The 72,089-nt window shown below is 42.8% G+C and overlaps 2 pseudogenes; both read left to right on the top strand.

Moving 5' to 3' along the window:
• The first annotated feature begins 27,848 nt into the window (after window positions 1–27,848).
• On the top strand, window positions 27,849–30,416 carry LOC148039793 (mitochondrial succinate-fumarate transporter 1-like; annotated as a pseudogene).
• A 6,383-nt stretch (window positions 30,417–36,799) lies between these two features.
• Window positions 36,800–38,486, top strand: LOC148039792 (mitochondrial succinate-fumarate transporter 1 pseudogene; annotated as a pseudogene).
• Window positions 38,487–72,089: the final 33,603 nt, after the last annotated feature.

Genomic DNA, 72,089 nt, shown 5'->3' with positions numbered 1-72,089 from the left:
ACCTTTACCTTGATAGTCCGACGGTGTCTGAATTACCAAAAACTGGTGATTCGGCCCTTTCTTGTGTAAAGTAGCATGGACTGTCGCTTTTTCGAATTCAGCTTCCATAGTCGGATCTTCCTCCTCTTCTTCTTCGCATCTTTGCCTATTGGCAATGCAAGCGGTTCTTCCTCTTCCATGGGTAACGGCTCCTTGACCGCGGCCTACACCTTGGAAAGGCGTTTGACGCTGTCCTCCGCTGAGCTTGGGACATTGCCTCTTGAAGTGACCGGGTTCATTGCAGTGGAAACAACGGAGGTTTTGGCCATTACCTTGAGTAGGAACAAAGTTGTTGACGTTATTTGTCCTTGCTTTCTTCCTTTGTCCCCGATTATGACCTTGAACTCTCTTCATTTGAGGTATGAATACTCCTCTGTTCGGGTCACTATAGGACCAAGTTTTGTTACCCCTTGGTCTAACTTGCACCTCCTGGATTATAGGTGCCGCTTGAATGAGTGCATCCTGAAGATTTGATGGACGCATAGATTCGAGACGGGTATTTACGGGTGGATTTAAGCTCGCACAAAATTTGGACACCTGCTGTGTCATGTCCATCTGTGGCGCATACTTCAAAAGTGAGACAAATTTAGAGTAGTATGCGTCAAGAGTGAGTCCTAGTTGTTTTAGCTCGTAGAACTCATTCATTTTCTGCGTACAATATGCAGGTGGTAAATATCTTCCCTGCACGGCTTTCTTCAACTTCTCCCAGGTAACGGGCCCCTCTGGAATCCCGTGATCCCTGCACCATTGCTTCCACCAAAGTCTGGCTTCCCCGGTCAGCTTTAACTTGGCGAGCATGGCCTAATTGGTAGGTGCAGTACCAGCTGCTTCAAAGTAATCCTCCATGGATTCAATCCAAATTTCAGCATAAGCTTGGACGGATCTGCCTTTACTATCAAACTCGGGTGGCTTTATCTGCTTGAGGAGGAACTTCTTCTCCTGGGTCACAACAGTACTTGATGTAGGAGGTGAATTTGGAACTTGTACCTGGGGTTGTGCCTGGATAAAAGTTTTCTTAACGTTATTATATGATAATCGATGTTAGCTTATCTTTCATTTTTTAGTTCAGCTATCTCGTAAACAATGTAGCTACTTAACTTTTTAACAACTCTTATGCATAGCCAGATATAGATAAAAAGAAGTCTTTATTTGTATTTACAGGGACATAGCCTTATACAACATTTCGTGTGATGATAATCCAATCATTACATTCAGTTTGGGGAGAACGTTGTATTGCATTTGTCTATAGGAACTGTGTAATAGTAGGGTTTTGGATCATGGATATTTAGGAATCGATAATTCATTGGAAGTTCAGGATACCCTTTCCGTTGGAATCCATACTTCTCATGGCGGCCCAACACTTTAATCCTGTCAGCTGGGATTACACGGGTTACTTCCTCATATACATATGAGTTCATTTCAACCCTCCGACCTTGAATATGTAAAGTTGAATTTACGTGAGCTTCCACAAAAATGAACAGCTTCACGACTTTCAAGTCTTCCAACCACTTAATCCTCTTTAGGTTGGTCTGTAGATAAGCAAACCGGTGGGCGGCTATATAGTAGATTCTTGAAGACCCCATCCATCTTCGTTCTATGTATAAAGGTGATGGATTATAAATCTGCTCCAGGATGTTCATCATCCCAATTCTTTGTCTATAAAGCGGAGAATGCATTGCAGTCATAAACATGACCCGAAATACCAAAAATTTATTCCACGCTTCATAACTCTGCAAGACAGCATTGAAGGTAAGGAAATGTTTGGACAACAACAATTTCTTTACTTCATTTAATTAAGATTTTATAAAAGCAATTCCGTTATTGGTCAGCTCTGATACCAACTGTAACGTGTCCGCTAGTATCATCTAGGACACGTCTTAGTAGTCCATCCGAAAGGATGTCTAGAAAACTCTGCCCGGCACTCCCATGGAATGTTACGGGTTTTGTGTTCTAGGTCTTCCCGCGTATGCCACGTAGTAGAAGTATCCTGGCCGTTCCCACTTAGGATCGATCGGAATTAGGGTTTTCCTGATTGGTCATTAGCTAACAGCAACTAGCGTTAGATCCGAGCGAGCTACTTTATGCACAAATGCCAGGTCCGAAGCGGATTCACGCTGCACTTGGTTCAAGGAGAATGGGAAATGAGAGGGATGCAAGGCTCAACCTCTCTGCCATAAGGTATAGTCCCATTCCGTTTCCCTAAAACAGTGTAAATCGGGTAAGACGTAACTCTAGGTCATCGCTCTCGTTATTTGTTTTGATGATGATGATCATCCCACTGTTCTTCGAGATTTTTGAGAAAAGTTCCCGGCTAACCGGGACCACCCAACCATAGGACGAACGCATGGCCCATCCTCCTCACTTTCCTCAGTTTTTTTTAGTTATGTAATTATCTAACACATTAATTTGACATATAACAATCAGCTTTTTTAATTAATCCTGTTAAGTTCCTTCACGTAATCTTATCACGTGACATAGAAAAATAGTATCAAGCAAGTTCTTTTTTTTAAAACATTTCATCATTTTATCTTTGAAATACAAGAAGTTCCGCCCGTAGGCTTCTGCTTGAAGGCTATCCAGTGATCCTCAGGGACCACTATTCCAAGCTTCCGCCCATAAACTAGTATGCGGGCCTCGAGATCCAACCCCGAGTCACATTAGCCTCTTGTGCAGGACCCCGAAGGTGAGGGATTTACGGCCAGAGCCTCCCTTGGAATCCAAGCGTCCTCCTACTCCAAGTAGAGCTCAACAGAGAGACCTCTCGTGGCGGGTTCGGTCCATGTTCCCGGCGCGGTGAACAACCCCCTTGGTTAGGGTTAGGCAGGTATTCGGGGGTAACTGAAACTGCCTCTTCCTTCAGGCCTTTAACCTGAAGTATAGGTACTCATTTAATATGTAATTCATAATTCAAACAGAGACCTAAAATCTCTAGTAAGCAAAAACATTTCTATTAATCAATCGTGTTGTTTGGCAAACTGCTAAGGAAGTGTTCTTTCCTTTTGAGTGTATCAACACTCGTTCCCAAGGTGTCTTGTAAATTGGCAAGATCATTTACATTCTGGTGTAGGGCATACCTTATTAACCCAACTTGGTCAACCCTAACATTCCTTAGATATGCTAGTTTCCGATTTACAACTTTCCTTATTTAGAAGGATATCCAAAAATTACGTCCTTTTGCAAGATAACTTGGGTAGAGATCTGCCATCCTTGTTGAGGGTTTTTACCCTTTCTCCTTGTGAATCAATCACAAGACTAAATGATTTCGTACTTGCTACACAAGTCCTGCAATGGAATAATCCGTTTTAGAGCCTTTAAGCTGACGTATGTCGGGCCTAGGGTTTCTTTTTAAGGCTCTCGGGGACAGTTCTAGTTCTTTATCTTTACGAATTTTTTTATTTTTTTAAAAACCTTAGGGTATGAATATTTCTATGTTTAGATTGGTTTGGATATCTTTTGGAAGGTAATATTAATCGTCTTGTCACACTTTTGCCATCCTTGTGACAATTTACTTTTCAGTCAATACAATTCAATTTAAACTTCCTTTTTCCTTGCAGATGAACTCATGCCAAATAACAAAAATTTTCCTTGCTAAGATGTACAACTAGCAATGATAACTTCCTAGTAATTTGAGCAACGAAAGAACCATATCATGAATTTAATCATTTACAATGATTCGTTGCGAAAAGGAATAAGACTAATGGTGCAAGATATAATTTCTATACCTTTAGGATTTAACTAAAATATACTACTATAGTAAATGGATAATCTTGCTCGTAATTTATAATGCTTGATGCAATTTGAAGGAAACTAAGTTCTATACATTATCATTCATAAGCTAAACTCCTTCATTACAAATAATTCAAACAAATATATCCTATCCCTAACAAATTCTCTTTGCATGATCGCCTTAAAACCAAATTAAAGCCAAGAAGAAAAACCTGGTTTTGGGGTGAGATATCCACATGGATACTGGGACATGACCCTCCGGCGGCTACGCCTTGGACTTTCTTAGGAGGCATTGCAATTGTAGTTTTTCGAACGTGGAAGCAGCTTTACAACTCCTCCTTAGAATTCCACTGTCGCTCCCTTGCACCGTTCGTCAAAAGTAGTTTTTGGAAGGCTCCCTCCTTGAATTCGGGAATTCGAAAGGGTGTTTTAGAAACTTTTACAACTAAGACCCATTGAAGCCATGGGGAAGGCTTAATGGCCTTTGTAAGCTCGCACAAACAGGAATAAAAAGGTGTGGAATCCCTTACAAGGCCTTTGAGTGGGAAAGGAAGGTGTCAAACGACCCTCAACATTCTTCTTTCTTTTACGTGTGGGAAAAGAAACAAGGTGCGGGAGAGTTCGAAGGGGTATTTTTGCATGGGGCAAGGAAAGGGCTAAGGTAAAATTTTCCTATCGAATCTTAAGGGAGAAATCCAAGGGGAAAAAGAAGCCTTTAAAGGCTATACCTTTCGGAATGAGGAAAAAGGCCTAAGGGCCCTTAAAGGTAACCTTGGAGGGGAAAGGTAATCCTAAAAACAACCATAGGAAGGGGGCTAAGGGAAATTTTAAACACGGGGGGGGGGGGGGGGGGGGGGTAGTCCCAAAGGAAGGGCTAAGGGTGGAAAAGGGGGCTTATGAGGCCCCTTGAAAGCTTCCCCCCAAGGAAGCTTCCAAGGATTCAACGCCACGTGGGAGGGGGGAAAAAGACAACACTGGACGACGGCATTTGACGGCTGGGCACGGACTGGGAGCAGAGGCGATGCCGTCCTAGCCTTTGGCAGTGATCAACGCCTCATCCTCTCCCTCTCACAGCATTCGGCTCCTCCTCAATGATGGCAGTTCGGTGGCTCAGGCGCGCAGTCCTCCCCTCAAGCATCAATGTAGCGCTCCCCCATCCCTCTTCGTCCTCCTCGATTTAAATAGGGGAGGGGAGGGAGATGCTTCCTCTCCAAGGTGTCGCGAGGCATGGCCATAACACCTTGCGAGCTCCCACCGAGGAGCTTCCGCATGGTTTCTATTCCTCCCCCTCCAGCACGATTGTCGGTGGCTGGGGGGAAATAAGGAAAAAAAAATTGCATTTATCGTCAAGAAATTAATAAAATTGTCTTAACATTATCCCCCTTTCCTATGAGGGGTAGTTCACATGAGGAAGGAGATTTAGAACTTTACAGTCGAGAACTGCCTACAAGGCATTTGCCATGTTGTCCTGGAGCGGGTTGCGCTTCCAATCGCTCGTGGAGGTCAAGTTTTAATATTTTTTCCTTTTTTTTTTCCTAAGGTGTGTCCAACTCTGGAAATCGGACGTCCGGTTTACTAGTTGTTTGATTTACCAGTGGTCCGATTTACCAATGGTCTGATTCTAGAAATCGGACCAGGTGGGTCCAAGTTTGGGCAGTCCGAATCTCAGAATCGGATGGGGGTTAGATGTCCGATTTTTGAAAATCGGACATGTGGTCCAATCGCACGGGGTTGGTCCGAGTGTCCAATTCTGGGTGGTCGTATTATGGAGTGGTCCGATTTTGGGAATTGGACTGGACAGTGTGGTCCGATTGCTGACGTGTCCTAAGTCATCCGATCGGATGGGGTTTGTCTCAGCGTGCTAGTGTCCGGGTCGGACGGGTTGGTCCAATCAGACGGTTGGTCCGAGTGTCCGAGTGTCTGATTCGAACGAGTTGGTCCGATCGATCCAAGCGTCCGATTCCCAAAATCAGACACTGAGTCGGATGTCCAATTCCACCGGCCCGACGCACTTTCGAGCACGGATTCGTCCAAAATCTCAAGATATAGATGACTATAGACCACAAAATTCACCAGTAATGATGTTGGAGTGGTGGGGGAGAGACCTATATACCTGGGGATCGCTGAATGCAACGTCACTCCGTGCCCTGATTGATCGACCAAGCTCTTTTTCTCTCTCTCCCTCTCTCTCTCGCTCTCAACTAGTTGCAAATGAGGATTCCCTTGCCCTTCCAGAACTTATAACCCTGCTAGTCATTCCCCGATGCTACAAATCACTCTCCTAGCGATTCCTACACATTCAAATGCACATTTTCTCCATTTTTCCCCTGTTTTTTCCAAATTTTTCCCTGTTTTACAACGGCAAACTCTATGGCTCTCGGGTGTGATTTCCTACTATTAACCCAAACAACTAGAATATCCCAAAATACTTACCTGTTTTGAAGATCAAAAACACCCAACTTCCTACCTATCTCAAGCTCTGTTTTCGGGATGAATACCCTACTTTGATGCTCGATATGAGGCATGCAAGTGCTCAAGCTTGAATCTATTTGTCCCGGCAATGGAACCAAAATGTGGGAGCTTTCACTCAACCGCCAAAGACCCACGGACCGCTTATTGTTTCAAGCGTTTCAAGCGAGCTCTAATGGCTATCTCTCACCTAGCCGACGCGTCGTCGATCCTACGAGTGTAGTGAGCTTACCTTGATGCTCGATCGAGTACCCTCCTCTCTCTTGCACTCCGGTAGCTCCACGATTCTAAATGCTAGCTCAAGAATCCTCAAGCCTCCTCCATCTCCAAGCTCCATCCTTCATAGCCAAGTGTGCGAGAGAAGAGAAGAGAAGAGAAGAGAAGAGAAGAGAAGAGAAGAAGAGAAGAGGAGATGGTGAAGAGCTTCACCCTCTTGATCCCTCACTCTCACACACACTCACTCCCTCACACTCTCACACTTCCTCTCTCAAGAGCACACACAAGCAAGAAGGAGAGAAGAAGAGAGGAAGAGGAAGACTCTCTTTGCCACACACCAAAGAATGAGCTTCTCATTCACTTTTCAACTTTATATACAAAGCCCTAAATCCTTTTTGGGTGGTCATCCCCTTTTCCTTCTTTTACATGGCCGGATGTAGACTAGGCCCTTTTTCCCATTTTCCACCATTCTAATTTATCCTATTCCCAACTAATGCGTACACTTTGCACAAGAGCGAGCCTGGCACTCTTTTACAAAGATTCAGGGGCACTCCCACATTTTAATGGTGTGCCTTTTTTCTCTTTTGTTGTCTCGGGCCAACACCGAGGCTTTTTGAGGGTCGTGCCCGAACATTTAAATTTTTCAGGGACTAGTTACCTGTCAAGGCACCCTTTTTCTGCTTTTATCCTACGCCTTTTTTGCTATTTCCATTTTCCACTCCTCTGTGCTGCGGGAAACAGGATAACATGTACAAAAGGCGACAAACTATAAATGGCCCCGCATATTTCTGGAGTAAGACATCCTACGATCGCGATCGGTAGTACAAACTGCCACAAATGAGAAAGCATTATGAATAATGGCTACACTCCAAATAGCAAAATGCACACGCCAATTACAATTCATTCGTAGGACAAACCTGACATATCTTATGCCAGTCATGGGATTTTACCCTGATAATTGGTCGTCTTTAGAAAATGCAGACCTGAGAGAACGCATCATACTCGTTGGAGTGTGGAATAGACTTGATTACTTGCTTCACAATATGCTCTTCTTTAGTGGACGAAACCTAAGGAGCACAGGAAGCTGCACATGACCATCAGCACTCGACTGTGGCCAAAGCACCTCCATCTTACCTACCTCCTTCAAATCCATTCATGCCCTTATAGTGTCTCTCTTTCCTGTGATGTGGTCCCATAACTGCCGCATTCCGTTTAGATATGATTCCACATGGACCATTTTTAGCTCGTACTAGCTTGCAGCGTTCATACATGTTGGAGGTTGTCCAAGGAAACCTTCCCTGAGTTCATGATCCTCTGGCAAGAAATTAGCGTGTCCTTGATATACCATCTTCTTCATGGTTTGTGACCTTCGGGAGTCTAACTGTGGCCCGCGCACAATGGACATGCATGATAACTTGAGGTAACCAAACTTGTTCCAACACCACGACCCAGTGAATACTTACTTGAACGAGATAAAATATAGATATTACCAACAAGAACAGAGGCCTGCTCACCTGAGAACTCTCGGAATCCCGGAAAGTCATGCATCGTCCACATGAGAATGGCTCGAATATTGGCTGACCGCCGACCATCGGACCTACTCATATCTTGCACGGTGACCCCCTCCTCCCACAAAATCTTAAGCTCATCGACTAATGGACGAAGATACATGTCCATATTTTTTACTTTGTAGTGGCTGGGGACGAGTAAGCTAAGGATGAGATGTCCTTTCTTCATAGAAAGCCATGGAGAGATATTGTAGTTGACAAGGACTATGGGTCACACACTGTAAGAAGTTGAGCGTAGACCGAATGGGTTCATGCCATCCATTGCAAGACCGAGCCAAAGATTCCTTGGCTCTCGGGAAAAGCCTAGGAAGGTAGAGTCAATGTGGCTCCATGCGCGCACTGATATTCATTGAACTCCATCCGTGGACCTATTCTGCGCATGCCACATTGTCAAGCTCGCCATGCCGGATGTAAGAAACATGTGGCTTATGCGGGGAATAAGCGAAAAGTGTCTGAGAACTTTTTGAGGGATGGTTTGCCCTTGCAAGTCCTGTCGATACCTGTGAGCTCCACAATTTGGACATGTCTCCATAGTCTCGTATTCTTCTCGAAATAGTATGCAATCGTTGATACATGCATGGATGTTATTGTAGTCCATGCCAAGCTTTCGTAAAACATATCGTACATCATCACGAGACTCAAGCATGGTATTTGTAGGTGGTAATATATGATATTTCAATAACCTGAAAAAAATCATAAACACCTTGAAAAAGCACAAATATTTGTAATAATAGTGAAAAAAAAACAAAGCGAATGTACAAGGTACCTGAACAACTCGGTCACACTCGTATCGCTCCATCCGTATTTTGCTTGCACACTTAAGAGTGCAAGCAGTGTCTTCAACCAAGATACTTAGCACCCATCATATAATGGTATGGACGCTTCCTCTCTACGCAGATCAGAAGTCTCGACATCTATGGGGATCAATGCATCGATCATTACGTCCATCTCAGGCTCCAAGATTGTAGGTAGGTCTGGAAGGTTGCCTGTCTCCTCTAGCATTGACGGTATAGATTGGCCTTGCAAGTGGTGGATTGGCTCCTGCACTCCATCCATCGCATGCCCACGTACTCTTCTAATTGGCCGCAAAGGGTGCACTCCTCCTTGGGATGAGACATCACCTCCTTGGATAGAAAATTTACCAACGAGACCCAATCTTATTATATATGGTATTCAATTAGCTTGCGAGTACAATGCATGATTGATATTAACTTCAAATTACTGTTTGCTGAAAATCCGCAATCACCTGATCAATGATCTCAGATTGAAACTCGCCAAATCGTCGTACGTGTTCTATAAAAAATCGGCGTTTTCGTCTAATTGCCAGCTTGCATTAAGAGCAAAGACATGGGGCACGCTGATTAAGATACGCCTCGCGATCTTGAACAACAGGACCTTCTTTGTTTTCCATTTTGTCTACGTTACAACAAACAATTTATTTTTGTTATCATTATTTTCTTTTCTTAGATTGTTATCCTCTCCTTCCATCTCTCTCTTTTTTTATAACCTAGTATATAGTATCATAGAACACTAGTATTTAGTACCTAGTACTCAGTACCTAGCACATAATATCATAGCATCTTAGTATCTAGCATCTAGTACTCTAGTATCATAGTGCCAAGTACCCAGTACTATGATACTATGTAGCAGGTGCTAGGGTACCCTCTCTTTCTCTCTTTTCCTATTAGGTTTAATGATTTTTATCTCTTTTTCTCTCTCCTCTCTCTCTCTCTCTCATTTTTCTTTTTCTCTCTCCTCCATCTCATTTCCCTTTCTCTCTTTCTCCCTCTCTCATTTACTCTCCCTCTCTCACCCTCACCCTCTCTTTCTTTATTTCTCTATTAGGTTTAATGATTTTTTCTATTTTTCTCTCTCCTCTCCCTATCTCATTTTTTCTCTCTCCTCTCCCTCTCTCATTTCCCTTTCTCTCTTTCTTCCTCTTTCTCATTTCCTCTCCCTCCCTCACCCTAACCCTCTCTTTCTCTCTTTCCCTATTAGGTTTAATGATTTTTCTCTTTTTCTCTCTCCTCTCTCTCTCTCATTTCCTTTTCTCTCTCATCTTCCTCTCTCATTTCCCTTTCTCTATTTCTCTCCCTCTCTCATTTCCTGTCCCACCCTCACCCTGACCCTCTCTTTCTCTCTTTCTCTATTAGATTTAATGATTTTTCTCTTTTTCTCTCTCCTCTCCCTCTCTTGTTTCCCTTTCTCTCTTTCTCCCCCTCTCTCGTTTCCTCTCCCTCCCTCACCCTAACCCTCTCTTTCTCTCTTTCCCTATTAGGTTTAATGATTTTTTCTCTTTTTTTCTCTCTCCTCTCCCTCTCTCATTTACCTTTCTCTCTTTCTCTTCCCCTCTCATTTCCTGTCCCTCCCTCACCCTGACCCTCTCTTTTTCTCTTTCTCTATTAGATTTAATAATTTTTTTCTCTTTTTCTCTCTCCTCTCCCTCTCTCATTTTTTTCTCTCTCCTCTCCCTCTCTCATTTCCCTTTCTTTCTTTCTCTCCCTCTCTCATTTTCTTTCCCTCCCTCACCCTAACTCTATCTTTCTCTATTTTTCCATTAGGTTTAATGATCTTTCTCTCTTTTTCTCTCTCCTCTCTCTCTCTCATTTTCTTTTCTCTCTTCCTCTCCCTCTCTCATTTCCTCTCCCTCCCTCGCCCTCACCCTCACCCACACCCTCTCTTTCTCTCTTTGCCTATTATGTTTAACATCTTATCTCTTTTTCTCTCTCCTCTCATTCTCTCTTTTTTCTCTCTCCTCTCCCTCTCTCATTTCCTTTTGCTCTCTTCCTCTCCTTCTCTCATTTCTTCTCCCTCCCTCTCCCTCTCTCATTTCCTTTTGCTCTCTTCCTCTCCTTCTCTCATTTCTTCTCCCTCCCTCTCCCTCTCTCATTTCCCTATTATGTTTTCGTCTCCCCCTCCCCCTCTCCCTCTCTCATTCCCTCTCCCTCTCCCTCTCTCATTTCCTCTCTCTATTCCTCCCTCTCCCTCTCTCATTTCCTCCCTCTCTTGAATTTCCCTCTCTTTCTCCCTCTCCCTCTCCCTCTCCCTCATTTCTTCTCCCTCTCTCATTATATATAAATTATACAAAAATAAATAAATAAGAGAGAGAATACACTCTCCCTCCCTCTCCTTCTCTCTTTTCATCCCCCTACCTCTTCCATCTCCTCCCTCTCCCTCTGCCTCTCCCTTCCTCTCCCTCTCTTTCTCTCTCTCTCTCTCCCTCCCCCTCCCTCTCCCATTTCCTCCCTCTCCCTCTCCCTCTCTTTCTCTCTCATTTCCTCTCCCTCTCTCAAAATATATACACAAATCATATAAAAAAAAGTAAGAGAGAGAGAATGCACTCTCCCTCCCTCTCCCTCTCTCATTTCCTCCCTCTCCCTCTCCCTCTCCCTCTCCCTCTCCCTCTCCCTCTTCCTCTCTTTCTCTTTCTCTCCCTCTCTCATTTCCTCCCCCCTCCCTCTCCCTCTCCCTCTCTTTCTCTTTCTCTTTCTCTTTCTCTCCCCCTCTCTTTCTCTTTCTCTCTCTCCCTCTCCCCCTCCCTCTCTTTCTCTCTCATTTCCTCTCCTAAACAAGCAAAAGAAGGAGAGAATTAAACCCTAAACAAGAAAAAGAAGGAGAGAATGGACTCACTGTAAAGATATGGCAAGGGTTTGGTGGCTCCTCTTCACGATGAAGGCTCCTCCTCTCCTTCGCGAATGGCGGCGGCGGCAAAAAGCCTTCTTCCTCTCCCTCTCTCACCCTCTATGCAAGACAGTTTCTCTCTCTCTCTCGCTCTCCCTCTCGAAATGTCTCACGAAAATGTGCGAAATGAAACGCGCTCAGATTTCGGCCCTGTTTTTTTTCCCTGTGGGGCGAATAGCGACGCTGGTATTCCTGGCTCGTCGCTACCCACCGTCGCTATACCTCTCTTTCCTTGTAGTGTTCCACATCACTTAGGTTATGGCTTGCACAATAAATCAGATGATCCACCTTATTGTCATCTACTTGACATAAAATTGATCCCACATCATTCATAGATGCATCTACATGGATATGGAATTACTTCGTCCAATCCGAGGGTGCCAATACTGGCCCTTCAATTAATTTCTGCTTAAGAAATTCAAATGCTTCTTGATAGACAAAAACCCAATTAAAAGGAGTATCCTTTCGTAGCAAATTTGTTAAAGGTGAGGCCACCTTTGTAAAATCAAAAATGAATTGTCGATAATAATTTAGATGTAAAATATTACACGGCGCAACGAAGAGAATCTGAGAAAGAGATAGAGAGTACACAACAGATAAGAGGAGAATCAATAAATTCTTTAGCTCCAAACAACTAATAAAAAGATGGCTCTGTCCACCCATGCGCTTCCACTGTGTGAAGCTTAGATGGTGATCTAGACAGAAGATAGGTGAAGAGCTTAAGGCTAGCTGGAACAACAACTCTGACTGGGTGAAAGATGAGTGATCGATGGCTGTGAAGGGGTTTAGCTTTTATAGCCTCTGAAGAGGCTGTGAGGTTGGCCTGACCAACCTACCATATAAGACTCCATTAGTCGGCCAGGGAATATTCCAGCGATCCCCTTGGGACCCCCCAGCCAGGGGCCACTTCCGTGGCCCCCAGACCCCACAATAGGGGCCCCTTTTAACTCCCTTACCCTGCAACTTGATGCAATGCGCCTCGAGTTGCTACCAGCTTAACCACTCCATCTAACCCAAAGATTAGACCCATAACGGTCACCTTTTTTCCATCGGGTCACATAGACCTCATCTAATATACAAGTCAGGACTCAACCAATGTCCGGGCTCACATTTGGCTTCTCCTCATAATGGGAGCCTTACAACTTTGAGCACCATGGATCATTGGTAGCACCTAATGAGGGTGGGTCATTGATTATATCTAACACCCCCCCTCAATGTCCACTCATAGGTAAACTATCTCCTCGGCCCAATGCCGAGTCTCTGAAGATGAACTTGAAGCAAATCCTTCGTAAGTGCTTTGGTGAAGATATCTGCTCCATTCTCCTCTATTGGACAGTAAACCAGTTCCACTATCCCATCCTCCATCAAATCACGCATATAGTGATACTGGATCTCTATATGTTTGGCGCGTGCATGAAACACTGGATTTTTGGCAATGGCGATGCAACTCTGATTGTCAAATCTCAGCACAATTGGTTCTTCATCCTGCACTCCCATATGCCATAGAATCCTTCTCAACCATACTACCTCACATACAGCAAAACAAGCTGCCTTGTACTCTTCTTCGGTAGAAGACAATGCCAATGTTGGCTGCTTCTTACTAATCCAAGAGAAAATTTTTTAGCCCAAAGAGAAACAATAACCACAAACTGACATCCTGGAATCACTGTCTCCTACCGAATCTGAGTCACAGTTCCCCACAAGAGAAGTTTCGAAACTGTATGTGATACCATAGTCAAGAGTTTTCTTCAACTATCTGAGCACCCGCATCCCAACCTTCCAATGACTCTCATGAGGTTTGTTTGAGAACCTGCTCAAAACACCAACAGCAAAACTGATATCTGGTCTGGTGTTACACAAGTAGATCATACTGCCGACCAACCTCCTATACCTCCCAATGTCTGCTAGTGCTAATGTATCCTCTACGGATAACTTTGCATTCACCTCCATAGGTGTAGCTATCTCCTTGCACTCGGTCATGCCAAATGCCTTCAAGATCTCCCATGAATACTTCTTTTGAGAGATGAAGATCTTTCCTGGCTCTTGCCAGATTTCAATCCCCAAACAATAGTGCAGCAAGCCCAAGTCTGTCATTTCAAACTGAGAACTCAAATCCTTTCGAGTTTGGTTGATCATATCTTCATAGTCACTTGTAATAAGAAGGTCGTCCACATATAGGACAATCACTACAAACTTTTTACCATCCTTGTAAACATACAAGTTAGCATCTGAGGCACATCTTTTGAAGTTTAGGTTTAAAAAGAACTTATCTATCTATTGGTACCATGGTCTGGGGACTTGTTTCAGTCCATATAATGCCTTCTTCAGCTTACACACTTTGTTCTCAGAATGGGGGGCCTCAAACCCTGGTGGTTGAGCCACGTATACCTCCTCCTTGAGGTCACCATTTAAGAACGTTGACTTAACATCCATTTGGTACACTGGCCACTTCTTGTGGGCAGCCAGTGCAAGTACCATGCGAATAGTGGTCATTCTGGCAGTTGGGGCAAATGACTCTTGATAATCAAACCCTTCAACTTGTGAAAATCCTTGGGCAACCAATCTAGCTTTGTACTTTTCTAAGGTACCATCAGCCTTGTACTTTACCTTTTAGATCCACTTGGTGCCAATAACCTTCCGCTTTGCTGGTCGATCCACTAGCTCCCAAGTGTCATTCTTCATTATGCTGTCATACTCTGCTTGCATAGTAGCCTTCCATGATAGATATGCAAGTGCTTCTTCTAAGTCAGTTGGCTCCTTTACTTCTCTCATAATCTCAACCATCAAGGCCATATTGACTATGTGAGCAGGAGCCCTCCTTTGCTCCTCTATTCTTTGAGACCACCTTGGTCCGTCTGCCTTCTCCTCAACAGATGTAGGCATAGGATTATTGTGGTCATAGAGCTGCTTCACCCAGTGTAGCAATGGCTTTTCCGGTGGGGTGATGTTAGGTTGGTGAGCTTTTTCCTCATCATCTAAAGATGATGCTTCCTCCTCCTTAAGGATAGGGATAGCTCTCGGGACAGGTTCATAGTGGACTACTTCTTCGCTTGATGATAAAGTGGAAGAACTTGCCTTCTCCTCCTCCATTGTATGTGGCTCCTCCTTGAACACCACATCACGGCTCGCGATGATCTTCTTTGCCTCTTGGTCATATAATTTATAAGCCTTCTGCTCATCACTATAACCCAAGAAGATACATTTTCTGCTTTTTGGTTTTAACTTGTTTCTCTTCTCATTTGGAACATGTGCATAACATTCACATCCAAAAATTCTGAAATGTGAGACAGATGGTTTCTTACTAGTGTAAGCCTCATGAGGTGTTTTTCCCTTGAGAGCCTTTGTGTAGCTCCGATTTAGAATGTAGACAGCAGTATTAATAGCTTCAACCCAAAAATGGTTAGGCAATCCCTTGCCCTTTAGCAAGCATCTTGCCATCTCCACAATGGTGCGATTTCTGCATTCTACAACACCATTCTGTTGAGGTGTGTGAGGCGTCGTCAATTGACGCTTGATCCCTTTGCTCTTGCAAAAGCCTTCAAACTCCTTTGAGTTGAACTCACCACCACCATCTGTTCTAAATTTCTTCACACTTTTCCTTGTTTCATTCTCAACAAGTTTTAGCAATTCTTTCAACTTACCAAAAGCTTGAGCCTTATCACGAAGGAAGTACACCCACATCTTCCTATTGTAGTTGTCGAAAATCAACATAAAATAAGAAGATCCCCCCAAGGCCTGTGTAGGCATCTTACCACACAAGTCAGCATGCACCAACTCTAGCCTGTGCTCTATTCTTGTTTCTTGTGGAAATGCCTTTCTCTGTTGCTTGCCCATCATACAAGCTTCACATGGTTCCTTCAATTCAGTTATTGTAGGTAGGTGAGCAACCATACCATTCTTTTGCATCTCCTTCAACACTACAAATCCGATGTGTCCAAACCTTTCATGCCAAAGCTTACTTATTCCCACTCCAACGATGGCTGTAAGAGCACTTAGCTCATACAGGTTGTTCCTTCTTTCTCCTTTGCCAACAATTGTGCTAGCACTATTAAGAATTTCTGAACCTGTCTTCTTGAACCTCACTTCATGACCAAGATTAGTTATGGCAGCAACTGATAACAGATTTCTTCTGATTTCTGGAACATACAACACATTTGAAAGCTTTTTGACTTCACCATTTGTAGCAACAAAAGAAATAGTAACTGTGCCCGCAGCAGGGCATTTAGCATCATTTCCAACCGTCACAGTGATGGATTCTTGTAGAGGCTGCATAGAACAGTATAGACCTTTCTTGTTGGTCATGTGACGGGAGGCCCGACTATCCAACACCCATGAGTCAGTGGTAGATTCTTCTTACATCGAGGAGCACACTTCCTCAATGGTCGCCATGAATAATTTCAACTCTGCTTTAGTTGTATTGGCTGTCTCTTTCCCTTTACTTTTAAGGGTACCATTCTTTTCATCTTCCTTCTTGACATGACAATCTGCAACAATTGCATGTCCTTTCTTCTTGCAATAGAAGCACTCTCCTTGAAACTTCTTCTTGCCACCCTTCTTCTTTTTGCCACCATCATTTTTGGTGGAGGAACCACCTTTTCCTTTTGCATTGGCAGAGAATGCAGCATCTCCATTGTTGCTTCCTTCTCGGGCTTTCAGCCTCAACTCCTCCTCCATTAATAATGCACAAAACTCCTCAAAAGTCAAAGCTTGAGGTCTCAACTGAGTATTTAGGGCAGTTACTAGTCCATCAAACTTTTGTGAACAAATCTGAAGACACCTCCGAGCTAGCTCTTTGCTAGTCTTTTGTATCCCAACGCCAACCATCCGGTCGTGCAGATTCTTAATCCGAGTGATGAATGCTTCAACCGTCTCTCCTTTAGCAAACTTCTCCACTGCTAGTTGATTCTCCAAGTTTTGAATCCTTGTTTGGTTTCGTGTTTCATACTGAATCCTTAGTACATTCCAAGCCTCTGACGCTTTGGTTGTATGCTGAATCAAAGTCAGAACACTGTCAGAACAGCTTGTAACTAAGGCACACAATGCATCTGCATTCCTTCGTTTCCAAACTCGTAGAAGATTTGCATTCAGAGGAATCATCACACTAGGATTTGATGGGTCGGGGGTAGGCTATGGTTCTGCGTCAGTCCCCAGCACAGTCTCCAGAAGCTCATAAGAATCAAGGATAGTTGTAATTTTGAACTTCCACAAGGTGTAGTTTGTACCATCAAACTTACCTTCGTTGAAGGTTGGTGGACGAATCCTCAGTGTTTGAATAGCCAGTACAGCAACACCACCTCCTGCACCGCTTCCAGATGTGCCAGAACCGCTTCCGAAAGTCGACATAGTTTCTCTTTGCTGTTGAAGCCTTTGCCTCTTGCACACTCTTTGATCTCTAGAGCTCCCTGGGCTCTGATACCATGTAAAATATTACACGGCGCAGCGAACAGAATCTGAGAAAGAGATAGAGAGTACACAACAGATAAGATGAGAATCAGTAAATTCTTTAGCTCCAAACAATTGATACAAATATGGCTATGTCCACCCGTGAACTTCCACTGTGTGAAGCTTAGATGGCGATCTAGACAAAAGATAGGTGAAGAGCTTAAGGCTAGCTGGAATAACAACTTTGACTGGGTGAAAGATGAGTGATCGATGGCTGTGAAGGGGTTTAGCTTTTATAGCCTGCGAAGGCTGTGAGGTTGGCCTGACCAACCTACCATATAAGACTCCACTAGTCGGCCAGGGAATATTCCAGGGACCCCCCTGGGGCCCCCCGGCCCGGGGCCACTTCCGCGGCCCTCGGACCCCACAATAGGGGCCCCTTTTAACTCCCTTACCCCGCAACTCGATGCAACGTGCCTCGAGTTGCTACCAACTTAACCACTCTGTCTAACCCAAAGATTAGACCCACAACGGTCACATTTTTGCCATCCGGTCACATAGACCTCATCTGATATACAAGTCAGGACTCAACCAATGTCCAGGCTCACATTTGGCTTCTCCTCATAATGGAGGCCTTATAACTTTGAGCACCATGGATCATTGGTAGCACCTAATGATGGTGGGGCATTGATCATATCTAACATTAGATGCCCCAAAAAACCACGAAGTTGTTTAAGAGTTGTTGGTGGAGAAAGTGTAGAAATTTTAGCAACTTTAGCCGGATCCATAGCAATTCCTTCCTTAGAAACTATATGCCCCAACAATGTTCCTTTTGGAACTCCTTTGACTACTTCTGCATACACAAGATTTGTTCATCATTGGAAATGACATACAGGTTTTGTGCCTGGTTCTAGACCAATATAATGCTGATAAAGTTTAGCTTTAATACCTTTAAGGTCAATATAAGACCAAGAAAATTCCCCAATATGTGCTCGTAATACATTTTCAAACCTCTCTTGATCTTGGGATTCCAATTGAGCCCCTAAGTTTAAGTATTTTCCTTTTGCCATTTCTATTTTAACTACTTCCACTTCAAGCTCTTCAATAAACAAAGAGGCTATTTTTCGAGGCTTGATTGTAGGCACATCTTCTAATATTTCCATTGATACATTTTCAAGCAGACTATGCCTGGCACTCGATTCTGATTCTTCTTGTACCAAGGGTAAAGCCTTATAAGGAACAATAGCTAAATTATCCCAAGTATCCTCTATCATTTCTATCATATGGAAATCCAATATATCAGGAAATAGCTTACCAGTATGATTTCCTTGTCTTTTACTCAAGCCATGCAAAATAGGCTTCAAATTTCTATTATACTTTATTGTGAACGTGGTATTTATAGAACCTATTATCTGAGAAATCTGCTCTTGATGATCACATGGAAATTGATCATGTAATGTTCGACAATAACAATGTAAAATTCTATTTTACTTTTCCAAACATTTTTGGTCATTCAAATCCCAAGACCATTGAGTACTGCTAAGCTTAAGGATTAATGAGTGTAAATCTTTATCTTACTCACCTTGAATCTAACACCCTAAATAGTGTATAACCCATTTTAGCTTGAGAAATTCCTTAAGTGCCAGAGGTTCAAACCCTTTAAGCTATGGTTCAACTCCATCCCAATAAACAATAAAATCCATTACTCTTTCTTTAGGATGAGGTAATACTAACCTCACATATACTTGGCAGGTGATCTTTTCTTGATTTCAATCACCTTCTATGATATCCCCCTACTGCCCTTTAGAATAATGATATGGATTTTTCCTATTGCTCATATAGTGCTTAAGGGAATAATATAGCCAAGGAGTAGTAATATAGTTTTTCTTTTGCAATCCAATGCGCCAGAAGTAGACAGAGATTTACTCCTTTTATAAAATTCATTTGTTTGTTCACATTCAATTGAGCATTTCTTGGGAATAGGCGATATTGTTCCAATTGTTTTCCATCATTATTTAAATTAGATTCTTGCTCTTCTAAATACATCTCTAGAAGTGAAATTTCTTATAGATATCACCTCTCCCTAAATTGGAATTCTGAATTTTCTTTTTGTAACTTAAAAATTTTCTTGATTGTTTCATTCACAGCTGTCACTTCTACCTTATGTTCTGTTTCCAAAGCCTCATTTAGCTATCTAAGTATCATATAATAATTACCATGACATTCATTAAAAGTTTGTGCAAATCTATTTAAGGTTGGGGATGGGTCATCTCTATCATTATGTAATATCGATTGTTGTAAAGGTTTGCAACTATCCCTGCTTCTCTCTCTTTCTTTCTTTTCTGTAGCTGATGATAGTAAGATCTTTTAACAACAATTGGAAGTTGTTTGAACCCAAAAGGTAGAATATCTACCTCATATAAGGAAATGTTGTAACTAAACTCTCCTCAGGTTTGTCATGATCATTGTCAATAGTATCAACTTCCTCCATAGTTATTGAGGAGCTTATTGAATTTCCATCTAAGTCAGATATTCTTGCCTCTTCCTCCTCTTCTTCTAAATCATTATGGGAAAATATTTCTAATCTGTTATATGCAAAAAATGCATCCCCATGATCACCTTCTTCTGCATCTTTGCAAAATCTAAGACATGTTTTAAAAAATGAATTATTCAAATAATTGAATTCATGGATTACATCCATAGGATATTTATTCTTCTTTGTTGAAACCATTAACCAGTCTAGGGTTGTATCTTCTAAGGTGGATAACCAGTGAGTAATCACTATCAAAGTCATTATCCGATGAAAAATTAATAGCATATTTATCAATACCCACTTGTTCTACTTTGTTAGGCTGATGCACAATATTCACCTCTACTTTTTTTGCTCTTGTTGATCATTATGTTTTAAATAACTAGGCATAAGGCCTTTCTTTGTTGGTCCTCTCTACTTCTTTTGAATCATAGAATTTACTATTGGATTTTTCATCCATCTTGCTAACTACTTCATCTCCTGACTCTCTTAAAAACCCTTTTGTAATAACTTGTATCTTGACGCTATCATGTCGAGGATCAATCACAATTAAACCTTTATACCAATCCTGAGTGCACGTGGCTTGGTATAACCAAGGTAGACCTAGCAACACAAAGTATGAAGAGATCTTTGATAATGAGTGAACTACTAGGTAATTCACATGAAATTCTAGTCCAACAATTACAGATTTTACATTACAAAATAACCCCAAAGGAGTTAATTTCCTTTGATCTGTCACACGTAAAACATGTTTTAGATTCTTCAACCTTAATTCTTGCATCATTTGGTCTATCATTAAATTGACTGTTGAGCCACCATCCAATTGTACTTCATTCAACAAATGTCAATTGATGGTAGTGTTTATAACTTGTGCTCTTGGATCCACAAATAGATCTACAATTTTTACTTTGTTAGTTGTTTTGTTTTTGGATGCATTTGCAATTACCTTAGAAGGGTTAGTTCTTGATCCTTTTCCTCCTACATTGAACTAGCTTATGATAAAGTTGCCTTCGACATATAGGGGCAATTTCAAGTAGTTGTCTTAGGTTAATTGTTAAGTTTATTCCCTCTAATGCTGGCCAAATATCATCGGTCTTTTTGAGTGCCACTTACTCCTTGCTATTTTTTTTTGGAGGTATGAGTCTTTCACAAAAAGGAGATACCCCCATGTGAATCTTAGGATTTGCCAGGGGCACAGGCAATAACGGATGATCAAAAGACTACTGAGGAGAATCTGACTGAGGTAGCTCTTGTTAGGATCTATATCATTAGATGTATCCTTCATAGCTTCTTTTGATTGTGGGCTCTCTTCCTCTAAACCTTGCTCCTTTTGTTGTTGCTTTTGTGCTCTAGTAATAACAACAATCATGGGGTCAGCCCTAAAGGTCACCCTAAAAGGTAAAAATTTCAACTTAACATCACTCTCTTGCTCTTTTGGTTCTACTTCAACTAAATTTACAGCAGATGTTGAAGGTTCATTAAAGACTTATTTAACTTTGTCATTAGTTTTGTTTTTCTCTCACTTAGGACAATTCTCTTTGTAATATCCTTCGTCACTACACCTCCTAAAAGAGGGTTATTGTCTTGATTTCTACATGCATTTGGACAATATGTAGCTATATGACCTTCTTTTTGGCAATGATAACAGATTATTGGCCCCCTAGGCCTTTGTTGTCCACCTTTCCCATTTGATTTCAAAATTTACCGTTGTTTCTCTTGAAAGGAGAGTTTCTTCCTCAGTTTCCATCATTATTGTAATTGTTTCATGGCACTGGAGGTTTGTCGTGGGTAGGCAATCCATGGGGCCTAAAAGGTTGATTGGGTGGTCCAATCTTGTAAGTAGTGTTATTGAGATCCATGTAATTGTAATTTGTTTGTATCGCACGATCTTATTGTTGTTGTTGGCCAATCTTGTGCCAACAATTTGTTTCTAAATGCCCCATTTTAAGACAAAAAGTATAGAATGGAGAATGATCGTGTATTAATCATGAATACGTTGAGAATTCAATAGCCACATGGCCATAACCATGACACTTACTGCACCAAATATTTAATCTAGGAGGGTTTGAGGTCATCCTGCTCGAAGGATATTGTGCACTCGTAGCTTGTGTTGTTATTGAATAAATTTCCTTCAATGGTGCTTAAACCACACCCATTATTTCCCCTTTTAGTTTTGTTAATGACTTTACAAAAAATTTTGCTACTTTACCTTCATCTAAAGTGGATTGACTCTAAGGCCTAGAAGACATATGTGTCTGCATCATGTAAACCGGGATTGAGGTATATGGATTTAGAGGTATACTTGCCACATTGGAATTTATCATTGCAAATGGATTCAAGGGAACAGTCACATATCACGTAAATTTTGAAATGAACGGCCTTGACAAGGAATCCTAAATAAGAACCGTAATCCAAAATCCGCTACCAGCTCTATCCACAAAACCTCCACTAGCTCTCTAAATAATTGACGAAATCCAAAATCTAACTCTAAGTCCCAATCAATGGATGGTTCGTTACTTCCTATTGTAGCATTAACTTCACTTTTTATAATTTCGCTACTTTGTCTACTTCCTTCTCTAACAAGACTACTAGTACTTGAAATTGCTTGGTTCCATCGATATGAATCTTCTTCACTTGCTTGTGATGGGGTCCTATCAAATGGTATGTTAGGACCAAGAAGCTCCATGTTTGAGCTTGACGCAATGTCTATTCCCAAATTTAGCAAAGCATTCACTTTTTCCAATCTCTCTAGCATCCAAGCCTCTTGTTGAGCTGCTTGTTCCCTTGCACGTTGTTAAAGAGTTTACTGTTCATAATATAAATCATGGGTTTCTTATGATCACAAAAGAACTTTACTAGGAGTTATATGAGGAATTTTCATACAAAATTCAGACATTGTTACCCAATAACCAACTTAGTTACATAAGTTCTTTTGTATTTAGCATATAATTTTAAGTTGTACCATGTATATTGATGAAAAATAAGTCTATGGGAACCTACAACTTGGTCAGCTGGAAGTAATTGATAGTATGCAGGATAAATCACATTGATTCAAGCTCAAAAACATGGTCAGAACTCAATAAAAATGCCAAAAGTTGCCAAAAGTCCACTAGGTTCATAGGGGACCTGACGTAATAGACTAAAGTGACTAGCAAGTGACCTGAGTAGGTCAAAAAGTGACCTAGGCCTGAGCAAGGAGCAGCCCGCATTTTTTGGTGCAAAATGCGGGCTGCACAGCCTGACTGCAACTGGAGAAAGCTGAAGCTATGGTGCATGCTTTGGAGGATGCAAACTGAAGATCAACAGGACCTGAAGATGAAGATGTAAACACGGTGAGAGCTCCACTTATTTGTCCATTTGGTCTGGCCAAAATGCATGATATAACAGTCTATAAAAGGGGGAAATCTGAGAGAAAAGTAATCACCCTGCTCTTATGCATGACTTCTCTCATTTTGTCTACCTTATTCTTGATCCAATGAAGCCCGACTTGTACCCAAGTACTTGAGTGACTTTGGGGCAAGCAAAGGGTGAGGATTTTGAAGGTGTATGGGCTATTATGGGCTGAAATAACCAGTCATAAACAGGGCAGGCCACTATTCTTGTCCATTTTTTTGAGCAAATAAGAGATTTATGTGGTTGTAATGGAAGAAAATATCCTCTTTTCATCAGGACTTTGCTCATTAATGATTAGAGGGGCTTTTTCATAAGTTTATACACTCATTTTGAGCTTGATTATGGGTTGGAATTTTCTATTTTAGAACAGGGCTGAAGTAAAGATTATGCTTCTTCAATTCATTTCATGTACCATTGGCCCAAATCTTGCATGTATTTGAAGTCTACTAACATAATACTTGTTCCCTAGAGTTGAAATCCATTTATGTACTTGAAATCAAAGTCATTAGAGCTTGCATCTGATATTCATATTTGGATTGAGAATCTGAAAATATCCTTTATGTTATGGTGTATGTATCTAGAGGCATTTGATGTAATCAAGATAGAGTTATTTATTCCATTCATGTATGCTAAATACATAGAGAAAAAGCTTGAATTCTTCTTCCGTATCTAAATCATTTCTAAATCTGGGATCTTATTAAACCCCAATCTATTTCCCCTTCCTAAACTTTGAATCCCATACTCCTCTTCTGCACTAAGCCCCGGTGGTAGACTTTCAGCCCTTAACACGACGACAGTGGTGAACCCGACGTGAAGGTCCGCTGCGGAAGAAGAAGTCCAATGGGAGAGTCATCAACTTCGGGAGGAGATGCCTTGCAACACTTGGTTCGTCTAATGCAAGAAAGCCAACAACAACAATTGCAATTTCAGCAGCAGTTGCAATTGCAACAACAACAGCGACAAGATGCTTGCATTAACGGAGTAATCCAACTTTTCAATCTCCTCTCATCGCGTGATGCGTCCTCTCATCACCATTGCCATCACTTGGGCTTTTATTTTATCATTCCTCTTCTCGGATACGTGCCAACCACGATCCTGTTGAGAAGAGCTTGTGCATGAGTAGATATAGGAGGAGGTGGTTACAACCTCCCATACTTCTCAAGATCATGTGACTCCCCACATATCTTTTTCTTTATTGAAATTTGTAAAGGTATTCAAAAATTACAACCTTAGGCATAAGATTTTTATGTAAGTACATGGACCATTGCTTTACTTTCCAAAACAAGAGATATATTTTATGCTTTGGCTTACAATCGCAGACCTGCTAAAATAATCTGCCAAGAGCATTAATAAAGAGACCATATTTCTTGCAAAATTGCAATATACAAGAGATTTATTTAAGTGATATAAGATGAACCCACTATAGCCTTCCAAGCAACAAAAAGACTCAATGTCCAGGTAAGGGAAGGCTGTAGGTACTCCTACAAGCCTCAAAGATTGCAAAAATCTGCTCCATGGTTGCAAGAAACTACACACATTTTTCCCTCTTCCTGTTTTCATTAGGCCATAGCCACATACATGCATGAAGATGTTAGGGCACACAAAATATGTAACCATGGACATCATCCTCTTGCTCACTCTCACTCTCTCTCTCTCCATAGCAAGGAAAATTTCAAGCATGAGAGAAGCAAGAACAAGAAAGAGAGTTTGTGCCAAACAAGAAAGGAAAATCCACAGGAAGGAACCACAAGAGGCAAATTAGCAGAATAGATTGCCCCCATCCATTACACCAAGCGGCGAGATTGTAAAGGCCTATGATGGTACCCACCAAAATCATGGTTCTAACCATTTTTTCATCCTTTTTTCTTTTCTTTTTTTTTTCCTTTTCAAAATCCCCTCCATTTTATTCTTTTCCCCCTTAATCATTTAAGGTCAGACTCTTCCTTGAGTTAGCATGCTAGTCTCTTTCTTCTTTATAAATCACCATGGAATGTGAAATATCAAAAGACTTTTCACTTACAATTGGTAGGCTATAGGTGTTTATACAAGTATAGATGACATTTTTAAATGTCATGTTTACAACAAATATACCTTTGCTCATGATAATTGTTGTAATTTCCTTAATTCTACTTGATGGATAGAACTTGCACTGAGAGTTCTTGCGGAAAACTTTTTATGTCCTCTTGAGATCATTCTTTAAACACATGTATTAACTCCCTAAATGCACTAGTGACTGTCCCTAGAAGAGCTCTATTCTCTCTCCCCACCTCTAACTTACCTTGCAACTTATAATCTCTATGAAGATTAGTGTTAACCCCAAGTCGAGATGGCGGAAAATGGCGCCCCAAGTCGAGATGGCAGAAAATGAAAAAAAAAAGCAGAAAAAACATGAAAGAAGAGCAAAGACACGTAAGTGACCTCTAAAACCTAAGCCGAGACCAAAGGCGCAATTTTAAATGAAAGGAGCCTCAAAAAACTTGGAAAACTCTTGTAAAAGAGCTCCAAGCTCCCTCCTGTGCCAATTGTAAAATATTAGATGGGCATAGGCTAGAGGCATAAGGCTAGAAGAGGGAAATGGAAAAAGGACCTTGCCACAATGGTCGGTCATGTAAAAAAGGGGATGGGTGCCCATGGGATTTTAGGGCTTGTATATAAAGTTCAAAAAGTGAATGGAAGCTCATTCTTTGGTGTGTGGCTAACAAGAGCTCTCTTCTTCTTCTCTTCTTCTCTTCTTCTTGCTTGTGTGTGCTCTTGAGAGAGGGAGTGTGAGAGTGTGAGGAAGTGAGTGTGTGGGAGTGAGGGACCAAGAGGGTGAAGCTCTTCACCATCTCCTCTTCTCTTCTTCTCTTCTCTTCTCTTCTCTTTTCTCGCGCGCGCGGCTATGGAGGATGGAGCTTCGAGATGGAGGAGGCTTGAGGGTGCTTGAGCTAGCATCAAGAATCGTGGAGCTATCGAGGTGTGCAAGGGAGGAGGCTACTCACATCCGCATCAAGGTAAGCTCACTACACTCGTAGGATCGACAGTGCGTCGGCTAGGTGAGAGATAGCCATTAGAGCTTGCTTGAAACGCTTGAAGCAATAAGCAGTCCATGGGTCTTGGTGGTTGAGCATGAGCTCCCACTACATTTTGGTTCCGTTGCCGGGACCAACGGATTCAAGCTTGAGCGCTTGCACGCCTCATATCGAGCATCGAAGTAGGGGATTCATCCCCGAAACGGAGCTTGACATAGGTAGGAAGTTTGGGTGTTTTTGATCTTCAAAACAAGTAAGTATTTTGGGATATTTTGGTTGTTTGATGATTGGAAAACATGGAGAATCTATTTCAGTTTTTTGTGTTCAATTTTTGCTGCATTTAGCGTAGGTTAGAATTAGGAAATCGAACTGGAGAAGGGTAGGGTTTACTGTTTCAAAACAGGGCAAAACAAGGCAAAAATCGTGCAAAAATTGGTAAAACGCTCGCTAGTGATGCCTAAGATTGGCAAATGAGTGATTGGGGGCATCAAAACCACACCCGGGAAGGGGTATAAGAGCCAAGAGGCCAAGGGAGAGCTCATTTGTGCAATTTTAGTGAGAGAGAGAGAGAGAGAGAGAGAGAGAGAGAGCTCCAGCTCTCATCGATTCGATCGCATCCCCGACACACTTACCGACCCGTTCAGGTATATGAATCTCTCCCTCTACTCCCCTAGATAGGATCTGGAAGTGCATGGTTATTGTGCTTGCTTAAATCTTGTGAATCGATTAAATTTGTGTTCGCGTTGTTTACATGTACCGCACCTGGCCCGTCCGAGTGGCCTTTTCTGGGCCGAGTCCTAGAATCGGCCCTCGGCCCCTGTCGCTCGGCCCACTCAGCCCAAACCCTAGTCGGCCCTCGGACGGCCCTTAGACGCCGCCCTTGGACCGCCGTCCGAGGCAAACCTTTTGAGTCCACCCATTCGGCCCGTCCGAGTCAAACTTTTGGCCACATGGCACATTCATCCTTGGCCTGTCCGAACAACCCATCCGAGTCTCAAATTTAGCCCTCCATCACTTTCCACATTCGGCCCTTGGCCCAAGTGCCTCAGCCCGTCCAAATCACCTTGTCCGAATTTGCTATTCGGCCTGTCCGAATCAAAACTGTCTGAGTCAAATCCTGAAATTCGGCCCTTGGATGTGTCCCTCAGCCCGTCCGAGTGACATACTCGGACCCTACAATTCGGACCAGTTCGTCCGAGTGTAAATTTTTATCAAAATTTTCAAAAATTTGACCTGACCCGGCTAAAACGTAGTAGCACAAATTGTCTAAACCCTGAGGGTGCTCAGAACTTGATTCTGGCACACGTAATAAGAAAAAATCGTAGCGCACAGCTGCTTAGCAGCTAGAAGTAGGCAGTTGCAAGACCCAAGGACTTAGACGGGAACCGCTGAGCTGTAAAACCTGACTGACTGAAAACGAACAAGGTGACATATGAGAAAAACCCTAAACCCTGAAAAAATGGCCAGAAAATTGATCTACAAGCCTATCAGGCTCGAATAAAGTGAGAGTGTGTAAGACGCTTAGGAATTTCTTGCTGCACTCAGATTGAATTTCCGCACTTGAAGTACACTTAAGAAAGTTGAAAGCTTGATTGAGCACAAGTGCACAAGAAATGACACACACACTGAGTGATCATAAATTGAGGTTTGTATTCAATAACTAAAGGAACTCACTCAGATAAACCACTCAAGGAACCCACCAATAGGAGAGGACCCAAGACATAGACAAACCATCAAAGCACAGATTAGGACCAAGCAAGGGGCGCCAACGACGTGGATTTAAAAAGTCTATTGAACCTGATTGACAGCTTGGTGGAGCAAGACAACTCAACAATGGCAGAGGAAAGCTCAGACAGTAGGTCTAATGAGAAACTCGATTTGAACGTCTTCCCTAATGCTATTCAACAAGTTGGTAAGCAGTTTTGATACACACGCCCGGTATGAGCACCGCGGTAGGACAATAGACGCTATCATTGTAGATCTAGAAGAGGAGAGAAAGCTAGCCCACAAAGCATTGCAAAGCATAGCCGAATACAATAGGGATCAACAGGCTAGAAGGCAAAGGCAAAGTATGGAGTTGCGCGAGGTGCAGTGAGTGTTGAACTTAGCAGGTAGGAACCGAACAGATCACTATAGAGCTCTAAAGGGGGACTTAACGTTGAGCGAGCTTCTCATGAAGCGACTGCTAGATAACACGACTGCAGAGCAAAGTGCCACGGCACTAGTGACATCGCTGCTCGTAGGACTAGAGGCGAACCAAGGCTCAAGGAGCCAGTCCAAAATACGGATCGTTGCCAAGCAACTCGACAAGTACCAACCCCATGACGACCCATACAGCTTTGTGGAGCAGTTTGAGCAAGTATGCAAAGCCAACGGCCTCAACGACCTAACTCAATGCTCACAAGCATTCGGGCTTTGCCTAGGCGACAAGGGTAGGACGTGGTATACGAGCCTAGATGCTGTAGAGAGAGCCAACTTCAATGGCCTCAAGGATCTCTTCATTAAGAGATTCATCGAGCCCGGTGTCGTATTGCTGCGCATTCGAGGTGTGTAAACCACCCAAAAGTTGTGCATGGGATTTGATACTTTGTACATATTTTTCTGCGTATGAGTATAGTAGCGAGTATGAAGGATTGCTTTCAGTCTATGTTGAACAGGATCAAGAAGACAAGTTTATGATTATTAGTTGTGATGATTTCTGGGATGTGTTTTCAAGTCAGATACTTGACAATAATGAGTGTTTTGAATCATATACCTCAAATATATACAGCCGAAGAGTACTCAGTGGCGAATTTGTGGTTGTGAACAAGCATCTTCTGAATGATCTGACTGACATGGGACTTTGGAACTTAGAGTTGAAGATGGCTCTATACAGAAAGTTCAGCAGATTCGTGATGATTTGAAAGCAGTTTACAGGAATGTTTGGGAGATCAAACAGGGGACCATTGTTGACACAGATGCAAGACCATATGCATTTATCAAGTTTGATACTGATATTCAGAAGACCAGAAAGCTTTACTTGGACATTTGTGTAAATGAACTTCGTGTGTTTTGTAAGGAGACAAGTGCTTTGTCTCTGGAATTGCCTGCTCTGTATGACCAGTCACTCAGTCAGGAAGATCCAAGTTAGATAAATGCTGAAGACATAATGGACATCATGTTGATAATTTTCTGTTCATTGGCTGGAATAATGTGCTTGGGCGATTAGTACACAGAGAATAATTGGTAATTCTATCATTGAGTTGGATGCAAAGTCTGGATGCATTAATGAAAAGCATTGCTTGTTTAATCAATGGCTGGACTGTGAAGTAATGAAATGGGGGTATTGTGAGCAGGGCCGCTTTTCTGATAGAAGGAAAGGGCTGCTTTTCTGGGTTTTTTTTAAAAAAATAGAGGTCGCTTTTTTGAGCGGAAGGCGAATTTAGGAATTCTCTGCAATCTGGGAAGGAGGGAGAAACAGAGTATTCGAAGGGGAAAAAAGAGGAGCCTATTTTGGAAAAAAAGAAGAAAAGGATTTCGGGGGAACTGGCGGGATTGTGGAAGCATGCTGTCTGCAGCCAATAGATGTCATTAAGACACGACTTCAGTTAGATAGAGGTGGTCATTATAAGGGGATCTTGCACTGTGGAAAGTCAATTGTCCAGCAAGAAGGAGTAAGAGCTTTATGGAAGGGTCTCACTCCATTTGCAACACACTTAACCCTGAAGTATACTCTGCGGATGGGATCAAATGCAGCTCTGCAGATAGCATTCAAGGATCCTGAGACCGGAAAGATTAGCCATATTGGTAGATTGGCTGCGGGATTTGGTGCAGGTGTCCTGGAGGCCCTTGTGATTGTGACTCCTTTTGAGGTTGTGAAGATCAGACTTCAGCAGCAACGAGGATTGTCTCCACATTTGTTACGCTACAAAGGTCCTATCCATTGTGCTGCAACAATTATCCGGGATACAGTCATGAGAAATGGTGTAAATCAAAGTGTAATGTTCAGTGTGAAAAATGCATTTGACGCAGTCGTGTGGAATAAACACGAGGGTGATGGATGTGTTATACAACCTTGGCAGTCCATGATCTCAGGTTTTGTAGCAGGTTTTGCGGGGCCTGTGTGTACTGGCCCTTTGATGTTGTAAAAACTCAGTTAATGGCTCAGAAGGCTGATGAGTTGGGTAGGTTACGTTACACAGGCATGATTCATGCAATTAGATTGATTTACAAAGAGGAGAGTTTACTTGCCTTATGGAAAGGATTGCTACCTAGATTAATGAGGATCCCACCTGGGCAAGCAATCATGTGGACAGTAGCAGATCAAATTACAGGTTTTTATGAAAGAAGATTCTTGCACAGGGTTTGAAAGCTTAGAAACTTTGCAGGTTTTAGAAAATATTGACATTCATTTCTAGGATTCCCATTTATCCGTCAAAGAGTGGAGGGCTTAAATAACTTTTTAAATTCAAGAAAGCCCTTGTTGGTCAGGATATATTTATTGAGGACTAGTGCTATTTCAAGCAGAGGAAACACTCTATTGAGGGCTAGTGACAGATTGCAACTGCTGATGTTATGTCTATGAAGATGATGCAATAGTACTTGCTGCACATGATTACGGTTATTGTTCATATGGTGAAAATATTAACATGAAAGAGAAAAATGTGCTATATAATGCCACAAATCAGTTTGTTGGCTTATGGAGAATGTAAAATAATATATGGATCTTGATCATTCCGTGTTCAACCCTCTTGATCTTGGAAAGGAGCTACCTCTGAAAGGATAATACTAATACTTCTGTCTGAAGTTGATAAACAGATTTGTATTAAATGTTTCAATATTGAAGGATGAATTCTATGCTCAGCTGAAAACCTGCTTTTAGTCTTATCATTGCTGGAAAGACGAGGTCTCGTTGAAAGCTTGGTGGACACAAATCCTTACACTTGCTTATTCATTTGTTTGATCTTATATCCTGAAATTTATCAAGGTCTTCTGAAGACACGACTTTGCTTTCACAAACCCTTCGACATCTTTGGTGAACCCGACGTGAAAGCGTCGCAGAAATTTCAGGATGGGAGACACTTCAGCCTCTATTTCAACTTCCTCTACAACTCCAGCTGCCTCTACTTCAGCTCCATCAATGACTGCTGCGTCAAGTACTTCAACGGAGGATCTAAAACAGATTTTGCAGAATATGTCCATGTATATGCAGCTCCAAAATCAGCAAACACAAATGTCTATGCAGCAGCAACAACAATTGCATCAACAGTAGTTGTCTCAGCAAAGGCAACTCTATTCAGAGCAGGAGAATGCAAACAGCGCGACTAAGTCTATTGAAGCAGTTGAGAGTGAGAAGAAGCTATTTGACGGGCGTAATGTTTCAGCATATTTGAAGACATATGAGATCAAGATGGGGTTCTTTGGAGTTCCTGCTGGACTTATGAGTAAGTACTTCCTTCGTCTTGTCACACCTGCTTTGAGGACAAAGGTGACTGATTTATTTATTCAAAATACACATTGGCAAGATTTTAAGAAGGCTCTTAAAGAAGAATATTTCCTTGAGGACTTTGGTATGGCTACTCGACGGTCATTCCGAGAGTGGGTCTACATGCCAAACAAAGGTCTTGCTGCTTCGGAGTTGATTCGAGAATTCGAAGAGAGGTATAGTCAGCTTGATGCCATTGAACAAAGAGCATTGGATGTTGAAAAAGTTGAGCTTTTCTTGCAAGCTGCAGATCCTGCTCTTCAAGAAGAATTGGGTGAGCTTCTTGAAGATCGCACGAAGCCTATGGGTCTTAAAACTGATTGGCAGGATGCTCAGGATGCAGTCTCGACTTTGACCAAGAGGAGGATATGAAAGACTCGCCTACAGAATGGTTCCATGACACCTACACCATCATCTGCTCCTATGCCTACTTCTATCCCTGTTATTTCTTCTCCTCCTCAGCCAGTTTCTTGGCCTATGCCAGTGCCTACTGTTTCTACTCCACCTATTCCTCCTGTTCCACGACCGATGCCTACACCTTCTGCTCCAAAACCATCCGCTCCATCGGTGCCTACTTCTCTTGATGACATAATCAAAGGTATCACAGATTTGACACTTGAGTCATTCAAAGCGGAGTTGGTGGGTAAGTTGAAGGAGCAGTTTGCTTCGACTGTGCCTGCTACTTCTTCTAGTGCTCCTACTGCACCTAGGAGTGCTCCTAGTGCTCCTAGGAGAGATCGGAGATGTATTTGGTGTGATAGTACGGAGCATCAGCATTGCAGGGATTGTGACTCTTTCCAGGATGCAAGGAGGTAGAATTTGGTATATTGGGGGCAAGATGGTAAGATTTGGTTGACTGAGACAGGAGCTCCACTTGCTACCAACTTTGGTAAAGGTGGAATGAAGAAGTTAGTGGAGGACATGGCTGCGCGTACTTCTTATGTGACGGCTAGAGGTGATGCTTCTGCATATGGAGTACAGATTGAGAAGGGATCGGAGACTCAGTCCGCACTATGGACTTATGCTATGGAGACTGCAAACAAGGGAAAAATTCAGCAAACTGTTTTGACTAGTGCAGGCTCTAGCATCAGATCAGAGACAGGTTGGGAGTCGCCTGTTGACAGGTATTCTATTTATGCTTTTTTGGCTAAATCTCATGGTGCAGATGTATTTGTTGAGGAGAAGCGTAAGAGGGATGAAGAAAATCCAAGTGCAGCTAAGAAGACTAGAGGGGGTGAGTTTGTTACTCCACCTACTGCAGGACCGTCTTCACGATCTGGGCCAGATCGACAGATGGAGGATGCTCAAAAGAGGGAAAAGAGGCAAGAGCCTAGAGAGAGAAAGCAGCCAGGATTCAGATTGATGTCCGATATTGAGACATCTACAGACATGAAGAAAATCTTTAATGATAAGATACTTGGCAGTGAGGTGACTTTCACTATTTCCGAGATTTTGGGCATCTCAAAAAGAGAGTTTCAGGAGGTCCTGAAGAGGAAAAGACATGCATTGGCTACCACTGATACACAGGGAGTTTTGATTGGAGAGTTGGATGATGATGATGATGAGGTTATGGTTGATAATGCTTCTGCTTTGCCGCAGGTAGAGAAGAGGGTTCAGCCTATGCATTATGCTGAAATTGATGAGCCTGATTTGATACCGCGTAGTCACTTTTCGCGGAGCCATTGGGCTAGGGAAACTACAGAGACGATGGTAAAGATTGGAGAGAAACAGGTGCCTTATGTTGCATTGGTTGATCATGGTTCAGAGATTAATCTCATTGTTCGTGGAGTTTATGAGAGTAACAGATGGCCTATGGATGTAGAGCATGGGTGGCGTATGAGAGCCGCCAATAACACTGCACGTGATTTATATGCTGCTTGCCCTAGTGTCAGGGTTTCTATTGGTGATGTAGAGGAGGATTTTCATTTCTTTGTGCAGGATTCATGCTCGTATCCCATAATTCTTGGACAGCCATTCATTACAGAGATGCGCATGGAGACAAAGGTCATGGATGATGGATCTGCTTATGCACGGATTCGCAGTAAAGATGGTATGAGAGCAGTTCAGTTTATGACTGTATGTGTGAACCATGTTAGAAACAGGGATACTCTTAGAGATGCACCTTCGCCCACTGTGAGGGATTCGGGTTTTCATTAGGTACCGCCGTTTCGCGAGACGACGGTGGTACACAGCAGAGGAGATTGGAGTTCTCGCCTCCTGGCAGCGGTGTTTTCTCCTCCGGTTATGTTGGGATTTCAGCAAACAGTTCAATGAGCTATCAGAAGACTTCTAGATTGTCTAGAGCTGCCAGGCAGTATATATGCAGGAAGGAGAAAAATTTGAAAAATGCAGGAATTTTGGAGGATGATGAGCACATAGATGGTATGTATGACAGTGTGATTTGTGCAGATACGATGACAGAGATGGGAGATATGCTGAAAACTGATATGCTGAATTGTCATGGTAATGTATTAGTGCAGTCCCTTGACATGTTTCATGAAATTGCAGATTTTATGTCACAGATTGAGTCAGAGGCTGAGGTAACTCAGCAAAGAGTATTGAGTGCTGAAGAAATTCAGCAAACAGAGTTTCTAGCTGGTTATGATCAGCTTTCAGAGAGACAGAGGGCTGAAAATTTTCAGCCAACAGAGTTTACTGCTGAAATATTTCAGCATTCAGAGTTTGGGGCTGTTTCTATGCAGTCCATAGAGCAGAGGGCTGAGAATATTCAGCCATTGGAGTGCAGAATTGCTGATTTACAGCAAGGTTTATGTAATGCAGAAGAGCATAATGAAGCCAGGGTTGACACGAAATATAAAACTGTGGATAAGAAGGTGAAGCCGGTTGCTGTACGGCTTCCACCTGACAGTGATCAGCAAATAGAAAGGGCTGCTAAATAGCAAATTTTGAGGAATCCGGAGCATATTGGTCATAAATTTTCAGCAGAGACACTTGCTGAATTGAAAATTGGAAATGGTGATTTCTTGTTACCCATGGAGAAGCAATGCTTTCAGGAGATGCTTGAGCGTCATGGAAGGGGATTTGCTTTTGTCCCACATGAGATTGGATGTGTGAATCCTCATATTGTTGCTCCTATGGTTATTTTTACTATTCCTCATATCCCATGGAATCTCCGACCTATTCTAGTGCCTAAAGCACACTTGCCAAAGTTGATTGACTTGTTGAATGAGAAAATCAGGATGGGAATCCTTGAGCCTTCATCTGCACCATACTCAAACAGGTGGTTTACAGTTCCGAAGAAGATTGGTACTCTTCAATTTATTCAGGACATGCAGCCAGTGAACAGAGTTACCATCAGGAATGTTGGTATAGGTCCAGTTGTGGATGAGTTTGCAGAGGCATTTGCTGGACGTGCCATTTATTCTTTGGGTGATTTGTATTCAGGTTATGATCAGTTTCAGCTGGCTTTGGAAAGCAGGGACATAACCACCATGAGAACTCCTATTGGGCTTGTGAGGATGTGTACCTTGCCTCAAGGTGCCACTAATTCTGTTGCGCATATGATGAATGCCATGCATAAGGTCCTTCGTGATTACATACCTCAGCTTACTATGCCTTTCTTGGATGATGTGCCCATTAAGGGGTGTGCAGAAGAAGAGAAGAATGAGAGCCTAAATGAGCAGGGATGCAGGTACTTTGTGGCTGATCATATTTCAGCATGTGAGAAGATTTTGGCCAGGTTAGAAGAAGTGAACTTGACACTTTCAGGGCAAAAATCTGTTTTTGGAGTGAATGAGGTTGTTATTGTTGGGCATATGTGTGGATATTATGGCAGGAAACCCTCACCTGATAAGGTGAATGCTATAGGCAAGATTGCAGAGTATTGTTATACTACTTCTGAGGTACGGAGATTCATTGGTGCTTGTGTGTTTTATATGATTTGGATACCTCATTTTGCACACATTGCAGATTGTTTGTATCAGCTGCTTCGAAAGGGGCAGAAATTTTATTGGGATGAGAGTCACACTAGAGCCATGCGGAAATTGAAGAAGTTATTGCAGAATGCTCCTACTCTCAGGAAAGCGGATTATAATTGTGATAGGCCTATTGTATTGACAGTTGACACTAGTCCAATTGGCATAGGTTGGGCTGTGGGTCAAGATGATGCAGATGGAAATAGGTATGCTATTCGGTTTGGGGCGAAAGTCCTAAACGAGAGACAGAGGAGATATCCGCAAATCAAAAGGGAGTTATTGGGGATTGTCACGGCTCTCAAATGTGACAAGGAGTACTTTATTGGAGCTTCAGTTGTGGTAGAGATAGATTGCTTGTCATTGATTGGTATGATTACGAGTTGCTCTACTCCGGATATAGCTATGTTGAGATGGATTGCATACATCAAGTCATTAAATCCGGAATTTAAACACATAGCAGGGAAGGATAATCCAGTGGCAGATATGTTGTCTAGAGCCAGGTATGATGATGAGGAGACTCTACTTGCAGAAGAGGATGATGCAGAAATTTCAGCCACTATGGTTGATCATGTTTGTCATGTCTTTGATATTATGGCTTTTATAGAAGAACTTTATGTTGGAGATTGGTTGCAGATTGGCAGGTACCTTAGTACACTAAGCAAAAGAGATGAATGGACAGATGAAGAGTTCAAGAAGATCAGAAGGAAAGCCTATGGATATTTTCTCAAGGATGGATTTCTTTGGAAGCATCCGAAGAAAAGAGGCGGATTACCTTTGCAGGTTGTCTGCGATAGAGAGACACAGTTACAGGTGATGAGGGAGTTTCATGAGGAAGATGGTGAAAAGATGGTTTGGGCCATACATAGTCAGACATGTCTTTGATAATGCAACATATGAGCTGACAGAATTGGATGGAACAGTGCTTAGAGTGCCTATTGCTGGAAAAAGAATCAAGATTTTCAAGAAAAGAGATGATGAGGATTATGCATTGGAAGAATTTTCAAGAGAAGAGCAACGACAAGAAACTCCAATGGAAGAGACAGATGATATGGCTGGATATCTTGTTGATCTACCGGAAATGCATAACGAAGAGATTGAATTGTTTGTGGATCTTGATGATAATGATCATGGGTAGTTGGCCCATCCGGAGGATGCGCAGGATTAGAGGGGGTGGATGTCGTATTGCTGCGCATTCGAGGTGTGTAAACCACCCAAAAGTTGTGCATGGGATTTGATACTTTGTACATATTTTTCTGCGTATGAGTATAGTAGCGAGTATGAAGGATTGCTTTCAGTCTATGTTGAACAGGATCAAGAAGACAAGTTTATGATTATTAGTTGTGATGATTTCTGGGATGTGTTTTCAAGTCAGATACTTGACAATAATGAGTGTTTTGAATCATATACCTCAAATATATACAGCCGAAGAGTACTCGGTGGCGAATTTGTGGTTGTGAACAAGCATCTTCTGAATGATCTGACTGACATGGGACTTTGGAACTTAGAGTTGAAGATGGCTCTATACAGAAAGTTCAGCAGATTCGTGATGATTTGAAAGCAGTTTACAGGAATGTTTGGGAGATCAAACAGGGGACCATTGTTGACACAGATGCAAGACCATATGCATTTATCAAGTTTGATACTGATATTCAGAAGACCAGAAAGCTTTACTTAGACATTTGTGTAAATGAACTTCGTGTGTTTTGTAAGGAGACAAGTGCTTTGTCTCTGGAATTGCCTGCTCTGTATGACCAGTCACTCAGTCAGGAAGATCCAAGTTAGATAAATGCTGAAGACATAATGGACATCATGTTGATAATTTTCTGTTCATTGGCTGGAATAATGTGCTTGGGCGATTAGTACACAGAGAATAATTGGTAATTCTATCATTGAGTTGGATGCAAAGTCTGGATGCATTAATGAAAAGCATTGCTTGTTTAATCAATGGCTGGACTGTGAAGTAATGAAATGGGGGTATTGTGAGCAGGGCCGCTTTTCTGATAGAAGGAAAGGGCTGCTTTTCTGGGTTTTTTTTTTAAAAATAGAGGTCGCTTTTCTGAGGGGAAGGCGAATTTAGGAATTCTCTGCAATCTGGGAAGGAGGGAGAAACAGAGTATTCGAAGGGGAAAAAAGAGGAGCCTATTTTGGAAAAAAAGAAGAAAAGGATTTCGGGGGAACTGGCGGGATTGTGGAAGCATGCTGTCTGCAGCCAATAGATGTCATTAAGACACGACTTCAGTTAGACAGAGGTGGTCATTATAAGGGGATCTTGCACTGTGGAAAGTCAATTGTCCAGCAAGAAGGAGTAAGAGCTTTATGGAAGGGTCTCACTCCATTTGCAACACACTTAACCCTGAAGTATACTCTGCGGATGGGATCAAATGCAGCTCTGCAGATAGCATTCAAGGATCCTGAGACTGGAAAGATTAGCCATATTGGCAGATTGGCTGCGGGATTTGGTGCAGGTGTCCTGGAGGCCCTTGTGATTGTGACTCCTTTTGAGGTTGTGAAGATCAGACTTCAGCAGCAACGAGGATTGTCTCCACATTTGTTACGCTACAAAGGTCCTATCCATTGTGCTGCAACAATTATCCGGGATACAGTCATGAGAAATGGTGTAAATCAAAGTGTAATGTTCAGTGTGAAAAATGCATTTGACGCAGTCGTGTGGAATAAACACGAGGGTGATGGATGTGTTATACAACCTTGGCAGTCCATGATCTCAGGTTTTGTAGCAGGTTTTGCGGGGCCTGTGTGTACTGGCCCTTTGATGTTGTAAAAACTCGGTTAATGGATCAGAAGGCTGATGAGTTGGGTAGGTTACGTTACACAGGCATGATTCATGCAATTAGATTGATTTACAAAGAGGAGAGTTTACTTGCCTTATGGAAAGGATTGCTACCTAGATTAATGAGGATCCCACCTGGGCAAGCAATCATGTGGACAGTAGCAGATCAAATTACAGGTTTTTATGAAAGAAGATTCTTGCACAGGGTTTGAAAGCTTAGAAACTTTGCAGGTTTTAGAAAATATTGACATTCATTTCTAGGATTCCCATTTATCCTTCAAAGAGTGGAGGGCTTAAATAACTTTTTAAATTCAAGAAAGCCCTTGTTGGTCAGGATATATTTATTGAGGACTAGTGCTATTTCAAGCAGAGGAAACACTCTATTGAGGGCTAGTGACAGATTGCAACTGCTGATGTTATGTCTATGAAGATGATGCAATAGTACTTGCTGCACATGATTACGGTTATTGTTCATATGGTGAAAATATTAACATGAAAGAGAAAAATGTGCTATATAATGCCACAAATCAGTTTGTTGGCTTATGGAGAATGTAAAATAATATATGGATCTTGATCATTCCGTGTTCAACCCTCTTGATCTTGGAAAGGAGCTACCTCTGAAAGGATAATACTAATACTTCTGTCTGAAGTTGATAAACAGATTTGTATTAAATGTTTCAATATTGAAGGATGAATTCTATGCTCAGCTGAAAACCTGCTTTTAGTCTTATCATTGCTGGAAAGACGAGGTCTCGTTGAAAGCTTGGTGGACACAAATCCTTACACTTGCTTATTCATTTGTTTGATCTTATATCCTGAAATTTATCAAGGTCTTCTGAAGACACGACTTTGCTTTCACAAACCCTTCGACACCGGATACTCCGATAACCTACTAATGTGCTTGATGAATGTCAAGCAGAAAGAGGAGGACATTTGCAACTACGTAACCCATGTGAGGAGTCTCTTCAATAGAACCCCTCTGGGCAAGCGATCACTGATTGAAAGAGTAGTTTTGACTGTATTCATCAGCGGAATTTGAGACGAGGAGTTATATTAGGCTTTGGTAGGCGATTCAAGCTTGCAGCGAGATGCGATAGCTAGAGTGTTTGAGGAAGCCATCATAGTTGATGATCAGCTGAAAGAGCGGAGCTCCAGGAGCTCGAATGTAGAGGAGACCAACTCGCGAGGTTCAGAGAGAGCGTCAGCCTCTAGTGAGCGATCAATCCCATCATCCCAAGATAAGGGGAAGGCCACCAAGACAAACCAAGGCTTGACTGATATCAAGATGGAATTAGCCAAGTTGCAAGACATGTTGAGACGACCAACGTGCCCGCACGTCCAATGCGTGTACTGTGGCAGAAACCACTTACCGGCCGAGTGTCAAGACCCTAGGTCGAGACCTTGTGCTAACTGCGGTAGGTTTGGCCATGACGTCGCGCATTGTAGATTACCAAGAAGACTTCCGTACTCGAAACCCTATGGCCAGCCTTACCTAGCGAACAGGGTGCAGTCATTCTTTGAAAGGGGAGCCCCATTGGCTCTTCCCGCGCCTAAGGATATGAAGCCAACTGTTCCTAGGATGGAAATAAATCCTACGGGCATCCCTAGACCACATGGTCCTTACATGACCCATCCACCGGAGTGATGCTCCAGTCCACTATGTGGAAGAGCCAAGTGAGGAAGAAACTTACATATACCCTTACGTCTCGCATGACGACGAGGGCAACACTGTCCTCATGGACTATCGACCCGTGTCGGTGATGGCGTTAGGAAGAGGATGAGGTAGAGGCCTAGGAGGGAAGATGCAGGATCCAATCATCTGTTGGACTTGTGGTCATCCCAGTCATGTCTCATCACGCTACCCTAAAAGAGAGCAGCAAAATAGAGACAAGGCTGACCAAAGGTGCGCAGAGTGTAGAATCACCCATCTCTTCGTAGATTGCCCAAAGCGAAAGCCATCTTCTAGCTAGGCCAACGTACCATCTGTCCCATTGGGGCTGTTTGGTGTCGAAAACCTTGATGGGGAGGCCACACCTATCCCATTGTGGGTCATGACCCGAGCCCAAATGAAGCAGGCTGGCATCTCTCTACTAGGACCTAGCAATCTTGACATAGTCTTGATAGGGAAGAAAAGCCGCAGGCGGAAAAAGAAGAGATCGAAAGCTAAAGTCGCACTAAAAACTGAGAGTGCTATGACTCTGCCTACTAGAAAGAAGGTTTTAGACGCAGAGGCAGAGACATAAACCCCTAAGATGGTCGAAAAGAGAAGCGCTAGGGTAGGGGAATACCCGCATCTGAAGTGACAGTTAGAGGCCATAGAAAAGGTGAAGGAATGGGTGAAGGAGGCTCAAGAGCATCTCAAGGAAGCTGAGCCTATCATAGAGGACATGTAATATTCCCACCCGTGAATATTGACTTCCCGCACACGACGTAAACCTTGTGCAAAGGTTATCTCTTGTATTGAAATTATTGGCGGTGTAATGTGTGACCCGCACGCGAGAAATGGGGTTCTCTGCATTGGTAAATTAAACCCGGAAGTTCGAAACCGCAAGTCTTACATAAACACCCTCTTGGGAGGGGCAATTTGAATATTCAAGGCAATTTTTTTTTATTTTTATCCCTTTTTCCCCAGCCGATGCACGACTGGAGAAAAGGGAGTGTGGGGGGGATGGGACATGGGAAAGTCGTGGCCTGCATGGGAGGGGGGAACCCATGCAAGGGGGCCACGTGGTGGAGGCCTTCTCTCCCCCCCCCATGCCTATAAAAACATCCGTTACGTGCTGAGGAAAAGGGCTGGTGGGATACACGTCGCCGTGCCGAAGAGGGGAATGCTAGTCGGAAGGTTGCGTGAGGGAGGTTCGAAGGAGGAGGAGGCTGCCGTGACCACCGTCTGCTGCCGCGACCAGGAACGCCGCCGCCTTGCTGAAAGGCCCAGGCCGCCGCACATCCTCTTCTTGACCACGACCTCCTTCCCAATCATTGGGACCCCCCGACGTTGCTGCTGTTGCCCAGAAGCTTCTTTAAGAAGCTTCTTAGAAGCTTCTTTAAGAAGCTTCTAAGGTTAAGGCCATAGGCCTTGATCCTATGTGGCTTCTCAGTTCTAAAAAACCGGGTTCGGGAAACTCCTATTCCTACGCGAGGAGAAGGTATCGACCTCCTAGCCATCTCGAAGAGCAAGAGTAAAGGCTAGAGGGAATCTGCGGAGTCCGTATTCACGTCTACAATGGCTCCCAAGAAGACGCAAGGCGCACCTGCGGAAGGTTCATCTCCTAGCATTCAAGTGGACATCTCCCCGAGCCCACAGACCCAGGTTTTTATGATTTTTGATTCTACGCAAAAGTAATGCATTAGGTATGATAACTCTCATGGAATAGAAAGCACCTATGCATGTTCAAATTTACCAAGCCAAATTAAAAGGAAATTGAGGAAAATTTGTCTATTTGATCGATTACTAGAATTATCTCGTGACAGGAAATGGAGTTATTAATATTTTCAATATGATGAACGTGAGTTGTCTATCCATCTTACGACCTTAGTATTATGTTGCTTTATCATGCATTTCAAAGGACGAGCCTAGAACACCTACCGCCTATCATTATAAGGCTGAAGTTATTAAGTGTATTTTGACTAGACATGGAAAGAATAAGCTTATGTTGCAATTTAGAAAAAATCTTTATTGTAATGGTTCATGGGGGAAAAGTTGTTAACACCCGTAGGAGGTTATCCGAAAAGTAATGGTGGTGTATCAAAAATGAATCTATGGATTGGCATGTGGCATGTGCTTGCAAGAAAGAATATACCAACACTAACTCAACAATAATCTCATTTAACCACGTTGTAGTTATGAAAGGGTTGCATGTTGCACTTTCATCGTGCATAAAATTCATTCATCAAGTGTTGCATTTGGGAAAGTTTGCAGGATTTAAACAAAGCACGAGATTCTAAAGTGTAGATAACAAGGTAGTAGACATGATTATTTGAAGTAAGTCCTAGTAGGTCCTAAGAAAGTTGGTATCTAGCTTATCATGTATTTTTACTTTACCAATGAAAGATAGAGTGAGTCGCATGTTTACATGTATGGTGATAGTCGAAACTATTTTTCTTCTTTAGATCTAGTTATTATCTCTAGGGAAGGATTCATCCTTGTCGCGAGACAAGCATAGTGAATTACCCAAATCACCTAGCCGCAAGGGATTCGTATGGCATGGTTCAGTCAACACGACAGATACCCCAAACACTAACTAGGTATTAGCACGTTAAGGATTCGGCCAAGTTTTCCAATTGTCGCTAAGTCGAAACCTTCATGCCCAATGGCCCTAACCATATTCCCGAAATGTTGAGTCAATTGGGTGCTCATGCAAACAATAATCCAGGGTTCCTACCCTAAGGACCAATCGTTCAAAATGATGAAACTCGAATTGAGTTGGAACCCTAGGACTAAACGTTGTCGATCTAGTGAAATTAGGGATGGGTTGGGTAAAAAGACACCCTAAACCCTGCATCTCGTCTGAAGATAATTCCATGACCAGAAAACGCCATTCAATAGGTGAAATGATCTCTTGGAATGGGGGCGACACTTGTGCAACAAGTTGCAACGTCGCATAGCCTTGTGGTTTGATCGTAAGAAAGTTTTGCCATTCCTTGGAATGAGGTTGGCAGGTTCTTGCACAAGTTTAACTTGCAAGGGGATGGGTAGTCATCCTGTTACATCGCCCTCATTAGGAAAAAATTTGCCAAGTTAAGGGAAGTTAGGTAATTGCTCGGATGCAAATGATTAGACAATAAATTAAAGCGACATGGTCGTCGGGATTACTACTAATTAAAACCTAAGGTATTGGTTAAGTTGGGTTAACAGGGTATGACCCTAACCCAAGGACGATAGGAATCTTGCCAAGTTGCAATTGATTCCGGATCGAATGCGGGATGCATTCGGAGAGAAGGAGTCACTCCTTAACAGTTTGCCAACTAAACGACCACTGGAATTGATTGTGCTTGTAACAGTTTAGAAAGCACTGTTTGCATTGTTTGTTCAAGGAATTAAAGGATGAAAGATATATAAATGCTTCAGGTTGAAGGCCTGAAGGGAGTGGCAGCTCAGTTACCCCCGACTGCCTGCCTGACCCTAACCAAGGGGGTTGTTGACCGCGCCGGGAACGTGGACCAAACCCGCCGCGAGAGGTCTTTCTGTTGAGCTCTACTTGGAGTAGGAGGACGCTTGGGTGCCAGGGGGGGCTCTGGCCGTAAATCCCTCGCCTTCCGGGTCCTGCACAAGAGGCTAACGTGACTCGGGATTGGATCTCGAGGCCCCATACTAGTCTACGGGCAGAAGCTTGGAATAGTGATCCCTAGCGGATTACTGGATAGCCTTCGGGCGGATTATGAACAAGTCTACGGGCGGAACCTCTGTATTTCAAAGATAAAATGATGATATGATAATAAAGAAGTTGTTTGATATTGTTTTTCTATGTCACGTGATAAGATTACGTGAAGGAACCAGTGCTTAACGGGATTAATCAAGGAAGCTGTTTGTTATATGTCAAATTAATGTGTTAGGTAATTACATAATTAAAACAAACCGAGGAAAGTGCGGAGGATGGACCATGGGTCTGTCCTATGGATGGGTGGTCCCGGTTAGCCGGGAACTTTTCTCAAAATCACTCGACGAATAGCAGGATGATCATCATCATCAAAGCTAATAATGAAAACGATGACCTAGAGTTACATCCTACCCGATTTACGTTGTTTTAGGGGAACGGAATGGGACTATGCCTTATGGCAGAGAGGTTGAGTCTTGCATCCCTCTCGTTTCCCATTCTCCTTGAACCAAGTGCAGCGTGAATCCGCTTCGGACCTGGTGTTCCTGCGTAAAGTAGTTCGCTCGGGTCTGACGCTAGTTGCTGCTAGCTAATGACCTAACAGGGAAACCCTAATTTCGGTCGATCCTAAGTGGGAAACGGCCAGGATACTTCCGCTACGTGGTAGACGCGGGAAGACCGAGATTTCAAAACCCGTAACATTCCAAGGGAGTGCCGGGCGGAGTTTTCTAGACATTCTTCCCGATGGACTACTAAGACGTGTCCTAGATGATTCTAGTGGACACGTTACAGTTGGTATCAGAGCCGACCAACAACAGAATTGTTTTCGTGAGATCTCAATAAAATGAAGTAAAGAAATTATTACTGTCCAAACATTTCCTCATCTACAATACTGTCTTGCAGAACTATGAAGCGTGGAACAAGTTTTTGGTGTTCCGGATCATGTTTATGACTGCAATGCATTCTCCGCATTATAGGCAGAGAATTGAAATGATGAACATCCTGGAGCAGATTTATAATCCATCACCTTTATATATAGAACGAAGATGGACTGGGTCTTCAGGAATCTACTACATAGCTGCCCACCGGTTCGCTTATCTACAAACCAACCTAAAGAGGATCAAGTGGTTGGAAGATTTGAAAGTCGTGAAGCTGTTCATTTTTGTGGAAGCTCACGTAAATTCGACTTTGCATATTCGAGGTCGGAGGGTTGAATTGAACTCATATGTATATGAGGAAGTAACCCGTGTAATTCCAGCTGATAGGATTAAGGTGTTGGGCCGCCATGTGAAGTATGGATTCCAGCGGAAAGGATATCCTGAACTTCCAATGAGTTATCGATTCCTAAAGATTCATGATCCAAAACCCTACTATTACACAGTTCCTGTAGACAAATCCAATACAATGTTGTTCTCCCCAAACTAAATGTAATGATTGGATTATCATCACATGAGATGTTGTATAAGGCTACGCCCATGTAAATATAAATAAGGACTTTCTTTATCAATATCCGATTGTGCATCAGGGTTGTTACGAAAAGCTAAGTAGCTTCACGATTTATGAGATAGCTGAACTAAAGATAAGCTAAAGTCAACTATCATATAATAATGTTAAGAAAACTTTTACTCAGGCACAACCCCAGGTACAGGGTCCAAATTCGCCCCCTACATCAAGTACTACTGTGATCCAGGAGAAGAAGTTCCTCCTCAAACAGATAAAGCCACCCGAGTTTGACGGGAGAGGTAGATTCGTCCAGTCAGATGCTGAGATTTGGATTGAATCTATGGAGGATTACTTCGAAGCAGCTGGTACTGCTCCCACCAATCAGGCCATGCTCGCCAAATTAAAACTCACCGGTGAAGCTAGATTATGGTGGAAACAATGGTGCAGGGATCAAGGGACTTCAGAGGGGTCCGTTACCTGGGAGAAGTTAAAGCAAGCCGTGCAGGGGAGATATTTGCCGCCTGCATATCGTACACAGAAAATGAATGAGTTCTATGAGCTAAAACAGTTAGGACTCACCCTTGACGCTTACTACTCTAAATTTGTCTCACTCTTAAAGTATGCGCCACAAATGGACACGACGCAGCAGGTGTCCAAATTTTGCGCGGGCTTAAATCCACCTGTAAATACTCGTCTCGAATCTATACGTCCATCAGATCTTCAGGATGCACTCATTCGAGCGGCACCTATAATTCAGGAAGTGCAAGCTAAACCGAGGGGTAACAAAAATTGGTCTTATAGCGACCCGAACAGAGGGGCATTCAGACCCCAAGTTAAGAGAGTTCAAGGCCACAATCAGGGACAAAGGAAGAAAGCAAGGACAAATAACGTCAATAACTTTGTTCCTACTCACAGTAATGGCCGAAACCTCCGATATTTCCACTGCAACGAACTCGGTCACTTCAAAAGGCAATGTCCCAAGCTCAGCGAGGGACACCGTCAAGGTGCAGGCCGCGGTCAGGGAGCCGCCACCCGTGGAAGAGGAAGAACTGCCTGCATTACCAATAGGCAAAGATGTGAAGCAGAAGAAGAGGAAGATCCGACTATGGAAGCGGAATTCGAAAGAGCGACAGTCCATGCCGCTTTACACAAGAAGGGGCCGAATCGCCAGTTCTCGGTGATTCAAACACCGTCGGACTATCAAGGTAAAGGTTTCAAAACCTTGATTGATTGTGGCAGTACACATTCCTTTATCTCACCAGCGTGTGCTAAGAGATTAGGAATAGCCACATTAGAAGCACCTACCCTATTTGTGGAATTGGCAAACGGTCGTGAGGTAACTTGTACCAGGCAAACTGCTAAGGAGGAGTTCTATCTGGGAGGAAAGAAAACCTCAGTCAAATTCAGAGTCATGAATTTAGGAATCCATGAGTGTCTACTCGGGATGGATTGGCTTAAGCCTAATGACGCTCACATCCACTGTGGAAAGGGTCAAGTTTCCTTTCGAAACTCTGAAAGAGAGTTTGTTACGACTCAAGGTGAAGCGGGAGTGCCAAGAATCCAGTTAGCCAAAGTATCGCGGATCATAAAAGGGGTTAGAAAAGGATTACCTGTTTACTTGATCAAACTCAACAAATTAGATCAAAGGCAAGAGTTTCATGAGGGACCCTCTTGGCTAAAGGAATACGCTGACGTATTCCTTGAGGAATTAACTGAACTTTCACCTCCAAGAGAAGTTGATCATGAAATAAGGCTAATACCTGGAGCTGCGCCAATTGCAAAGAGACCTTATATAATGTCCATTCCGGAAGCTATTGAGTTGAAGGAACAACTCAAGCAACTGTTAAACCAGGGTTACATCCGGCCTAGCAACTCACCATGGGGAGCTCCAGTATTATTCCACAAAAAAAAAGATGGGACACTTCGACTATGTATTGATTACCGGGGGCTGAATCAATCAACAATCAAGAATAAGTATCCTATTCCTAGAATAGATGAGCTTCTTGATCGCCTTCAAGGTGCAAAGATCTTCTCCAAAATTGATCTCAGGTCAGGTTACTATCAAATCAGGATCAAGGATGAAGATATTCCAAAAACGGCCTTCAATACAAGATATGGGCACTTTGAATTTTTGGTTATGTCATTCGGGCTTACAAATGCACCTGCCACCTTCAATAGATTAATGCAGGATATTTTTAGACCATATCTTGATGATTTCGTGCTTGTCTTCTTCGATGACACTTTAGTCTATTCTAAACAGGAAGAAGATCATGAATCTCAACTTCGGATTGTCCTTGAGACAATGAGGTCTCATAAGCTGTATGCAAAAATGAAGAAGTGTGCATTCTTCAAACGTCAGATTGAATATCTAGGATTCATAGTATCATCAGAAGGGATATCAGTAGACCCAGCCAAAGTCAAAGATGTGCTTGAATGGCCAGTACCAGTATCCGTCAAAGAAATACGCAGTTTTCTTGGCTTGACAGGATGGTATAGGGTCTTTATCAAAAACTATGCTTTGATTGCAGCACCTCTTACCGACTTACTAAAGAAGCAGACTTCTATTACATGGTCAACTCCCGAGCAAAATAGCTTCGATCAATTGAAGCAATGTTTGATATCAGCACCTATTCTAAAACTTACTGACCTCAATAAGGAGTTCGAGGTAGTAACTGATGCCAGCATTCTTGCCTTGGGGTGTGTACTTATGCAGGAATGTCATCTAGTAGCATATTCTTCAAGGAAATTGAAGAGTCATGAAAAGAATTATGCCACGCATGATCTGGAATTATTAGCTGTCATCCATGCTCTAAAGCTTTGGAGACATTACCTCTTGGGTAATAGGTTTACTCTAGTAACCGATCATAAGAGCCTCAAATGGATTTTTACCCAGAACGAGCTCAACATGAGGCAACGTCGATGGATTGAAGTATTGGAGGAGTATGATTTTGAAATCAAGTATCGACCAGGGAAAGAGAATGTAGTTGCCGATGCACTCAGTTGCAAGGCATTCCTAAATTCCCTAATCTTGCAGAATCCATCAACGGCCAGATCTCTGGCTACAAAGGTATCTATGCCAAGCAACCCTATACTCAAACTAGCTAGAGAGGAAGCATGCCATGATTTGGCCTACCAAACCATGATAAAAGAAATATCTACCAAGGAGCAGAATCTGAAGTCACAAGCTAGGTATCGGGAATTTTCCATTGATAATGGACTTGTCTATTACAGAACAAGGCTATGTATACCAACAAGCCAGTCACTTAAGCAGAAGATATTATGGGAAGCTCATGATTCCCCTTTCGCAGGACATCCTGGCTATGCAAAAACTCTTAATGCAGTTAGGAAGAGCTACCATTGGGAGAGGCTCAAAGGTGACGTTCTCAAATATGTCACTGAATGTTTGTCTTGCCAACGTATCAAGGCTGAACATGTCATGATGCCAGGAAAATTGCAACCACTTGACATTCCCCAGATGAAATGGGAATTCATCAGTATGGATTTTGTGGTGGGCTTACCCCAAGTCCAAGGAGGATACAACTCCATTATGGTTGTAGTTGACATGCTTACTAAGGTTGCACACCTGATTCTAGTAAAGACAAACTATAAAGCCTCCGACATTGCAAGAGTGTTTATCAAGGAGATATTCAAGTTACATGGGTTACCTAGAAGGATCATTAGCGATCGAGATTCTCTCTTCACTTCACACTTCTGGAGAGCTATCTTTGAAGCTATTGGAACTCAACTCTGTTTTAGCACTACCTACCATCCCCAAACAGATGAACAAACAGGGCGAGTAAATCAAATCATTGAGGATATGCTTAGGGCATACTGCTGTCGAGAGCCGAAGAGGTGGATTCAGTACTTGCCGTTAGTAGAATTTGCCTACAATGCTTCTTACCAGCAGAGCATTCAAATGACCCCTTTCCAGGCATTGTATGGTCATGATTGTCGAAGTCCCCTAAACTTTTCTGATCCAACCCTAAGAGTTGAAGCTTCAAGACAAATGTTGGAGGACATGGATGACCAAATAAGGTCAATAAGACAAGACATACAAGCAGCCAAAGATAGACAAAAGGCATATGCAGATTTGAAGCGCCAAGAGAGGATCTTCGGAGAAGGAGACATGGTCTTCATTCGTGTATGCCCAAAGAGGAGTTCTCTATCTCTAGGAGAATGCAAGAAGCTAAGTCCAAGGTATTGTGGGCCCTATAAAGTCCTCAAATGCCTGGGACCCAATGCTTATAAACTGCAACTTCCGGATAGCCTAAAAGTTCACAATGTATTCCATATTAGTCTCTTAAAAAAATATGTGCCCAACCCTAATCATGTACTCAATGACCAACAAATTGTAATGCCTAGTCAAGGAGTCCTTGAACTAAGACCGGAAAAGATTTTAGATGTAAGGGAGAGATAGTTGAGATCTAGAACCTTGAAAGAATACCTCGTCCAGTGGAAGGATTATCCCGAAGAGGATGCTATCTAGATGGATGAAAGCTCTCTAAACCTTCAATATCCCCAATTTATCTCGAGATGAGGACATCTCCATTCTTCTAAGGGGGAGAGAATGTAATATTCCCACCCGTGAATATTGACTTCCCGCACACGACGTAAACCTTGTGCAAAGGTTATCTCTCGTATTGAAATTATTGGCGGTGTAATGTGTGACCCGCACGCGAGAAATGGGGTTCTCCGCATTGGTAAATTAAACCCGGAAGTTCGAAACCGCAAGTCTTACATAAACACCCTCTTGGGAGGGGCAATTTGAATATTCAAGGCAATTTTTTTTTATTTTTATCCCTTTTTCCCCAGCCGATGCACGACTGGAGAAAAGGGAGTGTGGGGGGGATGGGACATGGGAAAGTCGTGGCCTGCATGGGAGGGGGGAACCCATGCAAGGGGGCCACGTGGTGGAGGCCTTCTCTCCCCCCCCCATGCCTATAAAAACATCCGTTACGTGCTGAGGAAAAGGGCTGGTGGGATACACGTCGCCGTGCTGAAGAGGGGAATGCTAGTCGGAAGGCTGCGTGAGGGAGGTTCGAAGGAGGAGGAGGCTGCCGTGACCACCGTCTGCTGCCGCGACCAGGAACGCCGCCGCCTTGCTGAAAGGCCCAGGCCGCCGCCCATCCTCTTCTTGACCACGACCTCCTTCCCAATCATTGGGACCCCCCGACGTTGCTGCTGTTGCCCAGAAGCTTCTTAGAAGCTTCTTTAAGAAGCTTCTAAGGTTAAGGCCATAGGCCTTGATCCTATGTGGCTTCTCAGTTCTAAAAAACCGGGTTCGGGAAACTCCTATTCCTACGCGAGGAGAAGGTATCGACCTCCTAGCCGTCTCGAAGAGCAAGAGTAAAGGCTAGAGGGAATCTGCGGAGTCCGTATTCACGTCTACAATGGCTCCCAAGAAGACGCAAGGCGCACCTGCGGGAGGTTCATCTCCTAGCATTCAAGTGGACATCTCCCCGAGCCCACAGACCCAGGTTTTTATGATTTTTGATTCTACGCAAAAGTAATGCATTAGGTATGATAACTCTCATGGAATAGAAAGCACCTATGCATGTTCAAATTTACCAAGCCAAATTAAAAGGAAATTGAGGAAAATTTGTCTATTTGATCGATTACTAGAATTATCTCGTGACAGGAAATGGAGTTATTAATATTTTCAATATGATGAACGTGAGTTGTCTATCCATCTTACGACCTTAGTAATATGTTGCCTTATCATGCATTTCAAAGGACGAGCCTAGAACACCTACCGCCTATCATTATAAGGCTGAAGTTATTAAGTGCATTTTGACTAGACATGGAAAGAATAAGCTTATGTTGCAATTTAGGAAAAATCTTTATTGTAATGGTTCATGGGGGAAAAGTTGTTAACACCCGTAGGAGGTTATCCGAAAAGTAATGGTGGTGTATCAAAAATGAATCTATGGATTGGCATGTGGCATGTGCTTGCAAGAAAGAATATACCAACACTAACTCAACAATAATCTCATTTAACCACGTTGTAGTTATGAAAGGGTTGCATGTTGCACTTTCATCGTGCATAAAATTCATTCATCAAGTGTTGCATTTGGGAAAGTTTGCAGGATTTAAACAAAGCACGAGATTCTAAAGTGTAGATAACAAGGTAGTAGACATGATTATTTGAAGTAAGTCCTAGTAGGTCCTAAGAAAGTTGGTATCTAGCTTATCATGTATTTTTACTTTACCAATGAAAGATAGAGTGAGTCGCATGTTTACATGTATGGTGATAGTCGAAACTATTTTTCTTCTTTAGATCTAGTTATTATCTCTAGGGAAGGATTCATCCTTGTCGCGAGACAAGCATAGTGAATTACCCAAATCACCTAGCCGCAAGGGATTCGTATGGCATGGTTCAGTCAACACGACAGATACCCCAAACACTAACTAGGTATTAGCACGTTAAGGATTCGGCCAAGTTTTCCAATTGTCGCTAAGTCGAAACCTTCATGCCCAATGGCCCTAACCATATTCCCGAAATGTTGAGTCAATTGGGTGCTCATGCAAACAATAATCCAGGGTTCCTACCCTAAGGACCAATCGTTCAAAATGATGAAACTCGAATTGAGTTGGAACCCTAGGACTAAACGTTGTCGATCTAGTGAAATTAGGGATGGGTTGGGTAAAAAGACACCCTAAAAACTGCATCTCGTCTGAAGATAATTCCGTGACCAGAAAACGCCATTCAATAGGTGAAATGATCTCTTGGAATGGGGGTGACACTTGTGCAACAAGTTGCAACGTCGCATAGCCTTGTGGTTTGATTGTAAGAAAGTTTTGCCATTCCTTGGAATGAGGTTGGCAGGTTCTTGCGCAAGTTTAACTTGCAAGGGGATGGGTAGTCATCCTGTTACATCGCCCTCATTAGGAAAAAATTTGCCAAGTTAAGGGAAGTTAGGTAATTGCTCGGACGCAAATGATTAGACAATAAATTAAAGCGACATGGTCGCCGGGATTACTACTAATTAAAACCTAAGGTATTGGTTAAGTTGGGTTAACAGGGTATGACCCTAACCCAAGGACGATAGGAATCTTGCCAAGTTGCAATTGATTCCGGATCGAATGCGGGATGCATTCGGAGAGGAGTCACTTCTTAACAGTTTGCCAATTAAACGACCACTGGAATTGATTGTGCTTGTAACAGTTTAGAAAGCACTGTTTGCATTGTTTGTTCAAGGAATTAAAGGATGAAAGATATATAAATGCTTCAGGTTGAAGGCCTGAAGGGAGTGGCAGCTCAGTTACCCCCGACTGCCTGCCCGACCCTAACCAAGGGGGTTGTTGACCGCGCCGGGAACGTGGACCGAACCCGCCGCGAGAGGTCTTTCCATTGAGCTCTACTTGGAGCAGGAGGACGCTTGGGTGCCAGGGGGGCTCTGGCCGTAAATCCCTCGCCTTCCGGGTCCTGCACAAGAGGCTAACGTGACTCGGGATTGGATCTCAAGGCCCGCATACTAGTCTACGGGCAGAAGCTTGGAATAGTGATCCCTAGCGGATTACTGGATAGCCTTCGGGCGGATTATGAACAAGCCTACGGGCGGAACCTCTGTATTTCAAAGATAAAATGATGATATGATAATAAAGAAGTTGTTTGATATTGTTTTTCTATGTCACGTGATAAGATTACGTGAAGGAACCAGTGCTTAACGGGATTAATCAAGGAAGCTGTTTGTTATATGTCAAATTAATGTGTTAGGTAATTACATAATTAAAACAAACCGAGGAAAGTGCGGAGGATGGACCATGGGTCTGTCCTATGGATGGGTGGTCCCGGTTAGCCGGGAACTTTTCTCAAAATCACTCGACGAATAGCGGGATGATCATCATCATCAAAGCTAATAATGAAAACGATGACCTAGAGTTACATCCTACCCGATTTACGCTGTTTTAGGGGAACGGAATGGGACTATGCCTTATGGCAGAGAGGTTGAGTCTTGCATCCCTCTCGTTTCCCATTCTCCTTGAACCAAGTGCAGCGTGAATCCGCTTTGGACCTGGTGTTCCTGCGTAAAGTAGTTCGCTCGGGTCTGACGCTAGTTGCTGCTAGCTAATGACCTAACAGGGAAACCCTAATTCCAGTCGATCCTAAGTGGGAAATGGCCAGGATACTTCCGCTACGTGGTAGACGCGGGAAGACCTAGATTGCAAAACCCGTAACATTCCAAGGGAGTGCCGGGCGGAGTTTTCTAGACATTCTTCCCGATGGACTACTAAGACGTGTCCTAGATGATTCTAGTGGACATGTTACAGGACAAGATCGATGATCTCTCCAGTGTAAGCACGCCAATATCACCGCCTCAACCTAAGTCGGTAGAAGCAACCGCACCATAAGAAGTGCCGTTGAGACTAAGCCTTGATGCTGCAGAGCCGCAGATCAGCCACGGCCATTGGCCAAGACAATCCAGGTTAGGGGAGAGACAAGTATCCAACGATCTCCTGACCACGCTAGTGACTACCCCTGTAACACTTAGCCTGGGAGATCTACTTAGGCAGCAATCTACCCTATGGCAAGATCTTAATTAGTGGGTTGAAGGGTCACCAGAGCAGGTCACTGCAGACCCTCAAGACCATGATGCAAAAACACAAATACCGAGTTTGACGCTGCACTATTTGCCTAAATCCTTGCACATCAATGCCTTCTAGGAAGGTTCTGAGATGCACGCGGTCTTACCAGTCCTAGCCCTAGGCGACACAACAAGAAAGGGAATCATAGACACACGAGCTGGGATTAGTGTGCTTAGCCACGCAGTGCTTCAGACTTGGGGAAACCTGCCTGTCAAAACTGCTAGGTTTAATGTCACACTAGCAAACGGTATGAGAGTAAAGCCATTCGGGGTACTTAAGAATTGGCCAATGAAGATTGCAGGCTTCCACTTCTCTATTGACTTTATAGTCATGAAGGGAGTGGACTACGATATCCTATTAGACCGACCCTGGATGCGCAATGCTAGAGTCATCAAAGATTGGGGTAACGGCTTGATCTTCCTTGGCAATAGAATGGATGCCGTAAGGATAGAGATGGATACTTGGAAGACCTCACCAATCGACCTAGATGCCATCTCTGCTATGCTCAAGGATAACACTCAGGTCAAGGAGTCCTATGGGCCCTTGACCAAGTATATCCCATGTCCAGAGGATGAGCGGGATTGGATGCACGTTCTTGCTACAATCGACCTGCAATTCTCAGATCATGAGGCGTATGACCAAACCATCAAAACAATCGGCAAGCCTAGCGACACACTCTCCTTACCAGTCTGCATGATGGCAGGAACCCTTCAGGGAAAGCCTAAGCCTGTCAACTTCCAAGTCCCAACTAACAAAAGGGAACTCCAAGAGATGCTGGAATACTTGACAGACAAGCTAGCTGGCAATTCAACTGCAAACTTCAAACCACTCCAGGATCTCTTAGGTGAATCCAAGTGGCAATGGACTAGAGTGCATGACGTAAACCTCATGTATAACTGGGCCCTACTCCTTGACCAACGACAAGAGGTGTACCAATACCTAGGAGATGACGTGCAGTCTGATGAAGGGGATTCTAATGATGAATACAAAGACTGCCAATCCTTTAGTAATGGAATTGAGGGTGAAGTAGATACCGTAGAATATGACACTGAAGGACAAGAAATAGAGAAAATATAAGCAGACTCCAAGCCGTAGAAAAGAAATATCTTTAGGATAGAGCGAGGGGTCATGCGCATGGAATGTGACCGCGCCTGGTTGGAACACATAGGAGCCATAGACCTTGAACAAGCAGGCTTAGCAGCCAGGGATGACACCAGTCCTTAGGAAAGAATCACCATCTAAACTACATCCACCAGGGGGGACTACCTCTTCTAGCGAAGATGGGGAGTTCGACTCTGAGTCAGAGGTTAGTTCGAACAATGATCGAGAAATCCCTAGGCCGCCCACGACTAAGACGCACGAAGGGGGACCTACCCATCCACCTGAGGTGCAGACAATTAAGGTAGGAAAATGTAAAACAACCCAGGGATACGCGAATGGAAGAATAGCAAAAACCGTAGGACCTCCCTAAGCGCTTCATGAAATTCAAAAAAGGGGATAGGGTAGTAGTTATGTTAGGTGCCAAACGTCAAGGACAAACCAACGAACCAATCGAGGGACCAGCCAAGGTCAAGGAGGTGAATCTGGCCCAAGAAGGGGAAACACCTCGACCAGTCTTCATTCCTGACGACTTGACTGAGGAAGAAGAAACTAGTCTTGTTGCTCTCTTGCGAGAGTACATAGACTGGAGGGCTTCTCAGGGTACAACGAGGTGCAAGTGCATCCTGTGGATAGCCCCCTTCTCCACAGAGTGGGGCATCCTTGCTTACATAGTCATGCCCTTTGGGTTGACTAACGCCCCTGCCACTTTCCAACGCCTCATGTGCACCATCTTTAAGGACATGCTTCGTAAGGAGTTAGAAGTCTTTATCGACGACCTGTGTGTCCATTGACCTAGATCGAACACTTAGACAAACTTCGTGCAGTCTTTGAATGGTGTCACTTATATCGTCTCTCCTTGAACCCCTTAAAGTGCAAGTTTTGGGTAAAGCACAGATGCATCTTAGGGCACATGGTGTCAAACAATGGCATTGCCACTGACTTCTTGAAAGTCAGGGTTATTGTTGACCTTCCAACCCCAATAAATTACAAGGGAGTTCAATGCTTCTTAGGCCATATGGGGTACTATCGGCGGTTTGTAGTGAACTATGCGTTGATCGCCAAACCATTGTACAAGCTTCTGATTGTCTTCGAGTGGACCGAGGCATGCCAACGAGCGTACGAAGAGTTGAAAAAGGCTCTAACCACAGCACTAATTCTACGAGCCCCAGATTGAACCATTACCTTCCACGTGCACATCGATGCTTCTAAGTTTTCCGTGGGGGCAGTGTTGTGCCAACCTGGTGAGCACAACTTAGATTATCCAGTGAGCTTTGCTAGCAGACAACTCACTGAGATGGAAATGAACTACTTGACAATAGAAAGAAAGGGATTAGCCATGGTGTTCACTGTGAAGAAATTCTGGCAGTATCTATTGGCCACACCCTTCATCTTTTTCGTGGACCATCAAGCCCTGCTCTATCTAGTAAACAAACCTTGTGCTACATGACGCATAGCTCGATGGGTCCTTCTACTCTTGGAATTCAATTTCTCCGTAGTTGTGCGAAAAGGAAAAAATCACTACATGGCTGACCATATGTCACGCATTCCCACGGGAGAAGCCGCTGACCAAGGCATCGTTGATGAATTACCCGACGCCCATCTATTCCACCTGTCTAGCGAGAGAGATTTATTTAAGGCTGATCTAATGCCATATTGGGTGCATGACATACTCCAAGTTCTTGAGCACGGACTACCCGAGTGACCAATAGAAAATCCCGACTTAGGCAATTAATCCTTAATATCCAGCCCTATCAGCTAATTGCAGGCCAACTCTATAGGCTGGGGCAAGACGGATTGCTGCGTAGATGCGTATGTGAGCATGAGATGCATGATGTGCTCTCGGAGGCACATAGCGGCATTGCAGGAGGACACTTTAGCAGAGACACGACAACATGAAAGGTGCTGCAGTCTCAACTATGGTGGCCCATGCTTTTCCGCAATGCCACGCAATTCGTCAAGCATTGTGACGAGTGCCAACGGACAAAAGTCCCGATTCGCAAGGATCAGATGGAGTTGACCCCAATTATTGCTCGACAACCCTTCAAAAAATAGAGAATCGACTTCATAGGATCCATCAGTCCTGCGGTGCAGTACTCACAAGCTAAGTACATCATTGTGGCCAAGGATTACCTCACGAAATGGGCACATGCAAGAGCCACACGTAAAAACGACTCTAGAATGACTGCCAAGTTCTTATGGGAGCAAGTGATCTCGCGATTCGGCTGCCCCATCGAACTGGTTAGTGACCAAGGCACACACTTCATCAACGAAGTGATAGCACATCTCTTGTCCACCTTTCTCATTATCCATCACAAATCATCACCATACTACCCTCAGGCAAATGGTCAGGCAGAATCCACGAATAAGATTCTCGTCAATGTCCTGACCAAAGTAGTCTCAGCCTCACGTAGCGAGTGGGATAACAAGCTTATGGCAGCTTTGTGGGCTTACCGTACAGCTTATAAAATGGCTGTCGGTCAAACCCCATTCAGGCTGACCTATGGAATAGAAGCAATCCTACCCTTAGAATTCTCTATTCCTAGCCTGAGAATAGCCCTTCAAGAACGATGGGAAGGGAAGGAGGCATGGACGCAACTTCTGGTCGAGCTTGAACGCCTATCAAAGACCCATCTTCTAGCCACCCATGCACTTATATGTGAAAAGGCTCGTCGCAAGAGTTGGTTTGACAAGCATGTCAAGTAGCACGACTTTGAATAGGGCGACTTAGTGCTCCTCTACTCTATTAAGAGACATAAACAGAAAATGAAATTTCAAGGCCTTGGACCCTTCAAAGTTCGTGCGATCAGCTGCATAGGCAATATCAAACTCGAAACCTTACACGGTGAGGGAATAGGCTTCTTCAATGGCAATCGTGTCAAGAAGCACTACCCTCCCACCCATCCTTTGCACGAGCCCCCGATGTTAGAACCGCCTGTCAAAGTACGAGTGGCCACAATCATTGAGATTGATGATGAGGATGAGGAAGCCGTAGAGCCCGCATACCTCCATATAACGGTCACTGCAAAACAAACCTGCACTTTCAATGCTTTGATTGATGAGGGAGCACACTTCAATGTCCTAACTCACAATCATTGGACCAACCTTGGCAACCCACCACTTCAGCCCACGAATGCTAAATTAAGCCCATATGGGGCCCATTCCTACGCACTCCTTGGCAAGTGCAAAGTAGCCATTTCTATTGAGTCTAAGACTATCGTAATGATTTTTTACATGTTGCCAAATGCTAAAGAGGCAGGCACGGAGTTGCTGCTAGGGCACACTTTTAAAAAGCAGACTCACTGTAATGTTGATTATGAGTCGAAGCACATCCACCTTGCAATAGGCAACGTTCGCATTGTCACAGCTTTCAACAAGGGCTGCAGGACTTCATCACCGTCCGCAAAGCCACCGATAGAATTCTCCATAACCAAATCTAAGGAGGGGGTTAGTGCGCGGCCGCCACCTACCAGAATTCAGGAATCACAGCCCACATTAGCAAAACATAAGGCTCAACAGCCTAGATTTCAATGGAAGCCTAAACAGCTGCAACCACCGCCTAGGAGTCGACCCTCCTATCCTCATAAGACCAAAAACTCTAAACCTGGGAGGCCAAGATGCAGTCATGGAAAGTGCCACATGATCAAGCAAAGATGGGTCCCTAAAGCCCTCTTACGTGCGCAAGGCTACTACGAGGGAAATACCTGGCTGTGGATCCCTAAGGCCCACACGGCCAAGGCACCATTCATACACCGCCCTCAAGCTTGATCAAACCACGTTCCATAAACCCTCAAAAACACAAGCCGCAGTGCTCTCCTAAACCACAACCATCCACCTCATCAACACCTAGGCCCAAGAGAGTCCCACAAGCCTACCGGCCCAAACCGTAGGCTTCGTCACAAGAGTCATCACCTGCCGAAGTCAATCCACCTCCCCAACTCCAACCTGAATGCAGCAGCCCGTCCATTGTGGCTGCTCCTAATCCACTCAACATCCAGGCGGCCCAACCACAAACTCACAAACCCTCCCAACTACCCATCTTCGTTGTCAAAAGCTCTTGTTCTATCAAACCTCAACCACCTGTCGGCCTTACGCCCTCCTATGAACGAAAATACTTTTTAGCGCTAGCCATTGACCTTGATGAGGACACCGGGGATGACGTGGTGGATTGTATTAAAAGACTAGATGACACTTTTGTGTCACTCGTGCTAAGCTACAACTGCTTGGACTTAGGTCTATTAGAAGAACCCTTTGCAAACTGAAGTGCAAAATATGCCTTGCTCTTGGGAAACCTTTGAATTCGTGTTCAAAAAGCTTCTCGCTCCGCTGTTGAGTTGCTTAACAATAAAATATCCCAGGAGCAAGCCATCAAAAAATGCCTTATCACGTCATACGATCCACGAACCACTTTTACTATCACTGACCAAGAAATCGTAGAGTTATCACAACTCGCTGATATTGGATCACCTTTCTTGAGGCAGTGGTATGCTCTTAGGTTGCAATGGGAAGTTGAAGGATGTCGCATAATGACCAATACTGAGCAACGCCGTGCCATCAAAATAGCACAGTATGATCCCACTTACGTCATGCACACCTCGTATAGAGTGTTAACCACTCTTAGGGGCCAACCCATGGAAGAACACATCAAAGGACACCCCTACCTCGATCGCTTGTTGACTGAGGAAGAGTTACACATTGCTAGCCATGTCAACTTTGGTGACTTCCTCACAGATGTTCTCACATACATCACGCACGTAGGAATTCGACTCTTTGATTTGGACCGCGAAGCTCAATTGGAATACAACCCAAATTTTTATACTTGGCTCCTTCACAAGTAACTCCTACACCAACATGCCGAAAGCCCTTGACCTTTTGATCCTCAATCCTAGGAAGGATTCTTCTCAAGATGGAAGGGGAGGGGGTAAGGTGAAATGAATCAGATGAGAAATGAATCAAAGGGGGTAAATCAAAGCAAAATCAGTGAAAAACATAAACATATATTATAAAAAAATGGATGGGGTAGGAAAATGGACATGAAAACTTTGAAGTAAAGGGAAAAAAGTCCAAGTTTGAAAAGGAAAATTTACATTGCTTCTTAATGAATTCATTCAAAAAGCATAGAGTTTTTCTTTTCCAACAGTCAGTGAATTAATATGTGGAAAGCACTAATGAAAGTTACGATTTATGGCACGAACATAAAATGTCGCACCAAGACTGCGCCCATCGACTCCCGTTCACAAATGAGGAAAGAGAGCAATACCGCATCTACTTAGAGAACCGTGACTTCAACCAGCTTAAGTTTCAAACCATCCACAACGTAGAAGTTATGGTGGCCAAGGAGGAAGTAGCTAGGAGGGTGGTTGAACAATGCAACCTCACAAAGTATCTTGAAAAGTTCTCGCAGGAGCCGGACCACTTGAAGTGCGTGGAGTTCCTCAGAACGTATAACCTAGATCAAGAATGTGGCACTGTGACGGTGGGTAGAGGAAAAAATGCAACACAGGTACATGTCCACTTAGACCCAGCCTTGGTGGAGAAGGCTTTGGGGTTGGAGCCAAAGACGGAGAGGAAACAGAAAAGGGATGTTTATGCCATGCTTAAAATGAAGAGGAAAGATGTGCTCACAAATGACGGCATAAGCATCCAAGATATCCACGACGCAGAAGCCAGGATGGAAGAAAAGCTGATACATGTGCTCTTCTCTAGCCAGCGCTACAACTCATTGATGCAATGAATTAGTGTACATGTGCTGGAGAATGTAGCAACCCATACCTGTGCTGGAGAATAAAGGCTAACGATGACAGGGAGGAGCACTGGAGACAGCAGCTTGAGAACGAAACACAGGAGCTAGTGAAGATGCAAAGAGCACACAAGCTCCTAATATGCAATACCAGGAGCTCATTACGAAATCTTCTCAGGTTGATGCGCTTGTGGCTGGGATGAATGCTAGAGATGAGGAGAGAAAACAAGACATAGAGGAGAAGCAAGAAGAAATTGAGTGCCTGACAGATCAACTAAACTCTAAAAAAGAAGAGCAAAAGAGACTAGTCAGCAGGGAGTTGGAGGAGCAAGAGCAAAGGCTCATGATACTAACCCTGAAGTAAGGAGAGAGCATGGAGGAAATGAACAAGAGAGCAGAGGAGTGGGCTGTGCATAATGAAAAGAGGGTGAAGACACTGGCACAGTGCCTTGCTTTGGTAGAGAAGGAGAAAATCATTGCAGAGAGCAAGGCGCAAGCTGCCCAAGTGGCCTTCAGTGCCCAACAAAAAGCCTTCCTCGACACCATCATGGACACCACCCGCTCAGAGCAAGGAGAGTCATTGGAGGTGACACAAAGAAAGCTCAACATCGCACGTAGATCCTTACATGTTGGATTGTAGATGCCACCCCAACCTACGGAGGTTAGGCTGAGCTTAGATGGGCCTAACCCCCCAGGAAATCGACGCCCTCGGATTCTCAGAGGAAGCACCACAGGGAGAACGACAGGGGGAGGAAGCAGAACTTGAGATCGATTCAGGGAGGATGTAGTCCCACAACCCCCCTCACCGCAGTCTCAAGAGCCACCACAGGAGGACCCATCTGTGGAAAGACAAGCCACATCTAGGAAAAGACGCAAAAAGCTAGTAGAGGAAGCCAGGAAACAGCTGAGAGCCAAACCAGCTGTGCTGCCATCCGCACCCCTCCCACCTTGCCCTCATGATATCCTTGCTGGATTCCACGCAGAATTGGTGCTGTGGGAGAGACAAGAACAAGAAAAGGATCCATTCAGCTTTAGTTTTCTCCTACCCAATAGTCTACGGAGGGTCTTGCCGCTCAAGGTGATGGATGAGGTGATTGCGATTGGTGGCCGGTTGGGGCAAAGATGGCTAGAAGAGTGAGAAAAAACCCCGACCTCTTGGGGAACATAAGCGGCTGATTACTGGTAGAATAAAGTTTTTGAAGTTCCACACACTGTACAAGGCTACAAAAGCCAACCACTGTGGAGGAGGCGAACATGCGACATCAGTATGCTTGCCTAGATGGCATTTTGTAACACCCTGCCATTCGAGCGGAACAACCCCACCTACATGGCATACCCTTGAAGGGTAGGTGTGGATTTTGATGCCACCCTCCACGGGCGGTACGACTTCCCTATTATTCATAACTCTAATGTAGTATCCTTCGAGCATGCCCTTCTCTTTAACTCCAAAGCCTAGATGATTCTATGACACACTTTCTTGCAGATTTCTCCTCATGCCCTGACCTCGCCTTTGTAACAACCTATAATTACCTTATGGTACTTAAGCTACTCCTTAAGCAGGGCCCGACTCCACAAGAGTGCGGCCGACCTCCCCTCTTCTTTGACCCTAACTCTATTGATAACTGTGCCATGGCTCGTCTTATGATGAGGGCTAGTCTCCTCCCCTCTTTTTGCCTAGCCCTCCTAGAAGATATGAATGACAGCCAGTTCACTAGGTGCAATCACCCTTTCCTCTCCACCACTTCTCTCCACGTCCACATGAATCTGAAAGGATACATGCAAAGCTACCAATTTTTGAGCAAATCCATCCGACCCCCTTCCCCTCCTCATTCAGATGAAGAAAATTAGGCCTGGCTGTCATTCCACAACTGCAACCAAAAAAAAAGAAAAAGAAAGAAAAGGAAAGTCGAAGCAAAGAAAAGAATAACATGAAAGGAAAAGCACACAAGCACTCACTTGCAAAAGCACTTAAACACCACATAGAGCACTATCACTGCATCTAGGGGTTCTCAAGTTAGGTGTGCCTAGTGGCTTCGGTCGGCTAGCTCCGCTCCTAACCCCCTAGCCCTTTTTGCTTCCCCACTTCATGCTTAGGGCACACAAGGGTAGGACATACCTAGGGAGCTAATACTCGCCTATGGTTAGACCTATCACCCTAAGCCACTTGCACCGCACCTCCCTTAACACAAATGGGGTCCTCAAGTGTGGGACATCACCCAAGCTTCCCTGCGGTTAGACTCACTTCCCCATTCCACTAGCACGAGCACACTACACTAACACAGTAAGGTAGACACTCCCCTTAGGAAGAGAATCGCACCTTCTCCTTTCAGGCATCACACAAGCGGCAAACCACCAACTTCAGCGGCCCCCGTCAACCACTCGCTATCCATGTGGCTTCCTCGACAAACATCAGCTTCCACATGCACCTGAATCTACATGTGGCCCTTTCCTTTACACTATCATTGCCCAAGTGCCTACCACCCTACAACAACACAGAAGTGCCATGGGATAGGCACCTGTCTCGGAGGGGGGTAATGTTAACCCCAAGTCGAGATGGTAGAAAATGGCGTCCCAAGTTGAAATGGCAAAAAATGGTGGAAAATGAAGGAAAAAGCGGAAAAAACATTGAAGAAGAGCAAAGACATGCATGCGACCTCTAAAAGCTAAGCCGAGACCAAAGGCACAATTTTAAATGAAAGGTGCCTCAAAAAACTTGGAAAACTCTTGTAAAAGAGTGCCAGGCTCCCTCCTGTGCCAATTGTAAAATATTAGACGGGCATAGGCTAGAGGCATAAGGCTAGAAGAGGGAAATGGAAAAAGGACCTTGCCACAATGGCCGGTCATGTAAAAAAGGGGATGGGTGCCCATGGGATTTTAGGGCTTGTATATAAAGTTCAAAAAGTGAATGGAAGCTCATTCTTTGGTGTGTGGCTAACAAGAGCTCTCTTCTTCTTCTCTTCTTCTTACTTGTGTGTGCTCTTGAGAGAGGGAGTGTGAGAGTGTGAGGGAGTGAGTGTGTGGGAGTGAGGGACCAAGAGGGTGAAGCTCTTCACCATCTCCTCTTCTCTTCTTCTCTTCTCTTCTCTTCTCTTTTCTCGCGCGCGCGGCTATGGAGGATGGAGCTTGGAGATGGAGGAGGCTTGAGGATGCTTGAGCTAGCATCAAGAATTGTGGAGCTACCGAGGTGTGCAAGGGAGGAGGCTACTCACATCGGCATCAAGGTAAGATCACTACACTCCTAGGATCGCGGGTAGGTGAGAGATAGCCATTAGAGCTCGCTTGAAACGCTTGAAGCAATAAGCGGTCCGTGGGTCTTGGCGGTTGAGCGTGAGCTCCCACTACAATTAACAATAACCCCTTGTTCTCCACGACAAATCTTGGAGCACTATACTCATGTAACATCATTTCTTTTCTCTTGTTGGACTGTTGGACCGTCCTTCAAAGACAATAACTATGGCCGCATCTGCATAGAATTAATATAGAAACTTGGTAATAATGTGCTAATTGTATACAGTTTTGTGAAAAAATTTGCAATATTTGGCATGTTTCTAGACGTTGTCAATGAATCCCTAGATCTACCCTATGGTTCGCTAGTCTCAATGAAGCGATATTTTCTTGCAAAACCATTAGACTTAGAATGTTCTAGGAAAGAGTTGGATGATGATTGTCCTAGAAAATACTATAAAAATTGACCTCTTATTGAGAGTGACACTTTGTCTCATGGATAGAGGGGTTGAGATACTAGATCCTTGTTGTTTCTCACCCTCTGTGAACCAAGTGTGATAGGGATCTACTTCAGTTGAGCTAATTTTCATAAACAACTACTCAAAGATTGGTGCTAAATAAATTGTTAGGTGACCTTACTATTATATAGGAGCCTTAAATTGAGGTTGATCATTGTGAGTATGGAGTAGAGCTTCCCTTGCAAGTTGACTCAATAAAGTTAAGGCATTAAAGTTCGTGATATTCCAAGGGAGTTCTAGATGCCATCATCTAGGACTATCTCTTGAATCAGATCAACTACGCAAATTGTGCCACCAAGGGAGTGTTTAATAGGCACTTTACAACCTATCTCCACATCCAAATCCTACATTACCTATTTCTCTATTTGCAATAATGAAGTTAGATGTTTCATGAGAATTTTATTTTCCATATGTAGCAATATTACCTTCTCTATTATGGCTTTCATTTTCTTTGATAGTTTATGAGCTGATTCCTTGGTCCAACCTTTGAATAAACTAGCAGACACTTTAATCTTAGAATTATCTTGGTATAGATGAATATGCTTTGCTTGCAATTGTGAAATTAAATGCACCTTAGATTACATCTCATATCTTAAAACCATGTATTTGCACTTTTTGGTCCAAATATGTTGCTGTAGGCCTTGCAAGATCTCGATTTTAACATAATCGTGCTTTATAAATCATCCAAAAACCTTCGCAAGCAATCCAACATACAAGTCTAGCCTCTACTAATCCCACTTCCACATTTTCTTGACTTTATAGCTTAACCTCCCTCTTCTTTGTCTACTCCTTATCCTTTATCTCTAAATTCTCATTAGAATCAATTTCATTAATGATCTTTATCTTGTTAATCTTTATCTTCTTAGCTAAATAGGACTCCCCTACACACATGGGATTTTTAGGTGTCCCTCGAAAAGAAAGGCTAAGTACGTCCTACCCTCTATTAGGTGCCTATGCTACATAGACAACTTCTTTGTAACCAAGTACATAGACAACTTCTTTGTGACCAAGTCTGTAAATTAAGTGTACAATGAATCTTCTTAATTTTCCTTAGCAATATTGGATAACTTATGCTCAACCTGTTGTTGATAAAGGGAAGCCAACATAGGACTACTCTACTTTCTTGACCATATTTACAGTGGGCTACAAATGAACACTACCATGAGTCTATTATAAAGAGTGTTGTCCTAGTTTGGGACACTAAAATTTTTTGCCAACCACAACGAACAATATGTATTCCCACCTATGGAATCTGTCTTAATAAATACCATCAATTTTTGCATATATCATCTTAACATGTTCTTCCAATTCAAGGATAAACTTGAAAGGGTAGGAACATTGGATGGTCCCATAGGGTCCCCAAATTCATGTGATATTTTCTTCCCTACACTTTCACACCTTGGGATGATCATTTAGGGAGCACAAAAAATTTTGATATTAAGTTAGCCACCAACTCAACCATGCCAAGAATATTACCTTGAGACTAATGCAATTGGTCAAGTTTCATGCCTATATACAAATTTCTATCCAAGTCTATCATGGCAAACATGTGAATTTGTGTAGACCTATTTTTTGTGTCTAAGCCTTTACTTTAATGTCCTCAACATCAAGAACAAGTTATGAATCCAGGAATAGCCTATCTTCTTTTGATGGTGAAGGGATACCTAGGAAATTTGCTAACATGTTGACCTCCTCCATAGAAAGGGAATCACAATCCATATCTTTCTATGACTTGGAAATTTCCTAACTATGACTCAAATATTTCCGTAAGAGTAAGTGGCATCTCATCAATAGCTTTCTAATCATGGTTCACAATTGAGTCCTAGCTTCCTCAAGCTATTAAGTGGTTCAGATGAGCAAGTAAAAATGGTGAAATGAAGAACTATGCACAACCATGAGGTGTTCAAAGATATGGATTTTCACACTCACACTTTGTCACATGATGACCTTCTATCACATCATACTCCTCTTTTCTTTTAATAATTAATAATCATGTGCACATTTTGTAGACCTTTTTTCAAAGTAAGAGAATCTTCTAGAGATAATTTATGCGCCATTACTATCTAAAGTCTTGGAACCACAAATTTTATTGGAACTACTTCTTCCAACCCATACACTAACATTCTTTCTATCCAATAAGGATACATCAATGTCATGTAACTTTGAATCATACATATTAGATAATGTTTAGATTAAATTTTTCTCTCTATCTAATAAGGACACATCAATGTCATGTAGCCTTGAATCATACACATTAGATAATTTTTAGACTAAATTGTGATAGCCATCAACATCAAAATTTGCCAATAAAATAGCCATGGCCTCATCTTCATCAAGTGTTTTTTGTAGAATAACCAATTATTGTTTAATACACTTACACTTGTTCAAGTGACTTGTGAGATCTTATTTTGGGTTGAACTTGAAATTATATAGTTGCATTAGAAGTTTCACCTAGGAGTGCTTTGACTTGATACCAAAAACTTTGTTGAGCTCATCCCATGCTAACTTGCACTAAGAATACTGTCAACATGTTGTGTGCAATCATCACCCAAGCCTACTGCTATGTACCCCAACACTTTCTTGTTACTTGCTCCATATTCTTCTCCCAAGTTTGTTTTCATGTTTCTCCCAATGATGATGCCCCATAAGCTCTTCTATATAATAAGATACATCATTTTAGATTGTTAAGTGTGACATGTTATATAGGATCATGTCCATTTAATGATATATATGGCCAAAGTTATCATTTTTTAGTTTGCCCTCTAACTCCCAAATCCCTTAGTCTCTCCTTAATATTATTTTTTAGCTTTGTTTTAGAATTATTTTATAATCCTTTGGTTTTCTTTATCTCCTTCCATGATTGCCCATAACTCTATAAGCCTTTTCATTACAGTCAAGAAGTTTCTAGCATAGTCTTGCACCAACTTTCTTTTTTAATTCATTCTTTTAACCTTGCCCAAGATGTCAATATCCAATGTTCTATCTACTTGGATGGAGCTCCTATGATAGCTTGTATGCCCTATTTAGAATAGTTTGCAATAGTCACAAAGCTCCTAGATCTGTCCTCTCCCAAGTAACAAGGGGTTCACCCTACTCTTCTCTAGACTTTCCATTGATTTATTCGTGTTTTTTCATGCACATAATATGCAGTTTTCATGCAACTTTTGCACTTGCTATAGGTGCCTAAGAATGGCCTAAAAAACATTTCATTAAAAGCAAGGATATTACTAAAGCAATTCACACTTGTAACTCTCCACAAATCTTGTCCAAGGCCATTTTACTAATGTCCACTTTTCTCCCCTTGATATGTACTTAACACTTTCCATTCAAATATGTAAATCTAGTTCCACTTCATGAAAAATAGCCAAAGATAGCGTAAATTTAGCATCGACACACAAGGAGATCAATCCCATACACACATGGTTCAAATACTATCATGGTCAATCTTCTCAAGAATGTTGAACAATTGGATATGCAACCATATGCCATCCACTTCCTCTAAACTTGCATATCCTCTGTTATGTGCCACATATCTTCATTTTTAGTTTCATCAAGGTCATCTACTTCATCTTCAATATCTTCCTTATCCTCTTTCTCTTCCTCTATACTATCCCAAGTGGTCCTAGTGTCAAGCTCTTCTTCTTTGTAAATGGTAGAATATATTCTCTTGAATAGTTTGATTCTTTTCTTGACTATTGTCATCTCCAACTTTGTCCCATCAAGCTCACAAAGAGAATGTGTAGCATTGTCATATGCATACCTCATGATGTAAGGACCAAACCATCTTCTGGAAACCTTTTGGATGGTATTATACTAATTATCCAAACTATTGTTATATACATGTACCAAATCTCCTTCTTCTATAGCTTTTAATCAATTTCTATTCCTTTTATCAAAACTTGCCTTTATTTCATAGTCTAGCTTCCTTTTAATATTTTAATTACAAGCCCTATATCCTCTAGTTTTCTCCCCAATTGATCAATTCATAAATCCAAAAAATCATCTCTATTCATCCCTTCTTCCCATTGTAGAAGAGCAATCCATGTGGCAATAACTTCCTCTATTGGCATGATCATATTCTACCCATACATCGACTATGCAGGTATATATTGGCATGATCATCTTCTACCATACATCAAATCTGCAGGTATATGTCATGTCATAGTACTATGAGTAGTGTGATCAACCCATAAAGCATATGGAAGTAAGTGTGGCCACTCTCATATCTTACCTATGCATGCCTTTGCTAATGTCTTAACAGTTGGTGGATGTTTTCTTTCACTCTTTCTATTCCCTTTATACCTTCAACTTGATTTGTGAGACCCTCCCATGAAAACCCAATATATCTCATTTTCCATAATCCCATAGGCATGGTCACTAAATTCACAACCCATTTGTAATGCATAGAGAGGTGTTGTATATGGCTTTCCATGAGTATATTTGATTTTTTTGAATGTAGCCCAAACTCCTCAATCAGGACCAGCCCATAGACACTCATGAAATTCACTCATAATCTATAGCTAAGCAGTCATATCATGCACTACTCACAAAGGGACACCTATTTTATGATTTAGGTGCTTCTAAAAAGAAAGTCCATTAGAAAATCCCCACATATATTTCTTCTAACCCTCTTGAACCCATCCATATTTTCTTGTCAAGGTACTCAAATAATGTGCAATTTGTTTCCATTCTCCATCATATAACTCCTTTTAAAAAAATATATCAAAGAAACATAACATTCATGATCAAGTACTGCACCTAAAATTAGAACGTGTAATCTTACTAAGAAGTCTAGAAGATTGATACAAAAAACCTCAATCTAGAGGAATCATTTGGGTATGTAGACCAAAGAAAGCATAAGCACCCTAGAAAAATATACTAACCCTATGAGCACACTGAGGACAACTAGTGTACTACCTAGTTCTCTAAACATATCCATGAATCCATTTAAAAAATAGTTAGAGTTGTGTGTGTCACATCAATGGTAGGAGAAGCCTTTATTATACCTTTCCAACAGACCATCTAACTTGCATTTCACTTTATAAACCCATTTGCAGCCAATGGGTACTTTGCCTTTAGGCAAATGGACCAATGTTGTTCATATGCGATGAATTTTTGTTTGAACCTTTTTTGCATCATGGTTGAGGGCTGGAATTATAGAAATAGAGAACCTGTAATGATTTAGAGTTGTTATTAATTCTTTAAAACCCATAAAATGTCATTTTTAGTGGAAATTAGTGGTTTTTTTAATTTTGAGTTGGAGAAAAGGGATGGAAATGGGATAAAATCTGAGTAAATATTAAGTTTCAGTCAAAATGATAAGCCAATACAAATAAGTCATAAAATACCTATTTTATATAAATAATAAATAGAAAAAAATAGTAAAAATATAGAAAATTAGATTTTTTGTGCTCAAAAAATATTTAAAAATAAGATTTATGTGCGTGAATGTTTGGCAAGGTTAGAGCATGAGTTCAAGCCTCATTTTTTCCTTGTCTTTTATGTTATAGTCCGTGTTTATTGCTTTTTATATACAAAAATGATACAAAACAACCATTTACACCTATGTACCACAGCAACACCTAAACGGTGAGGGGGGGATGAGGTTTGTGAGATGATCTAATTACTGAAAAGATACAAATTCTGATTTCCATCTTAGTGCATAGCATTTAGGGATTGTTCCATAATTAAATATAGGCGACTAGTAGCATGGAAGTTCCAGTGGTAGTGCCTAAAGCAGCGTAGCACGTAATGCTTCGTTAAGATTCATGAAAGGGCTGTTTTTCGCACCTCACATGGCTTGTTTTTAATCATAAAATGGTTGTGCACAATAGTCATACATTTTTCATCAAGCATGCCATGTGGTATCTCTTGGAATACATTGCACTTGATTGATAAACTTTGACCAACGTTGAGAGGACTGGAAACCTAAGCTGTAGGTTAGTCGGGTGCTTCTGTTGGGGAAAGTCTTGTGAGGCAAATCAAAATCTCCTGGAACGCTGAATTATGAAAGAGTGGAGTTTGTATGAATGTTATATGTGTTAGCGACACATCTTGAGGCTAATCCCCGAGGTGTAGGAGAGTTGCAGTGGAGCTGCGGCAATTAGCCGAGAGGTGCTTCCGTATGTGTGTATTACGATGCATTATGCTTATATGTTATGGGATCTCCCTCTAAGGAGAAGGAAATGTGAATGTTGGACTACATATTGGATACAAACGCAAAATCGTCATAAGCATTTAGTGCAAAGTGAGTTTTAGACGCTCCTGGCCCGCGAGGCCGTGTGGTAGGGTTGATTGTCGTATGCATGAGGTACGGCTAGTGCCATAGCCAGTGCCGGCCCATTTTAGGTCCCATTAGTGGTGCTTCTACCGAGAGCAACCAACAAGTGGTGGTTCTCGAATCTAGGGTTTCTAGGGACCAAATAGTTAGTTTATGTCCTTTGACAAGGACCATCAAGCCAAAATACAAATATTAGAATGTGCTGAGAGGGCTAGACGGCGGTTGGAGATTGTAAGACGCTATTCTTCTCAAAGGAACAGCCCATTAGGCATAAGTGGCAGTGGTTCTAGTAACCTAGGTGTTACGAGCTCTTCGAGTGCAAGTGGAAGTCTTGGTACTTCCCTATTTCCAGTTAAGCAACCCATAACAAGTGGGGGTGTAGTGTTGCCTACACAAACTCCTATTGTCAATCCGGTTGTAGCGATGGCACAACCTATCACAATTGCAGCAGGTACACCAGATTTACTGGCATTAGGAGCATCGTTGCCCATTTTCCATGGATTAGTAGAAGAAGATGGAGAACTCCACATTAAGAAGTTTCAAACACTCATGTTCAACTATTGAATCCAAGAAGGACACCTAATGATGTTCTTCAACATGACGTTAAAAGAAAGAGCGACAGTGTGGTATCACGGTCTAGAAGTCGGAATCATATCTAGTAGTGCCCAATTCTTTATGGCTTTCTGTAGGGATTTCACCCCTGAGAAGGGTGGATAATATTGGTTGCGTGTTGTGAATGTAACACGCCAAGAGCCAAATGCGAATGTCCAAGCATATGGCAAGAAACTAAAGTAGGTTCTTCACAAACTTAACACTTATATTCTCATTCCAGCGGGGCTGCACAATTGCAATATTTCCTACATGGATTGGATTTTAATATTCAGGTGCAGCTGAGTAGTGTTGCTTTGGCCGATATTGACATTGCCATTACCCAAGCAGAAGGAGTAGAGTCGCGCTTGCAAGCGGCTTATGCAGCAAGGATAAATTGGAATGGTAATAATTTGGACTTGACCAATGGGAGTCAAGGGGATCCCATGTTAAATAGGGGTGGCAGAGGGAATATTATGTCAAATCTGCCTATGTTACCAGCTTCTCCTAGCTTGACTATTCCTATGGCTAGTCGGGCAACCTCTCTAAATAATGGTGGAAACCAAAAAATGAATCCTAATGTTGTTCCAATTGGTCAGTGGCTAATTCCTAATTAAGTGGTTAGGCCCATGGGGCGATAGTCTGACGATTGTGGCTATGAGTCAAGTGCTTCTAATGTCCTTCGTGAAGTTAAGGATATGATGAAGCACTACACCGATATGATCTCTCAACAGTATTGCCAAATAGCTGTGGATGTCAATTTTCTTAAGAAGCAATAGAATTTGATAGGGAGCCGATGCCTTGAAGAGGGTGGCCCCTTAAGATTTAGCTATAAGTGGTGTGGGGGCCAACAATTCCCTAGGAATTGCCCGAATGTCAAATGTGATATTTGCGGGAAGTTTGGCCACTTAGCCGCTACCTGTTGGAGTAAGATTACTTCTCTCCAACAAGGGAGTAAACAACCAGGTCCAGTTAAGCATCGCGCACAAGGGAATAATCTCTAGCAAGACGATGGACCAAGGCAAATACTGCAAAGAGGAAAGGCTGTTGTAGAGGAGTTACCTCATGGCAGTGGAGTCATCCTTATTGAGGTT

The sequence above is a fragment of the Lygodium microphyllum genome, chromosome 2 (assembly GCF_053477565.2).
Source record: "Lygodium microphyllum isolate KBCC chromosome 2, Lygodium_microphyllum_v1.1.10, whole genome shotgun sequence".
NCBI lineage: Eukaryota > Viridiplantae > Streptophyta > Polypodiopsida > Schizaeales > Lygodiaceae > Lygodium > Lygodium microphyllum.
The sequence above is the reverse complement of the archived record's forward strand: the minus strand, read 5'-3'. Positions and strand labels throughout refer to the sequence as shown.